The sequence below is a fragment of the Bacillus rossius genome, chromosome 17 (assembly GCF_032445375.1).
Source record: "Bacillus rossius redtenbacheri isolate Brsri chromosome 17, Brsri_v3, whole genome shotgun sequence".
NCBI classification, from domain to species: Eukaryota; Metazoa; Arthropoda; class Insecta; order Phasmatodea; family Bacillidae; genus Bacillus; species Bacillus rossius.
The window spans coordinates 11,539,315-11,599,232 of NC_086344.1; the positions used below are offsets into that span (position 1 = coordinate 11,539,315).

The 59,918-nt window shown below is 37.9% G+C and overlaps 1 protein-coding gene across 1 annotated transcript; it reads left to right on the plus strand.

Moving 5' to 3' along the window:
* Window positions 1-16,482: 16,482 nt before the first annotated feature.
* Window positions 16,483-55,400, plus strand: LOC134540568 (zinc finger and BTB domain-containing protein 22-like). The gene is made up of 10 exons (XM_063383387.1): window positions 16,483-16,592; window positions 19,260-19,373; window positions 22,782-22,889; window positions 24,656-24,829; window positions 25,880-26,005; window positions 26,093-26,203; window positions 34,508-34,565; window positions 39,626-39,865; window positions 41,837-42,063; window positions 47,599-55,400. Exons 1-10 carry the CDS (start codon window positions 16,533-16,535, stop codon window positions 47,734-47,736), a joined length of 1,356 nt encoding a protein of 451 aa, XP_063239457.1. The 5' UTR covers window positions 16,483-16,532; the 3' UTR covers window positions 47,737-55,400.
* The last annotated feature ends 4,518 nt before the right edge of the window (window positions 55,401-59,918 follow it).

The following is a 59,918-nucleotide window of genomic DNA, read 5'->3' on the forward strand; positions in this document are numbered from 1 at the left end:
TTATTTATTTTTTTATTTTTTTTTATTTTTTATTTTTTTTAGTAATATAACTCAACTCGTACGTTAATGCAAAATGTTACAAATCTGCAGGCGAATGTATAGTTTCGTTTCATTGCAAGAAGAGCAGACGGTTACAGTTTGTAATTAAAAATATATATATTTACTTTTCTTGTATTTTCCAAAATAAACCTAACGTTCAAATTAATTGTGCAATTTTTGTAAAAAAAAAAATAAGAAGAAGTATTATTTACAATTTTCAATTTTGAAAATTTTAGGTATGCCCGGGCCCACCCGGCCTGCCCACTGGAGCCGCCACTGCGGGTTGTGTTGGGTTTTCTCGGGGCACTTCCAGTGTCTCGCTCTTGCGTCACGTCACGTCACGTCACGCACTGCACACTCGTCTCGTCACAGTCGGGCTGCTCCAGGGCAGGTCCAGGTGACCCGGGCTTTAATGGTGTGGCTGCTGCGAATAGTCTCAACGACCTAATAACAGACAAGGAGTTCGTTTTAAAACTGTACTTAATTTGTCAAAGATTATCTTCATAATTGATTTAAGCAACTTGCCAAACAAATGTTACAGAGAATAACCGGCACCTTTCTATACATTAATAAATTTAATATTACCTCAAAAATATTTCATGTTGCTGGAAAGAAATCACATCAAACGGATTCTTAGGTTTATTCCCCTTTATTTCTTTATTCAATTCGTCCCCTTTATATAAAAAAAATTATCTCCTGTGTTACATCAGCTTATTAACACTTCCACTCCAGACTGGCCTGGGTGTGAGTGAAACAATATATGCTGAAATTTGATGCGCTCAAACAAAGAAATGAAAACTCCTTAATGTATACCTATAAATGTGCCTTAATGAGCTATTGAAATGCTGAGATGGTGGAGGTGTCGTATTCAACATACGAAGTGCAACTTATCTTGCAATTGCGTGTGAGATTACCATCGGTAGCAATTAAAGATTCTATATATGCTTAAGTAACTGCCATAATCAAGACGATGCTAGTATTTGATTTCTGCCAGACACTAACTTTCCGAGTGTAAATTGCTGGTTACACAGTATGTCATTAGAAACCTAAAATAAAAACAGAGAAAAAAAGATGTATACATAAATACACATAAAATAAGCCATATTCAGCCGATGTAAAATTAAGTACTTTGATTATTTTCAGTGTATCTGCATATAAAATTGTTTTTCTCCGTCACAGAGGTATCTTATGATACACAGGTTAACCAGCAATGACGTATGTCCGGAAAATAATTTAAATCCATCTTCCCCATTGCAAGTAACAAATTTCTATGTTAAAAATTATTAATATTGGGAAGGATAATATTGCTCAAGAGATTATTGTTATTAAATTTGTGTCTATATGTATGCATGCTTGTATAAAGAAATGTGTTTTGTTGTGTAGGCTTGTTTCTTTTATAAGATCTCACGTTGCACGGCTAAGGTGACAGAACCACCATGTGTGCACACGCCCCCACACAACTCGGATACCGAAATACTTCTCGTAAGTGTAAGTGAATCCGTGAGTTGGGTACAAGCTACGGCAGTCGGCGCATCAGCAAGATGCCGTGGTGATGACGTCCCCCGATAACGCTCGCCGAATGACCTCGAAGTGGTGGTGATAACAACCCCCGAGAACACATGATGCATGAGCTCAACATGGTTGTGATGACGATCCGTGAGAACACTCGCAGCATGAGCAAGATGCCGTGGTGATGACGTCCCCCGATAACGCTCGCCGAATGACCTCGAAGTGGTGGTGATAACTACCCCCGAGAACACATGATGCATGAGCTCAACATGGTTGTGATGACGATCCGTGAGAACACTCGCAGCATGAGCAAGATGCCGTGGTAATGACGTCCCCCGATAACGCTCGCCGAATGACCTCGAAGTGGGGGTGATAACAACCCCCGAGAACACATGATGCATGATCTCAACATGGTTGTGATGACGATCCGTGAGAACACTCGCAGCATGAGCAAGATGCCGTGGTGATGACGTCCCCCGATAACGCTCGCCGAATGACCTCGAAGTGGTGGTGATAACAACCCCCGAGAACACATGATGCATGAGCTCAACATGGTTGTGATGACGATCCGTGAGAACACTCGCAGCATGAGCAAGATGCCGTGGTGATGACGTCCCCCGATAACGCTCGCCGAATGACCTCGAAGTGGTGGTGATAACTACCCCCGAGAACACATGATGCATGAGCTCAACATGGTTGTGATGACGATCCGTGAGAACACTCGCAGCATGAGCAAGATGCCGTGGTAATGACGTCCCCCGATAACGCTCGCCGAATGACCTCGAAGTGGTGGTGATAACAACCCCCGAGAACACATGATGCATGAGCTCAACATGGTTGTGATGACGATCCGTGAGAACACTCGCAGCATGAGCAAGATGCCGTGGTAATGACGTCCCCCGATAACGCTCGCCGAATGACCTCGAAGTGGGGGTGATAACAACCCCCGAGAACACATGATGCATGAGCTCAACATGGTTGTGATGACGATCCGTGAGAACACTCGCAGCATGAGCAAGATGCCGTGGTAATGACGTCCCCCGATAACGCTCGCCGAATGACCTCGAAGTGGTGGTGATAACAACCCCCGAGAACACATGATGCATGAGCTCAACATGGTTGTGATGACGATCCGTGAGAACACTCGCAGCATGAGCAAGATGCCGTGGTAATGACGTCCCCCGATAACGCTCGCCGAATGACCTCGAAGTGGTGGTGATAACAACCCCCGAGAACACATGATGCATGAGCTCAACATGGTTGTGATGACGATCCGTGAGAACACTCGCAGCATGAGCAAGATGCCGTGGTAATGACGTCCCCCGATAACGCTCGCCGAATGACCTCGAAGTGGTGGTGATAACAACCCCCGAGAACACATGATGCATGAGCTCAACATGGTTGTGATGACGATCCGTGAGAACACTCGCAGCATGAGCAAGATGCCGTGGTAATGACGTCCCCCGATAACGCTCGCCGAATGACCTCGAAGTGGTGGTGATAACCACCCCCGAGAACACATGATGCATGAGCTCAACATGGTTGTGATGACGATCCGTGAGAACACTCGCAGCATGAGCAAGATGCCGTGGTAATGACGTCCCCCGATAACGCTCGCCGAATGACCTCGAAGTGGTGGTGATAACAACCCCCGAGAACACATGATGCATGAGCTCAACATGGTTGTGATGACGATCCGTGAGAACACTCGCAGCATGAGCAAGATGCCGTGGTAATGACGTCCCCCGATAACGCTCGCCGAATGACCTCGAAGTGGTGGTGATAACAACCCCCGAGAACACATGATGCATGAGCTCAACATGGTTGTGATGACGATCCGTGAGAACACTCGCAGCATGAGCAAGATGCCGTGGTAATGACGTCCCCCGATAACGCTCGCCGAATGACCTCGAAGTGGTGGTGATAACAACCCCCGAGAACACATGATGCATGAGCTCAACATGGTTGTGATGACGATCCGTGAGAACACTCGCAGCATGAGCAAGATGCCGTGGTAATGACGTCCCCCGATAAAGCTCGCCGAATGACCTCGAAGTGGTGGTGATAACAACCCCCGAGAACACATGATGCATGAGCTCAACATGGTTGTGATGACGATCCGTGAGAACACTCGCAGCATGAGCAAGATGCCGTGGTGATGACGTCCCCCGATAACGCTCGCCGAATGACCTCGAAGTGGTGGTGATAACAACCCCCGAGAACACATGATGCATGAGCTCAACATGGTTGTGATGACGATCCGTGAGAACACTCGCAGCATGAGCAAGATGCCGTGGTGATGACGTCCCCCGAGACACCTCCAACATTAAAACTGGCATTTATTTTACTTTATATCACTGATACACCCAGTCACACGTTACCAGGTACAAGTTCTTACATTTTTAATTAAGACCTCCAATCTTTGGTGATTCTGGAATTATAGTGCAGCTGCGAAATCTTATCATGGAAGACATTATTGTATATCACGGTTTTGCAAAATATAGCCTCGTAGATTCTTGTAGTCAGACATTACTTCATGTAATGAATCGAAGAGCGAAAACTCTTTAGGTAAATATCTATTAAATACTGTAAATTACCATTAATTTCCAAATTATTCACATATAAATCATGTCATCATCATCCGGAAGCCGATGAGAGTAGTATGTTTTGGTATGTTCGGGCACAGGGTTCAGGGTGTGGTGGTGGTGGTGTTTCCGCCATCTTGGATTTGTGACGTCACGGTGGCCATATTGGACCCAAAAATTCCTCAAAAATGACTCAAAATGACTCAAAAATTCCCGTTTTGAAAAAAAATGTCTCCTTTTCTTCCTCAAAAATTCAAAGTCTTTTGCCTTAAAGAGAACACAAATTCCTAAAAGAGGCTTAAGCATCTATGTCTACAGCCTCCGATTAGACTCTGACGTCATTTAGGATTACAATGTTACCATTGCAATTTCCGTTACGGCCACCATCTTGAAAATCTTTATTTATTAACCGATATTAATGAAAAAAAATTTAAATTTATAAAAAAAAATTCAATTAATAAAATTTTATTATTTTTTAAAAAAACCTACATTTATGACATGGAGCTAGGAGTCCTCGGTTCGAACGCGGTGAGGGCAAAAAAAATGGCGACCGATTCTTCCCTCATGGTGGCTGCTGGCACACTGACCCCCACCACTTTTTTCAAAGTATATATTTTGTCACCTAGTATGATGTCATGTCCGCCATATTGAAAATACATAATTTTTATGATAGAAAATCGAAAAAATCTGAAAAATCACTAAAAAATTAATCAATCAAATAAAATAATAAAACTTTATTAAAATGTTACTTAAAAACCACTGTTGCACTTATCATTACGGTTGCCTTCTTGTTGCATGTTTCGTTATGCCCGCCATTTTGTTTGTGTACGATGTCATCGTTACACTTTACGTTACGATCGCCATATTGGATCCTATTAATGTTGCATGTTTCATTATGGCAGCCATCTTGAAAATCCGTAATTTCAATGCTAGAAATTCCAAAAAAAAATTTAAAAAAATAAAAAACTTTTAAAAATTGCCTACTTCAAATGATAAGTTATTTAAACGATTTCGGTCCTCGGTTCGATTTCTGGCGAGAGTAAACCAGTAATTTATTAATGTATAAAAAAAATTCTCAATAAAAGTAATAAAAATGTCTTACACCACACCCGACATTTTGAATTGTCACCACTGTATCAATTATCGTTATGGACACCATCTTGAAAATCTTTATTTATTATCCGATTTCAATGAAAATAGTTTAAAATTCATCAAAAAATAACTTATTAGAATACTGACTGATTACGTCGATTCTCGTCCTTGGTTCGAAACCAGTAAGAGCAAAAATAAAAATCATCAGATCCTTCCTCCATAGAAGCCACATACGGACTGACCTCTCTCCACCAGTACCAAGGGGTATATATCATCAAGTGGTATGGTGTCACGTCAGCCTTATTTTCGTCTGCTGGAGGCCACCACCATCTTGTTTTATTAACCTAGAAATTCGGGAAAGAGGGTATTAAGGAAAAGTTGTTACTGTAGCTTTAACATTGTGGAAATTATGTTAGAGAAAAGAGAAAATGTTTTTAGCAATTTTGAGCACTCTTGTTTACCCACTCCTGGTGGTTTTCAACTCACAATAGAATGCCGGGGGGCAGAGGGTGTCTGATGTGCACACGCGACATTTTGTAATGATTTAGTCCTGATGTTTCATTTTGGTGTGTGAATTGTTATCTAGCCTTTAGCTTTAATATGTCGTTTAAAAGGTGAGATGTTGATTGTGTTTACACAAAGAATTATGGGAAGCAAACATAGTTCAGCTGTGTGGAGATCGTTACAAAAAGTGTTGTACAATGATCGAACTGAGTAATGCATTGACCTTGAACTTGAGAGGCGTACGGCTTGTTTGTCAGGGTGTTTCGTCCTCAGGAATTTGCAATAATGCTACAAGTTGAAAATTTTCACATTTTGTGTTAAAAGTTAGTATTAAAGTCAATGAGGCAAGGAGTGCTGTAAGACTAAGCTTGTTCAGCCTTATAGAGAAACGATTGGTTTTGAATGTAATGAAAATGTTTATGATAGATATAATGAAACTTATGAATATTGAATTACGCATGTTGAAAGATCACGACTGTACACTTTGTGTTTGTAACAAGCTATTAAATGTACTGCTCTTTTTATAAACCTTTGATTTCTTTAATTTTTTTTTGTGTAAAGCCAAGAATATTATACAGGATGTATCAAAATTCATGTTACAACGCTTGAGGTTAGAAAGCTCTTATTATTTGCAACCATTTTTGCCAATTAACATGTTGCCGGAAACGTGTAGTTAAGCCCCTGTAGCCCCAGAAATAGTCAGTGTAGGCAACCCATTGGGCTTTGTGCGAGACAGACGATGCTGTGGTGAATTACGTGTTTACGACGCCGGGCAGCGCTCGAGAGGACTGTACGATGTCGAATGCTGACCCCCGCCCCTTTTTACTTCCATTGGTGGCGCCCTCACCTCTTTTCTTCCATTCGTGCCGTGCCATAGCAGTGCACAGCGAGCCATCGCAGTGTCGCAGTGTGTTTTGATATCACTGGTGGTCTGTCGTTGACTGTTCTGTCGTACAAGCAAACTCGTGGTGTCATTTCTTTCGCTGCGGTTCTGAAAAGGGCGATGTTTTAGTGGAGCTCAATGGAGTACACGTTTAGTGAGTACACGGACATGCTGCTTGTTTATGGGGAAGCTAGACAAAATGGACGAGCCGCCCGTCGTCTGTACGAAGAACGATATCCGGGTCGTAGGATTCCAGCTCACTCCATGTTTGCAAGACTTACTCAGCGAATGCGTGATACTGGTACATGTGCCGTCACAAGACCAAATGCGGGTGCTCCACGCAGGGTTCGTACTCCCAGTTTTGAAGAAGATGTACTTCAGAGATTTGAGGAGAGTCCGGATACAAGCACAAGGGCAGAATGTTGCTCCAGAGTATCCGTGAAAACATGATTCGCCGTTGCCACCTCTGTGTCGCTCAAGGTGGGCGTTTTTTTTTTTTAGCCGCTGCTTTAGGCTGTCACGTTTTTAAAACGTATGCAACAATTTCAATGTTGTGAAACAAAGCCGAAGCTGTTATTGATTTCAGAGTGAAATTAAAATCTGTGCCACGATTAAAAAGGTTATTTCTATGAGCAACTCTTGTACCCGTACCAACTTCAAAAAGTGCAACACATGGGTCCGGCAGACTATCCTCTTCGCATGACCTTTTCTCGTTGGTACATTCGAAGAGTATTGAGGAACCCCAAATTAGCAGTTTTATTCAGCGATGAAGCCAAGTTCACTCAAGACACTATTCTCAATTCGCACAACAGTCATGTTTGGAATGATGTCGATCCGCATGCAACGTGTGTTACAGCTCTCCAGGAACGTTTTTCAGTTATTGTGTGGACCGGTATTGTTGACGGCGTACTCATCGGGCCTTTTTTTCTCCCGCCACGACTTACCGGCGCCGAATACCTCCACTTCCTTCAGAACTAACTACCAGGTCTTCTTGAAGAGGTTCCATTGCATGTCCGACGTGTGATGTGGTACCAACATGACGGGGCACAACCTCATTTTCCCCTGCAAGTGCGAGAGTATTTAAACCAAACATTTCCAAACCGATGGATTGGACGAGCGGGCCCTGTCGCATGGCCGCCAAGGTCACCGGACCTAACCCCGTTAGATTTCTTTCTGTGGGGTTACGTAAAAGGGCTTATCTACGCTACCCCAGTAGAAACGGTAGAAGAGCTTACACAGCGAATCATTGAAGCGTTCGAAATCATAAGGTCTTCTCCACACATGTTCCAGCGTATCCGTGAAAACATGATTCGCCGTTGCCACCTCTGTGTCGCTCAAGGTGGGCGTGTTTTTGAGTCATTGCTATAGGCTGTCACGTTTTTAAAACGTATGCAACAATTTCAATGTTGTGAAACAAAGCCGAAGCTGTTATTGATTTCAGAGTGAAATTAAAATCTGTGCCACGATTAAAAAGGTTATTTCTCTACTTGAACGCCCACACATCCACAACATAACACTCTACAACGGGTTGCCTACGCTGACTCTTTCTGGGGCTGCAGGGGCTTAACTACGCGTTTCCGGCAACATGTTTACTGGCAAAAATGGTTGCAAATAATAGCTTTCTACCCTCAAGCGTTGTAACATGAATTTTGCTACAGCCTGTATATTAGCTTATGTCGTAAAATACGTTTTGTTGTGTGATACGAAAAAAAAATATTTAAAGAACATTAAACAGAAATGTAAATTAATGAGGTTGTTTAGTGACTATTACTTTAGAAGCCGCATTCATCTTTCAAAACAAACACCCTAGGGTAACAGCTAACATTTCTTCTAACTTTTTATTTAATTTTTAATCACTACCTGACCCTCTGATTCCGTATTGGTTACACTGTAAACACTTCCATTGCCAATTGTGACGATTTGAAGCAGTCTGTTAGACACAGCATCGAGAAACTATGTCGGGAAGAAAAAGACTACTATACTATGTGGGGAAAGGATTTGGCTTGCTACTCTTCAGTAAACCATTTGGAGCTGAGAATTAGTCAGTTTGAACCACTGTAGAATAAAATGCTTATTAGATTGTTAACTTTTGCAAGTGTTAATGTAGTAGGTAGAGCAGACTTTTTGTGGTAAATTATGTTCGAAAAGTTTAATTTTATTTCTTTCACATTAAAACCTATAGTTTTAAGTAAAAGTTTAAATTTAAATGATTAAATTAAATTAATTATTTATTTTAATTCTTGGTTCTTAAGTGTGTGTGTATGTGTATGTATGTATGTATATATATATATATATATATATATATATAAATGCTGTTCAAGGATCGAACCAAGGACAGGAAATGATATAATCACTATATTACTAGATGTTTGATTAGATTAGTTTTAGAATTTTTTTCTAATTTCTAAGTTTATAATTACAGATTTTCATAATGTCGGCCTAAATGGCCGACAATATGTCGGATGCTAGGACGGTCTGTTGATTGACATTACTTCACTCTAGCAGGTAAAAAATAAACCAATATGGCTAAAGCAAATTCTAACAGACCAAAACAAGGTATAGGTTCCAATATTGCCATCATAATATAATGGTTGACGTATATTTTTGGCATTAGTGCCACCATGGAGGAAGTATTATTTATTACTGCTTTTTTCGGGTTCGAAACGATGTCTCCAAGTATACTATAATGTAAGTCCATTTTTTAATAAAAATTTATTAAAACTGTGATTAAATAATTTTTTATAAATTTTAAAATTTATTCAATTTTTTTTTTTTAGGAAAAATAATTATGGATTTTCAATATTTTGGCCTTGATGACACAATTATAAAGGTGGGATCCAAGATGGTGAAAATTCTGGAAAAAAAAATAGTAGACATAATGTACGTCATAATTCAAAATAAAGGAAATTTATAGAAAACAAAATAATGGGAATTTCACAGTCAAGATTATGATCTCAGCAGCTTGTATTTCATTTTATGATTCTAGGGGGGGGGGGGGGAGGAGGGGGTGTGTTTATAATAATCTAATTTCTTTTGGAATATTTAGTTCTTTTAAAGGATAAAGGCTATGTATAGATTTAAATATTTGAATTTATGATAAGAAATTTGGCTTTGAAAACAGAAAATTTTTAATTTTCGGATAATTCAAAATTTAATTTTTTTTAAATTGAAATTTTGGATAGTTTTGGAAAATTTTGGGTTGTTTTAGCGAATGTTTTTGGCAAATGTTAGTTAAATTTAGTAAGTAAAATTTATCCAAGATGGCGGCCATGACTTCAGAATCCAAGCTGGTGGATTATGGCTCCACACCCTGAACCCTGTAGCAAGACATACTATTATAAACTACTAACAAAAATCTTGTAGAATATGTGTAAATTATCTTTTAATTTAGCAAATTTCTAAGAAATTGTGTGATTTGACTTGAAGCTAAATGTGTATCTAGTGTCCAAGACTATGATTATTTGTTTATGGAGTTGACAATAGAGGTTACAGGTCATCGTTAAATATGGTTACTTTGTTGAAGTTTCATAGCAACGGGGGAGTGTGGCTGTCAAAATTGCTGTGGAGTGGTGCGCGCAGACTCTCGGGGATCCACAGGGAGTCCACAGGGAGTCCACAGGGTGTGCCAGGGCGCGATGGTGGAGCAGCGGCACCCCAGGAGCACGCGCGAGGTGCACTACATGCCCGGGCTCACAGTGAGGTCGGGCGCCGCCCGGTCACTGTCCCGGGCCCGCAGGCGAGACGCCCAGTCGCCCCTCCCCCCAGGCGCCGACTGCTGCGATCACTGGGCGTGTCCGTGCCGCGACACCAACCGACGCTCCCGCGACCGCGGCGCCAACTACGAGGACCTGCGCGCCTTCGCAGACACCAACCACGTGCTCGGAGTCGTCGTCACCACGGTCATGTGCCTGGCGAGCGGCACCTGCGACGGTGCCATGGCCGACCACTTGCGCTGCACCGTCGAGTTCCTGCAGAAGATCAAGGACGACCGCGGCCTCACGCCCTACAACATCGCGCGCATCATCAGTGCGGCCAAGAAGGTCCTCGCCACCCCTCCTCCTGGCCCGTAGCCACACCGTGGTGCCCGTCATGGCCACTGCCGCGTAGCCACGCCCTCTTCGCACAAGATGGTGCCAGTCAGGGCCGCTGCCATGTAGCCACGCCCTCTTCGCACAAGATGACACCCGTCATAGCAGCTTCTCTCTTTTGTGGCTGCCAGAGCTTCTCTCTGATCTGTTTCTTTTTCTTTCTATCATTACATGATTAAACCTTTTTACAACTGAAACAATTAAAAATTTATATCCTCGCCACAAAACTTAATGAAGTCAGATTTCTGATAAATTTTGTATTTTTGTGTTACTTTTCTTTGATGTGCCTTATATGCTGTTTGCAGTTAATAATTTTTACTGTACATAACTATTTACTTATATTGTGTACTGTCCAATTGTTTATATCAAAAAGTAATATTGTGTGAAATCGTATGATTCGATAGCAATAGCAATAACAGTTTTCTTAATAAAATTCACATCTTGGCACAACTATACTACAATCACCCTACTCTTTGTGATACCTTTTCCACAGCAAAGTAGCGAGTAAGCTCTAGTGGTATATATAATACTCAAAGGTTAAAAAGAAACGAAGGTTGTTTGTTACAAACATAAGTACAAGCTAACGATTTCTACACACAAAACCTTTTTAAGCTGGACTATTTGACACAAAATTTAGTTGTAAAAGAAAACGAATTTAATCAACTTCCATCTTCCATTTTGATGTATGCGGTGCTGCACTCTAGAGGTTTTCTTGGTAAGGTAACTTTATGAACTATTCCGGTCTTAATCGTATATTACTGCTCTGGAAAGTTGATGGTTATTACCTACTCTATGGGTTATAATATATTTGGGAGGGAATTGGTGGCGTATTGTTGTGTGATATTGCTTTTGTGTTATGATTTTAATGATTTCAAATAAAGTATCAAGGTAATAGAAGACTTGTAGACCTACACTGATTACCCAGAATTAATAAGGCTTAAATAGGTAGGTATTAACAAAATTATGATAGCGATAATATTGTTACGTCGTCATTACCGATTGTTAAGACGGCACTTCAAAATGCCGGATTTATTTTGTTTGTTAAGGAATGTACTTCGTTTTACATAATTTTCTTACTAGTTACGTGTGTAATACATCATATTGATAATAATAAAAGGAAATGGGAATTTTAGTAGTCGGCGGTTCTTTTTAATCTAAGAACGACGAAATAGAAGTTGGTTTAGTTGCAACAATAACTGAAATAATGTTAACGTGGCGGCGGCGGCGGCTGCTTAGGGTTAGCGTTTCAATTTTTTTTTTGTACTTATGTTATGAGTTTTTGAACTAAGTATAAAGAAAATTGTGTGTTTACTATTGTTACGGAGTATTACGTATTATGTTTTATTCCAAAATTTGTTGTTAAAGTAAGTGATAAACAAGTGTGTCCATTTATTTATCAGTAATGCAAATCACTAAGAATGGTAGAAATAAATCCCTCTGAAAAAAAAAATTATTTAATGTGTTCGCAACAAAAAGAAACGAACTAATTTATCTACGTAACTGTTTTTAGAATTAGAAAATTATTTTTATAAGCATGGGCCTATATAGTGTTAACAATTTGCAACTGTATACTGAAAAAAATTAAATAAATTGACAATTTGGGTCTAAAAATTCAATATCAAAGTGATAGGTAATTTAATGAACATTAAAGAACTAGGAAACTGGAAAGCAAAGGCATCATTGGAATTTTCTGAAATTTTATATTATAAAGAAGATTATAACTTTCAGGCATTTAGCGATACAGTAAAGACTTACTAATAATAGAGGATCAGGTTAGAAGAAGCCAAGATAAGATCTAAAATATGTTATGAAAGACATGGTGCGAGAATTATGACGAGGAAGATGGAGAGATGCATATAGAGTGTTACTGCTGACATGTCTAAAAAGAAAAATATTTTGTTAGCTTTCTTAACCATAGGCACATTCGAAAACATAACTCACTGTGTTAACTTTGGAGTTTAGTATGCAATATGTTACCATAACAATACTGATACTATCATCACAGTGGCAACACTTGCATCATTAGGTGCTATCCAAACATACTGATGGTGCAAATGTAGGAAAATGGGGTTTTTGGGCAGAAAATATTAATGTTTTGCATTTTTCAAAACTTACAAAACTTGTTTTATTATGAAATTACACGATATACTATAATGAATACTAAAATCCTACCTATTCTTATAAACAACTGTATACTGTATGTACAGTACTTAGGGCATTGTTTAGTAAACTAGAATATGAACCATCCTAACATATCTTGGGAAACTATATAATCTTAAGCAAACTTTAATTCCAACATTTACAGTTTTATTTACGTTACTGTGTTTCATTGTCGAATCTAAAAACGTTGTGTTCTAGGTTATTTTACGATTAAAAAAATTTAATTTGGTATCATAAAATATAAGAATTCTTGGAATTTTATTTTACTTTCCGATACCCATTATAATTTTTTTGGAAAATCAAATTGTATTTTGAGTCTCAACTCCTGTGAATCCCACATTGTAATTTTCTTGTAAGTCAACACAATTTTATGTCATTATCATCAAACCAAAACCCTTAATGTTAGGTATTACAGACATAAACACACCTATTTCACCTTCAAATGATTCATTAAAAAACATTCTTTTGTAACAATGTTTATTAACTTTATTTGCCATTCCTTATACCTCATGATTTATGAAATTTTACAATATATATGCTTCACTTTTTTTTTACTTATCAATTTTACCCATACACCATACTAAATTCACATCCATTATTTTTCTTGGCTTTCTGTACTATTATTATTTATAATATCTTTATAGTAATTTAAATCAATGAAATTCACTAATCCAATCTCGACTTTTAAATATACAAAAAAAAAATTCAGTTCATGACTTGCCTCGGAAACAATTCATAACAACTTCACCACCTCACTTACCTTCGTTAATGTTGAGATGCCTCTTACCGCTGACTTCAAAATTTAATTTTATTTGAGCTACCTTGATGTTTTCCAGATCATGAATATTATATCTCACAAGTTTGAGTAAATTCGTAGTCACTGCTTTTTGTGTGTGTGTGTGTGTGTGTGGGGGGGGGGGGGGGAAGAGAGAATGACCTTCAATTTTTTTTAATTTTTAGTTTTACTTTTTTTTGAGGTGATTATTTTGAGGCAGAAGACTAAGTATGTTCCATTACAGTTATGTAAATAACATTTGTATCTTTAACGTGGTGCAATAACTACTTGGGTCAAGTGTGGTCTTTTATTAATAATGAAAAAAGTCTTGCATGTAATCTAGCAAATGTTTTTGTGATTGCAACAATAAACACAGGGTAATTCAGGTAGCACTGTGCACTAACATGGCCGCCACTATGCATGAGTCCCTCCCTACTGTGCTTGCCATAGTGAGGTAAGTAGTTGCGTTGTGGTTTAATAGCGCAGCTGAGAACGCCCTGATTGTTGTCGTCGCTCTACTGTCTTCTTGATACTCGCTCAACTGGATCCTGTGGTTCTCCAGAGATGCTTAGGACTATTTCGCAGCTGATACTGTTATCTAAGAGACAGGCAGTTCACTAACAACAGGGTTCGGCCAGAGCTAAGACTGTTTCCACGCTTTTTCGTTTTCCACTTCAAGTGATTATTTTTCAGTATTGTTAAAAATTCTTAAGTATTCATTGGCAAAATGTTCACATTCCAATGTTGCTTGAATGAAGTTACAATAGTCGTATTTAAGAATTTTTATATTGTTGCGCTAGATTTCCCTACAGCCCAGACCTAGCACCTGGGCGGGATGAATCTCAGAAACCGACGAGGAGTTGAAAGAAGAGGTTGTACGCTACCTGCGTGTCACGGCGGGAGAGTTCTGTGACACGGTTATACAAAAAATAAATGGTACACCGCATGAAAAAATGCATAGATCGCAACGGGGATTCCGTAGAAAAATAGTAGAAAATCCAGGTGTTCCAACAATGTACAGTTAATCGCAAATAAACGTGTTTTTCTTTGTGGAAAAAAAAAATAAAGACCTTTATTTTTTGGACAACCATCTTACCTTGTGCGTTAAATAATGTGGTACGGCATGGAGCGCTAACTGTAGACTGGAAGAAGCGAGTGAAGAGGATTGGTGAGGTTCATCTTGTTCAGCTTGTTCTTCTCGTGGGAATCCCGGTTACGGATGCGTTCCTGGATCTCATTGGTGAGCGTCGAGAGGTCTGATCACTCAAGCCGAGGGTTTCGAGACAAGGAATTCACCGTTTTTTTTTTTTATGTGGAAATATCTTAGCTCTAATCTTAATACTGCATTTGGTAGGAGTAATTCAGTTAAAAATGGAAATGGAAGACGATGAATGTAAATGTGACTCAAAGATGGCGGACTCGGGTGTTGCAACATAAGCTGGTATGTAGGCACTTTCATAAACATTAGGGGACATACCAACCAAACGTGTTGGGGTGTGAAGTGGAACTACCTCAGAATATATTTGGTGAACTAAAATAGTTATAGTAAAAAGGAATCTATAGTTTTAAAATACCTAGGAAAGTTGGCATTGCAATGATTATAATACATATTCTTTTTCTAAATTCCCAATCAGCTTAATAGCTTAGCAGTAGAGTGGGGGATTGTTTACCTCAGGAGAAGTGATTCAAATCTCGTCACTGGAAATTTTTTTTATAACATTATTTTATAATAATATTAAATATTAATGTTGTCACCTTAATGAGGTTAAGTTGTTTGTAGTAATTATTTACAGACTGAATTAATTTGTTTAATCAGAAACAGATATACAAGTGTTATAATATGTTATAAAATTTTTCATGTTAATATTATATTAATGCCATAGAAGTACAACTTCCAAAGTGTGCGGAAACTTTAAAGTATTAACTTCTTAATGAATTTTTACAAGATGAAAAGTATTTTAATAAAATTCCTTGTAAATCCTTGTTCAAAGTGGGGGCTTAGAATTTTTTTCGTCTTTTTTTTTGGTTTTATCGAAGCAGTTTCTAATATATTAAAATTACAGTTTTTTTTCATGCTGCCATCTTCAGGTGATGGTGACAAGCAATCATTTATTATTCAGGTAGTGAATTATAGTGGCGGGCGCTGAAAGTAAGTGTGATTAGCATCTAGAAATTTTGGTACGTACTACTTGAAATGCGAATACTGTATTGATCAGTGTATTTATCACGCTCAGCATTATTTTAAAGAATTCTGTTTGAAATTTAGTGTCCGAGTTTCGTGTGTTAAGTTTATTTGCAACATGAACAGCATGAGAGCACACGAGTTTGCTCATTACCGAGGTTACATGTCTACACTTCACTGGCGAGAACTGAAAGACTCACATTTTTTTTGACGTGAAAACGTCTTATAAATCGATGAACGCCGGCTGCACGCACGGAAAAGCATGACTCATTGTCACGTTCCGCCTGAGCCGTGCGTGCAAGAACCGGCCAACCACCGTGCGTGAAAATCTTCTATAATATCAAACAGGTTAACGCGGGCTTTTTAAAAGCAGCTATTTAAAAAATTACATAGATGTATTTTTTTCCAATTTCGTCATTTCAAATCAACAATTTATTGACATTGATTTGATTTCAGTTTATTTCTATAACTAATTGTTCGTGATATATATTTAAACAAATTATTTAGATAAAATTTGCAAAAAAACTGTAAATAAAATTTGAAAATTAAAAAGTATGCAGTTTTTCGTCAATGTTTACTTATGACTTTATCACGTAAAATTATCGTCCGTAAACCGACTTTACAGACAACCACCTTTTTTTTTTTTTTTTCATGTAGACAGTGACTTGCTTCTTTTTTTCTTTCAGGGCCAGGTTGTGTTTCCTGTGAAACGGCGATGGAGTCAGAACAGCAGCTGAACCTGCGATGGAACAATTATACCAACAACATGCTGGAGGTGAGACTACATCTGCAGCTCTCTGCCGCTGGTCTGCCAGCTTCGAGAGCTAGGCACTGATGATCAGGGGGTCTGTTCTTCAACCTTGTAAGGTGACCTTACGTAACATTTTAGGGCAATAGCCATACTGCAGTTGTTGAATATTTTCGGAGTGATTCTCAATGCTCTATGGTCACCTCATCATGCGCCTTGTGAACTCAACATAATGGCTGGCTCGAAGGTGGAGATTACTTGCTACCGTCAAGATAAAATGTCGGACTGATGGAATAATTGTACGTAAATGAGTTTGAATAAGGCGTGAAATACGAAAGATAAGCAAATGTTGCTGACATACAATACATCCTTCAAGAGTTAGTAAACTTATATAGTTTATGAACTGAAAGAAACCTTTTAAATTCTTTGCAAAGGAAATAACCTAGGTAAGAAAAGGCGATAATCAAAATGGAAAACAAAATGGCATAGAAAATACAACCAAAAAAAAGTGTTATTTCTTTGATTTCAGAAATTATTTTAAACTGAGGGCTGTTTCAATTGCAAATTGAAGTGTGAAGGAGGCCAAAATGCAGTTTAGCCACCAAATCCCTTGGCATTAACTTTTATTCTGTTAGCAACAGTGTTTAGAGAATACAGAGCTGTGGATATTGTTCTTAAGATAAGATAATAGTTAAGGCTAGCAAAAGTTAGTGAATAGCCCCCAGGAGTGCTGAGTAGAGTTGGGAAAGGATAGTTCTGCCGGTTCCCAGAGCAGGCATAGACGCTCGACATCTAGTGTGTCTCGGCAGCGCGTGGCGAGGTTGGCACCAGACAGGAGCTACTAGCACCGTTGCCACGCAGCTGGGAAACCTTGGAAATCCGCGGAGTTTGAAAGTGGGGGTTAAAAATCTGAATGTCTGCGGCATCTGAAAGGTCTGGGAACACATTTCACTTCATTTTTTTTAATTTCAATCTGCTAGTTGAATAATTTACTTTAAAAATTAAAAATTCACTGATAGAAAAAAAATATGGTTGGCAATAAAATAAATTTCATTATTAAAGGCATTTGTATTAAATCAAATTAAAAAAAAATCCCTACTGTGTAAAGTAACAAACTTTTACCGTACATGTTAGGTTGAAATACATTCTTTAAATTTCAAAACTGATTGGATACTTATGGGAATTTTTGTCAGCCAAACCGGGAATAGTGACATTTATTAACATCCTAGAGGAGCGAAAAGTAATGAAAAGTAATAGCATCAGACATTTTTAATGATGGAAAAAAAGGAACATTTCCTTGAAAAATTATGATTTTATATTTTTCCAGAAAGTTTTTTAAATGAAAAATTTTCCTCTGAAAATTTTTCTGCTCACATCTCATACCCTGTGTGCCTCGCACACACACACTCAGTGATGTAGACATGCCGGAAATATTTTTCACGTAGGAATTTGTAGCCATGGCCAGACCACTTTTCCTGTGTGAAAGAATCACAGGTTTGCCTCACCTGTCATTTTGTAACTGTAAGTTTTTATTTTTATTTTTGGATTTTCATGAAGTACCGGGAAATGGGACCTGTAGTAAAGTGATATGCCCTAGACATTTGTGGAAAACAGAATATGAACATTCTAGTGAATGTCTGTGATGCAGTTAGGCGGGAAAGAATGTTAATTTTCAAATACGTACTTGCCTGGCTTAGTACGAATGGCAACTAACTGCAGGATATATTAAGCACAAAAATTAACAACAAAAGCCAGGTGTTGAAGTAAAGGTTCTCTCTGTTGTCTCGCATGTTACTGCTTTAGTGGAATCATCACTAGAACCACCAGTTGCTCTCTCCTTGCTGTCGATAACATGTGTGGAATTTCAGACTGTTACAAAAATATGGATTAAAAGTGCTTGAAAAGTTTTTTTTTTTTTTTAATAAAACACCCCTACATCATCAATTCCCTCCTGACCAATTGTTCGACGTGAACAGTATGTGAACAAAAGTTGTGTTTTAAATAGGTACTTTTATGCTTTAGTCATTTAATATACTCCTGATCTGTATTTTCAATGTGGCATAGGAAAAAAAATTGAATTTCATACTAAATGCCAATAACTTTGTAGAGGAAACTATCTAAAGCAGTAAGAAGCTTCTTACTGCAAGCATACCAATATATTACAAACTATGCATTAAAAAAAGTAAAATAGTGAATATTCAAAACTGAACATTGTTAGGCACATGGCTTACTAACGCTTAAAACTAAGGCAATCTTATTTGGCTCTTATCTTTTTCCCTTAAGGTTCTCGCACACTTATTTTTAATTTTGTTTTCATCATCTCATCGTTATAGTTATTTAAGGGTCGTTGCTGATTGTTTTCCAACCCAATACAACCCTCTAGCATGTTTGGTCGCTGGGAAGTGACGTCCTGAGTGGAGCGTCTGGCAGTGCCGACCGGCGTGAGTTTTAATGTAACACCCCTACATCATCAATTCTCTCCTGACCAAATCTTCGACATGAACAGTATCTGACCAAAAATTGTGTTTTAAACACTTTTATGCTTTAGTCATTTAACGTGCTCCTGATCTGTATTTTCAGTGTGGCGAGGATGTATAGCTGTAGATGTTCTTGAGTGCCGCTGGCATGTTTGGCCGCTGGGGGGAACAACGTCTCGAGTGGAGCGTCGAGCGTGAGGTGTGGTCCCTGCCGCAGGTGTTTGCCGAGCAGCTGAGGACGGGGCAGCTGGTCGACTGCACCTTGTCCTCGCAGGGGCAGTTCCTCAAGGCCCACAAGATGGTGCTGTCTGCGTGCAGCCCGTACTTCCAGGTGAGGCCCTCGACCCTCGACTGAACAAGCTGCAGTCAGAGGCGAGAGTTAGGTTCTCAGGAAGCTTTACTTACAGTTCACTCATGTTCTGTAACGACGAGCCAGTAATACAATCGGAGACAAGAGATAGGTTCTCAGGAAGCTTTACTAACAGGCCGCCCATGTTCTGTAACGACGAGCCGGTAATACAATCGGAGACAAGAGATAGGTTCTCAGGAAGCTTTACTAACAGTTCACTCATGTTCTGTATCGAAGAGCCAGTAATACAATCGGAGACGAGAGATAGGTTCTCAGGAAGCTTTACTAACAGGCCGCCCATGTTCTGTAACGACGAGCCAGTAATACAATCGGAGACGAGAGATAGGTCCTCAGGAAGCTTTACTGACAGGCCGCCCATGTTCTGTAACGACGAGCCAGTAATACAATCGGAGACAAGAGATAGGTTCTCAGGAAGCTTTACTGACAGGTTGCCCATGTTCTGTAACGACGAGCCAGTAATACAATCGGAGACAAGAGATAGGTTCTCAGGAAGCTTTACTAACAGGCCGCCCATGTTCTGTAACGACGAGCCGGTAATACAATCGGAGACAAGAGATAGGTTCTCAGGAAGCTTTACTAACAGGCCGCCCATGTTCTGTAACGACGAGCCGGTAATACAATCGGAGACAAGAGATAGGTTCTCAGGAAGCAGCTACTAACAGGCCGCCCATGTTCTGTAACGACGAGCCGGTAATACAATTGGAGACAAGAGATAGGTTCTCAAGAAGCTTTACTAACAGGCCGCCCATGTTCTGTAACGACGAGCCGGTAATACAATCGGAGACAAGAGATAGGTTCTCAGGAAGCTTTACTAACAGGCCGCCCATGTTCTGTAACGACGAGCCGGTAATACAATCGGAGACAAGAGATAGGTTCTCAGGAAGCAGCTACTAACAGGCCGCCCGTGTTCTGTAACGACGAGCCGGTAATACAATCGGAGACAAGAGATAGGTTCTCAGGAAGCTTTACTAACAGGCCGCCCATGTTCTGTAACGACGAGCCAGTAATACAATCGGAGACAAGAGATAGGTTCTCAGGAAGCTTTACTAACAGGTCGCCCATGTTCTGTAACGACGAGCCAGTAATGCAATCGGAGACAAGAGATAGGTTCTCAGGAAGCTTTACTATCAGGCCGCCCATTTTCGGTAACGACGAGCCAGTAATACAATCGGAGACAAGAGATAGGTTCTCAGGAAGCTTTACTAAGAGGCCGCCCATGTTCTGTAACGACGAGCCGGTAATACAATCGGAGACAGGAGATAAGTTCTCAGGAAGCTTTACTAAATGCCACTCATGTTCTGTAACGACGAGCCAGTAATACAATGGGAGACCAGAGATAGGTTCTCAGGAAGCAGCTACTAACAGGCCGCCCATGTTCTGTAACGACGAGCCAATAATACAATCGGAGACACGAGATAGGTTTTTAGGAAGCTTTACTAACAGGACGCCCATGTTCTGTAACATCGAGCCGGTAATACAATCGGAGACCAGAGATAGGTTCTCAGGAAGCTTTACTAACAGGCCGCCCGTGTTCTGTAAGGACGAGCCAGTAATACAATCGGAGACACGAGATAGGTTCTCAGGAAGCTTTACTAACAGGCCGCCCGTGTTCTGTATTGACGTGCCAGTAATACAATCGGAGACAAGAGATAGGTTCTCAGGAAGCTTTACTAACAGGCCGCCCATGTTCTGTAACGACGAGCCAGTAATACAATCGGAGACACGAGATAGGTTCTCAGGAAGCTTTACTAACAGGCCGCCCGTGTTCTGTATTGACGTGCCAGTAATACAATCGGAGACAAGAGATAGGTTCTCAGGAAGCTTTACTAACAGGCTGCCCTTGTTCTGTAACGACGAGCCGGTAATACAATCGGAGACAAGAGATAGGTTCTCAGGAAGCTTTACTAACAGGCCGCCCGTGTTCTGTAACCACGAGCCAGTAATACAATCGGAGACAAGAGATAGGTTCTTAGGAAGCTTTACTAACAGGCCGCCCATGTTCTGTTACGATGAACCTGTAAGGACACCCTTTCGAGGGTATTCTAGGAATGTTTTTAAGTCCGAAAAAAAAGTTAAGAATTATGAATACTTTTTTTTTTTTAGTAACTAAAATTTGCTGATCGTAATTGAAAGTGTTTGTTCGCCGTAAGACGGCTGCTCTTGAGTCGTTTCAGCAGCTCACGTCTCTTGCCGCGCACGTAAGGCCTAACTAGACTAGTTTGCTGTGGATTTACCTGCCTACTGAGTATCCATAGTTTCATACCTGAAATGGCTTCTGAAAACATCTGTTTTTGCTGTTTTGCTGTTAAAAAATAAAGTGTTGGAAACAAAACCATGAAGAAAAAAATTAGCATATGAAAGTGGAATGGCTCTAAAATGCTATTCTTAATTGGACACTTTAAAAATGTTTTGGGATTTTGTTTGTTGTCCCGTTGACCCCTCCGGAGTTTAGTGTGCCATCATAAGGCATCCAGCCAGGCTTATGGTAAACAAATTGTTTGAACGGTGATGTGATGCTGTTATTAAAATATGATAAAATATTTTTTGTGTTGTTTGCCTCGTGTTGGGAGAATACCAACATAACCCAAGTTCAAAAAAAGTGAAGGAATTTAATGAATTTCAACACTAAATTGAGTTGCTAGTGTTAAGTATTCTTTGCCTAATAAACACTTACGTAATCTGTAATGCGGGAGCAGCATACTGACCCGTGTGGTCGAAGCCACTCAACATACTTTATGTGTTTATTTGGGAATGACTAAATCTAAAGCAGTTTTTCAGTTTGAACATGGTACATTTATATCCCTAAAATATTGCAGATTTTGATAATGTATTTCTATTATTTCATTGTTCTACAAAACCATTAACTTAATAATTTTACTATGCATATTAGCCACTTATATAGGTGTAGAAAATAATTATAAATTTCCAGACTTCAAGGTCTTCTTGCACAATGTTCAGAATGGATTTATTTTCTTGCATCTTAAAAACTAAAAGTAAAGAAATGCAAATCTTTTGTGATCTTTTTGTTGGATAAATGTAAGAATTAAATTGTTTTATTTTGCCAAGGTTTATGAGTTTTTCACTGACAAGCATTACAAAATATTGATTGTGCATGTGACATAACGTGCAGAAATGATTTCCTGGGTCCAGAGGAACATAATAGTATATTTTTAGTTAAATTCAGAAATTTAAGACTACTTGATAGGGCTTTTGCAGTATAATAACACACAAAGAATTTCTTCATTGAGAACAGTTTTAAAGAGCACATTTGTCCAACCTGCCATTACTAGTTTACTCTTTCTTGGCGTTAGTTTAATAAGACACATAATTTACATATATGTTTTGCAGCATTTCTTTGTAATTTTTCAGGAACTGTTCAAAAATCATTACGGCTCGAATCCTGTTATCATTTTCAACGGGATCAGTTTCTTGGACTTGAAGCTTGTGATAGACTTCATGTATCGAGGAGAAATAAAGGTATGTGACCCACTAACTGGCGGAAGTTGGGATAGTGTTTTTAGTCAGTGCATTCCACGGAAACTTTAAAGCTTTGTGGCTTTGTGTTGTTTGGGAATATGGAAGTATACCTACTCCTTTCTTTTTTTTTTTTTTTAAATAAGGTATAATATTCCCACAGGAGTCTGGAAGATCCAGTATTTGTGAAGGCTTTTGAAGAAAATGAAAAATTTGTTATTTAGTGGATTAAAAATGAGAAAATAATAATAATTTTGACAATTTATTTCTCGCTTTAAATTATTTTAACCCTACAATTTCCCTAGATTGTAATTCTGGAGAGCCACTTTTCTAGAAAAAAAAGGCAAAAAATTATAATTTTAGGTTCATGACATGTTTCATAATAATTGTCATCTAAGAGAGCATTGTGATACATAAAGTAGTCAACACTTTTAACAAGTGGTTAGGTTAGCTACATGTCAAATACTTTAAAAACATGTGGACTGGGTTAGTAAAGGTTTGCTACATTAAAAATGTTATATAATGGCTTGAATGAATACCTAGATTAAAAATACTACAACACCCTCTTAGAGAATAATTTAAATAACATGTATTTAATAATTTTTTAAATTTTTTATAAAAAAAATTTTATTTTACATATATTCTATTTTTAATAGCTTTCCTGGCTGTCAAGTTTCATAATAGACCACAGATTTTAAAAAAGAAAGTCTTTTGCAGCATAACCTAATAACATAGGTAGTACTCAAAAACACATTATATCAATTTTTTTATATTTTTTTCCTTAGAAAACGGCCATTCTCGTCAACAAGTACTCTTTTAACCGCTTTAACTATTACCTTACCAAAATTGTAAACAAACGTAAAACTTACACTTTATTATTTTTCCTTTTCTTCTGTAATTTTTTAGCTAGAAATGATTGTCCATACTGCAAATTGGTAACACATGTATTTTGGAAATAAGTTGAAATTTTAATTATTGTTTGAAATCATGCCAAGTTAACATGAAAACAGGTGGTTTTTGGAGTGCGTCTACCTATCGTGAATTTCTTCCATTATCTGCGGCTAAGAAAAACATAGCACATTAATAAAAATTCACTCTATAATTCTGTGCTTGTTGCATGAAAGGGGTTTAAGTCCAAAATCATAGTTTTGAGAAAATCGCGATTGAAAATTATCAGGTTTCTTGAAGTCAGTTTTTTTTTTTTAGCGTTATTAACTGCTTTAGAACTTTGGAAAACTCATTAATTGTTTTTTTTTTTTTTAAAAAAGCTCTGATAACTAATTGTTAACCATTTTTGACTTGACCCCCCTTTACGCAGCAAGTACAGAATTATGAACGTGTGTGTGGTTATTACCCAAGTCTCTGCTCCCATTCTTGAATAATTATACTTACAAGTATTGAGTTTCTGGAGACTTTTTAGTGGGACTTGTGTAGGCTGTGTTGTGTCTTGCGTGTTGGACGAGTGTGCCGTGACTGCCTGTGGCCTGGTGTCGCGTGTGGCCGGGTACCGAGGCAAGCGGGTCTCACATGTGGCCTGGTCTCATGTGTGGCCGGGTACCGAGGCAAGCGGGTCTCACATGTGGCCTGGTCTCATGTGTGGCCGGGTACCGAGGCAGGCGGGTCTCACATGTGGCTGGGTCCCGGGGCAGGCGGGTCTCACATGTGGCCTGGTCTCATGTGTGGCCGGGTCCTGAGGCAGGCGGGTCTCACATGTGGCTGGGTCTCACGTGTGGCCGGGTCTCGAGGCTGAAGGCGGGCGCGTGTCGCAGGTGCTGGAGGCGGAGCTGGAGGGGCTGCTGGCGGCCGCTGAGACGCTGCAGGTGAAGGGGCTGACCAGCGCGAGGGGCAAGTACGAGACGGGGCAGGTGGAGGGGGACTCCCCGCCCTTCGTCGCCGCCGCCGCGCCCAGCCCCATGGTGCTGCGCAAGAAGAGGCCCTCCCCGGTACCACATGTCGCATGAACCTGTTTGGTATTCCATCCTAGACCTGGCTGCCGTGGCCCCAGTGCGAACTAATATTCCATGCTTTCTCGGCTACAGCTAAACACTTAGCGAGAATTCAGTACTGTTAATGTTTGCTGGAAAAACAATTTATATATATTTATTTTTTTGAGTGCACAATTAATTGTTTTTTTGCAGTTTTCAGATATTTTATTTTGGTTCCTTGAAATTTCTGAACCGAAAACAACTTTTAAAATCTTCAGTTTTGGTTATTTATGTATTTTTCTAGTACTTTGCTATCTGTTGTGTTAATGTAAAGTTTATCCCACTGAAAAGTTAAGCAAAAATATTCTATCAATTTCACCAACTTCTGTGGATGGGAAAAACTCACAAAAAAAGTATGCTATGGCCTATTGTTTTTCCATCACAAAGTAAATGTATTTTTTTTTTTCCGTATATTAAATGGGTAGTTTGTTAAAGGCCTACTATACAAACAAAGAATGCAAACAAATTGTTTAGATCATTGCTCTTTAAAGCTATACACTATTAATATGAAATTACATTTGAACCGCTAGCATAAACTTATAATTAGTGCCAATGTGGCTGAGCGAGAAAATGAGAATGTATCTTTGCTGTCAGAATATGGAAGCCAGCGGCGTTGGCTTAATTAATTGTTTTAGGTTAACTTAATAAATACCTAAACATTAAAGTTTTAGGCTTAAGCAAGGAGTGTACTCCTCTTTTTTGTGTTGTTGAATTTTTGCGTTTTTCATTACTAGGTAATGAACCTGATAAAATGACAAAACCCTCCTTATATTAAATAAGCACTTTAGATCTTTCTTTCTTCTTGTGCACCAATCCCACACATAGCAAATTTCTAATGTGTATGCAAGATATAGGACCTACATGTGCTTCTAAAAAAAAATGTGTTTTTTAAGTGTTGGGTTTATGAAACAGTCGTCATGTTATTTATGGATAACTGGATTTTCAAAATACTTTCCCTGATTCATCATTTGTGATGAATGAACTGTATGTTACATTTGGTTTTGCCAGATTGCGATCAATGCTAAACCAGAGAACTCGATGGACACGGAGAACTTGTCAGTGTTTGAAGCTCCGAAGAAGTCGTCACCGTCGACCTCCGAAGCCTTCGGCAGCAACGGGATTCTGTCGTCCGTGGTGAGTGGGCGGTGCGTCACCGGCCTTGCTGTGTTTTTGAAATGTTGCTGGCGACGACTAATGACTCGCGCTCTTGCTGTCTCCCAGATTAAGACCGAGCCGCCCGAGTGTGGGGACGCGGCCTACGCTAACGACAATGAGGACGATGAGGAGGGAGACATTGCAGGCTGGGAAACTCCTAAGATAGTGGTCGACTTGGTAATAATGCTGGCCGCTCGTCGCACGGGCGGGTTGCTTGCTGCTGGCTGTCAGTGTTTGTGGGTTGCCGTGCGGTGGTTGTGGCCTGAGGCACTTCTTGGCTCCTGAACTGTTCTTGCTCGTCACTGCATGCCAGTTAGCTTGAAACTTGAGGCGGTTCTCGCCTGGTCGAGGGCTATTGTCGCCTTGACATTAGACATCATTGAAAATGGTTAAGGTGGTGTCTGTTTGGATATTTTTGTTGTTATTCATTAAGATGTCACAATGGTTTTAATTCGCTGTATTAACAAGACTGGTGTTAAACCGGCTACGGTTCAGTATGAATTTTACATGTATTATTCACTCTTCCAAACCATTTTACCTTGTCGAAACACTTAATGAAGCATCTCATACTCGGGTCTGACATTCATAAACACACAAGGAATTAGTGATGGCTAGGTAAGAGTCTGAAGTGTTAATGATCCATTAATTAAGATCTCGAATTAAAGAATATAAATTTTAAAGTTTTAGATCATTGATCCTTTTTCTAGCAGGATGTAAGACGACCATGTACTTTTCCAAATACAAGTTGACTTGAATCCTGTTACATTGCAAACTGTTATTTGACTGAAAACTAGAATTTTATCTATGTTTTCATCATTTATAACAATTTTTTGTATATCTTGATGGTCACAAACCTTATTTCCTGTTATCTAGACTTGTTTTACTGTTGCAGAAATGAGTCAAGTTTTGTCCAAGTTCCCTAAATGCGCTGTTAAGGTAGTCTGGAATTGACCAAGTGTGTGCTGAGCTCGTTGATAATAATGCAGTCACTCCGTGTCCCTGAGGTGTTGGTGTGGCTGTGTGCATGTGCGGTGGTGGTTTGGTGTCGCAGGTTGTGGGGTGGTGTCTTGGGAGAGGTGTTGTGGGTTTCGTGGATGAGGTGGGAGCATTCGTATTGGTGTGTAGCCGGGGTGTTGGGAGCGCCAAATACTGTATTTACTCGCATATAGGTCGCGGCAATTTTACCAGATTTGATGGGGAAAAAATGAAGTGCGACCTATATGTAAAGAAAAATTTTTGAGGAATATTTTGCTTAAAAATGCGAAAAAGAAGTTTATATAGGTATAGGCAAATTTATTTACAATGTACACATACAGCGAAACCCCTTTTTTACGTTACCGTTATTTACGTTTTCCCGTTATTTGCACTATATTCTTCAGGTCCCGTTTAGTTCCCATTTAGTCCAATACAATACTTTCATGCGAATTACGTCTCAAAAATAGAATCCATCCCGCTATACCATAAACAACCAGAAAATACCGTGGGTACTTTTAAGAGTAGATAAGATTAGCTAGTAGGCCTTAAAACATCGTGAAAAACGTAACGTTTATAGTCGGCAATGAACATTTTAAATTGCAAAATATACATATTTTATAACATGAAAAGTTGCTTTTATTTCTAAACATGTAATAATTTAAGCCTAGGCGTGTAAAAGTCCGAGTAATTATAGCAGGATACAATCTAAAATGCACGAGGGAAAAACGTAAACTCACGAATGTATAAGCGTGGCTGATTGTTAAGTTCTGATACTGTATTTATGTCACAACTTAGTCGAAATACTGGTACGAGACAAACTTCACAAGATAAAATGAGCGGAGTCTTGGTAACTGTTTTATACGTATTTTATAATTTCGGAAGTATGGTACAGTTGACGCATATTTTTTAAACTAACAATTTATTCCTGGAGATCGTAATTAATTAATTATTGGTATCAAGATGAACGTAAACTTGAACATGTCACGGCAGCGAGAAAACTGGTGCGTATACCAATAAACTGGTATTAGAACTGGACAAAACTGGTACACGGGAGGTGGAGCTTATATTTTTTTCTGCTAAGCTCGCATCTATTGGCTGGCTGCTGATGTCAGGTCACGAGTCTGGGCGGAGCGTTGAGTCAGTTATACTGTGCATGCGCAGCTCAGAGAACAAAGAGAGCCAGACGGCGCGCCGTAACAGCAGCTGACCGAGTACAATGACCTTTCTCCGCGCACGGCGCGCTATCGACGGTAAATTTACATCAATTTGCGGCCCTTTTTTTAAATTTTTTTTTACTGTGGTGCAATACGTATGTGTAATGAATTACCGGTGCAACCTATATGGGGGGAATCTTAAATACCAAATTCAAGACCTCATATTATGGGTGCGACCTATCTGCGATGGCGACCTATATGCGAGTAAATACGGTAACTGAAAGTTAAAACAAAATCTTTAGAAGGAATTAACGGAAGCCCCATCTTTTTAGTATGAATTCATGTGCATGTTAACCGATTCATTTCATTTGCTACATGTGTTGCTATGTTTCACATTACACTTTAAAAAACTTTGCTGAAAATGGAACATGCTTCAAGCATAGCTGAGTAGTTTTGAGTTTGAAAATTTCAATGTTATGTACATGCTTTACAAGATTACAAAAAAAATTTTTTTCTCTGATTCAGTTGCGATACATGTACCTATGGTGTTCTTGATTTATTCAAATACAGAAGGTAAGAATAAAGGCATAATAATGACAAAGGTTTACAGTAAAACCTTTTTGTTGCGACCCCATTCATTGCAACCACCTCTCTATTACAACCCGATTTCGAGGAACCGTGAAAACATTGCCGAAAATCCGAAGAAAATCGGACAGAAAATAAGTTTCTTGTGGTGAGTAGCGTGTTACTGTGTTTCTCTTGCCGAGTGCTGTACTGCCGTATGCAGCGCATATCTAAAAATAGATACCACTTCCTGTCGACCGCTGTCAGCGCTTGACAACCCCCATTCCACGTCCCTTTGCCGGCAGGGTGCAGATAAAAGTTTTTGTGGCAACGTGTTTACGACAGCTGTCAGCGCTTAACAACCCCCATTCCACGTCCCTTTGCCAAAGCTACCTGCTGGATTTCTCTTGATTTTCATTACTATCGTTTGACAATACACAGCGACCGACTGGATGCACGCCCGCCTCGACTCGTTTTAACTGCCGCAGCGATGTTTATTTTGACAGCTCAAGCAATTATCATTTTGACAGCTCAAGCAATTATCTTTTCCCGTGGGTTGATAGAAAAAGGTCGCTTCACCCAGCATAAAAAAAAAGGCTACGCCACTTATTCCCCACGCAGGAAACACACTGGCTGCCGTCTGTCTCCCCCGCATTTATCTTTCTTCTAACATTCCACGTCTCGCCTCTCGCGCGAGCAATAACGCCAGCCAGCCGGGCGAGCTTCGTGTGCGCCCACTCGCGTTTCAGAACCTACAGCTGCCATATTTTTAAAGAAAATGTCCCATTATTTTTTTGTTATTCTTACATGAACATTATTTGAAGTATTAAAGCTGACACAAAAATACGATGTGTGTTAAAATTAACAGATTTTAATTATCTTTCATTTCGTTTTTTTTTTCTTCTGATTTTCACATTTTGGTCAAAATGTCCAATTATTGACAGTTCCCGAGAATGTATTCGTAAAATCACTGCTTCGTTAAATCCGGGGTTCGTGACATTGGGGTTCTAGTGTATTTAACTACGGCAAGCAGAAAACGTACATGTAAACTAACCAGTAAAAGTAAACTGTTTTGACATATTTTCTTTAGAGGTGGCCTGTAGGGCGACGGACTTGTCATGAAGGTTGAAGTGGGTTTAAAGCAAAGCCGTCTAGCATTGTGAGTGACAGCATCCTGCCATTGTACGGCTGGTTTCTTAGCGAGTAGCAGTTTGATAAGGGGGGGGGGGGGGTTGAAATGAACTGAAAATTTCGGAAAACATCTATTACGACCCCCCCTCTATTAGACCCTATTCCTGGGAACCGTGAGGGGTCGTTTCAGAGAGGTTTGACTGTATTTTATTCCCTCATGAACACTTAAAAAATTTTCTTTGTAAAATGCAAAAAATATTGCTTGAGGAGCAGTGAAAATATTGTTGGTTATTGTAAAATATTTCCGTGTGTTGTAAAAAAATTTTCAGTAAGTGTTGGGTAAGTTTAAAAGTGGCTCATTTATATACATGTAACCATAGTGCTTAAAATTCCTATTGGTTATTTACTCCAGTACACATTAAGCTTTATCAATCTGTTGCCAAGACAATTGCAATATTAATGGAAAGCACAGAATAACTCTCCATTAAAATGCATGAGAATGACCGTTTACAAAACTGCTTTAAACACAGTTCAGAAACATTCTCAAAATAACTAGTATTTAATGTGATTGACCACCGTCATTATTTAACTCGGGCGCTACGGTGAATACCGCAGAGTGTCCGGTCGCTGTTGCTACACGCCAGCTATTGCCGGCACGCGTGGAATCTCCGAGGTCGCCGCGGCTCCGGGAAGAGTTGAAGCCGCTGACCTCCGTGTCGCGTCAGCACCAGAACTCGTCGTCTTCCTCTTGAGAACGATATGTAGCCAATGGCGTAGCCAGGATTTGTGTATGGGGGGTGTTAAGAAGCATGCTGCCCCCCCCCTCCTCCCCCCTTATTAAAGCAAGGGGTCCGGGGGTCCTCCCCCCCACCCGGGAAAATTAGGATTTTAGGGTGTAAAATAGTGCTATTTTAGCAGTTTTCGGGTCTTAAATTTAAATATTGTAATGGTAAAAATTTTATTAATTTTAATATGAAATTTGTTTGAGTGAAATTGATTTGGTGCTACACCCCTGTATGTAGCAGTAGGAAATCTCATGCAAAAACAATGTTCGGACATACATAGTTGCATCACAAAAACCTGTCGAGATAGAAGTGTTATTTATGATTGAGTACGGTGTCAGTTCACAGACATTTATAACGATGAGAGAGGAGAGAACCGTAAGACTGCTGCGTGGCCGCAACGCACTCAAACGCACGCATGCATGCCCTCCCCTCTTTCCCCTCTCTGGCTGGTTTATTTAGAGATTCACCCTCTTGCTGAGTGACACAGCCCGGCGGCAGACAGACACGTCACTTAACCGCGGCCCGACAGGCGACAGTCGTAGCTAACGGCACAGTTCACGATGCCTACCACCCACTGTTGAGATATTGTAATCAAACAATTTATATTTCCTCGTGATGTATTTATTGAAAACCAACACAGGCTAGTTATTTACGCACATAGTCAACCACAACAGTGAAATGTTAATATTATTTTTTTAACCCAAAATGGAAAATTCTCGTATGGCTCGCAGTATACATTTTATCAAACGAAATATCATCATGAAATTTACCCATACGCGGGTAAATACGTACCTTATGACTTATGAGAACTGCAAACAATAAAAAATTTACATTTTGCCATCACTTGTTTCGGACACTCACCACAAGTAAGACCTAAGACTGTAGTTAGACCTTGCCAGAGAGTTCAAGTCCTTCTTTAGCATTCAGGGCGTGCAAGCAACGCATGTGGAGACTAGACTTTAACCACAGAGAGGGGCAGGCGACTGTCGGAGAGGGAACGAGTGATATGCGTGTTGTAAGTTTCAATAGATGATGTAGCCAACGTTTTGCTTTTAACTCACTCTCTATTTACTAGTATCGCACAGTACACACATAGCCGACATGGCTGCAACGATAACAACATTCGTACACATACAAAAAACAAGATGGCACCTGAACAAAGGATGTCAAATCAAAGTCTGTGTAGCAAATACAAATAAAACATTATTACTTTCGTGACTTATGTGTCTCAAAAAAAAAACCAACAAGGGGAAGGGGTGTGTCCATAGAGGTGATGCAAGGAAGGATGACGATGCACCCCCGAGGAAAAAGCCACATATCTCCACACTTCTTTGTGCCAGTACAATGCAATGACTTCTGTATTTTGTATGGTGTGTTGGCATTGCCATGCATTTCGTTTTAGTTTCCGTCACAATCCACCGTAAAATCTTGTCCGTACCCTTCAGCTCTGGCATCAGCCAATCACACGTGGTCAGCAACAGTGATAGTCGTTTGTGATTGGCTACATCTTAAACAGACCTGGATGAGACGTACGGGAAGCGTTGGTACGCTCCACCCATGGATAGCCTGCAATTCATTACTTGCCAGATTTGTGCATAGGCTGTACATTTTAAAATTAGGTGTTTCATCTAATGAAGCAAATGCTTTGCTTGCTGTATGTTCTTGATGAATATAAAAATCATGCCATTAACTGAACTTCATCACATGATGTACATAATGGTGATTATAAAATTTATAGCATTATTTTTTTAATTTTAATAAATCAACCTCTTAATTGGCTCTGTTAATATGCTTCATATGTACAACTTAGCACAGTGAACAATGTCTCTTAAAATTATATTTTTGAAGATATCCGTGATATGTAGCTTGAAGTCCAGTACATCTGCATGTAGAATACTGCAAGTATGTTATTTAATAGCTAACCACTTGTTTTATTGATGCTTTATTTCTTTTTCTTACTGCAAGGGTAACTGTAATTAATAAGTAGATGGAAATATTGATGTACGTAACATGCCTGTACCAGGGTGGCCAGCCAACCAGGAAATAGCCAGGTTTTGTTAAAAAAAACCAGGAATACTTGGAATCAACCAGGAATTTTTATTAGAACCGGGAATTTTTTTTATGAAGTAACGATCGTAATAGGTACTATAATAACATACGGCTGTTAAAAGCCTATGATAGAGAAACTTGGTCGTGAGCATGTTCACCACCCGTCGAAGCACGACAGTATGCTCGTGAGCTATATTTTCTGAAAGTTAATTTGTTCATATTGCTTTTAAAAACTTTTGCAGTACGTAAGAAACCATTAACAATTCAGACTTCCATACTTCTTATTATGTTTCTGTATTCGAAAGCAACAGCATTTTGGCTGAAAATGTTGTAGGGTGGTAGTAATTTCTCGCACGGCATGTTGGTAGCACTAGTTTTGTGTGTGCTTTGTGTAACAAAAATGCAAATTGTATGCAAATATTGATAAAAACCACCCTTGAAAAAACCAGGAATTTTATTATCCCAGAAGAGTGGCCACCCTGTGTATGTAAATATTCACTGCACGATGCATGTCCACAACTTTTTAAGTAATGTGTCTTTTAATAGTGTAACTTGTTAATGATTTTATTGATTACGAGTGTATTAGGTATTTGGTGTATTTTAATGCTTTTTCTCACAGTAATTTATTCTGTGAGCATCTGTTTGCATGGTACACTGAAGTGGTGTAGTCTAGTTTCTAGCATGAAGCTCGTCACATCTTAGATAGTTGAGTTAGTTTATAAACTTTCTCTGTTTATCTATTGGGACAGCAGTGGATGGATAAAGTACAGTATAGGATTGCTTATCATGGGGTCTGTGTGGTACTCCACACACAAATGTGATTTGTGGTTAATGTATGATTAATAACAACAAAAATTGTTGTTTTGTGTCCAGTGATTATCACAAACTGTTAACAAATAAATTGACGTGTTTGGCTGAGTTGCGAGGCGACACAAAACTAAAGGGAAAGTGTGAGTGTGATAATCATAGTCATTGAAACCATGCCTTGGTAGCTGTTGTGGACAAAGTTGTTTAGATGTATGTGATTCAGTTAGTGGAATTTATTTAGTTGCCTTTATGTCAGTTTACATTTTTAATGCAAAAACCTTAGTTTGGAACTAATTTAACACATCACATGGGGTAACTTAACCCTGGGATCACAAGGGTCAGGGTTTGAATCCTAGTAAAAGGCGTGAATGTATGGGTGTGTGCTCTTCCAGATGTCACAATATGTTTGCTAGCCTCGTTGCATGATGTAAATAATTGAACAAATAGAAATTTAGTTTTACGATTCTTCTTAGTACTATTTTATAAGAAAATATAATTTTTATTTACGTAACTGTCTAAAATGGTTGTTTATCCAAAAAAAAAAAGTTATTTTCCTCATCAATACTTCTTATTTCTTACAAAAAAAAGTGTGTGCTAGAAACATTTATTTTACGAGCCTAGAGTTTGTGAAGTTTCCAAACAGGCTACTGTAATTATTTGTTAGCAGTAGTGTGCCTAGTGTGGTTGTATTTTACAGTTAAACCCTCTTAAGAAAATCCAAATTATGACAATTTCATGCACAGGAAGATCAAAATTTTTCACCACTGGATCTATTAATACATACATTTTTCCTGTTAGAAGTCTAAACTTCTAACTGCCTTGAGAAACTTCTTAACAGGGATTTTCTGTATGTGTGTTGCATGGCTTGGGGTTAGTGTCATTTAAAAATATATATATTTATTTATTGAAATATTTTGTGGAATAATGTATGGTGATGCTAAAAAAATCTGCACAGAACTAGAACATTTTAATGTTTTAATATTTTTTAAAATGTACTGTTTCTATTTATTTTTCAGAAATGTGATTTTTCCAAAGCTACAAGTGTGAAGTCCAACAATAAAATATCAAGAACTCGTAAGTATCGCTGGCTCATTCAGTAGTGTATCTATCATCAATTAGCAATTACTATTGGCAAACTACAGAAAAAAGTTGTTTGTATGTAACTTTATATGTGTTCAAAGTAACTGCAAATCCAGTTTAAACGTAATTGTTTAGTTTGAAGTGTTCTCATTGGTTAAGAACGCTGCAGCCGGGTAAGCCAGCAAAATGCTATAATTTTCCTCTCTCTTTGCTCTGTTTCCCATTCCTCTTGTAATGATCTCTCCTAAGTGTGTGATCTGCCTCTTCCGTTGTGGCCTGCTGTCCTGTCTTCTTTTGTTTCATGCATTCGCTACGTACCTCATTCACCCGAATGCAAGAGGTCCACATTTTCCTCTTTCATCAGGACCACTTATTTCATTCATTTCAAACAAATTTTAACTTTAACTTATTTTATTATGCTGCAGTCATTTAGTTATCTATAGTTGTAACATGCCTACTATTGCAAGAATGCGTTAGATGGTAGGCACAAAACAAATTTTTAAATACAATCATACGAACAAAGCACAGAAACTAAAACATCAAATCCAAACAAAAGGACACACAAATAGACAAACAAAAATGGGACAATATATAGAGTAAAAAAATAAACGATCTGTGATGTAGTTTAGCATTTATTTAAGTGGCAAGAATATCAGCAATAAGAATCCAGTTTCTAAAGCAAAACAAATTTTTATTTGTTGGGGAAAAAGTTGTTGTGTTGCATCTGGGTTTATACAGCACTTACTAGCGCTGTTATTGATTAATAATTGCTGCTACTACAGTAGAATACCGGTACAACGTACCTCATTATAAAGTATATTTCACTTTAACGTATTTTTTTTAAGTCCCCGCCAAAAATCGTATCTTCACCATGCAAAATGGTTTCAGTTTAAAGTATCATATTTTCACTATAACGTATAAATTCTACTCGTAGCGTGGCATTACTACACCAAAATTTACTTAAACTGGTAAATAAATTTCCAGCTAAATGATTAATGTTGTAGAACAAACATACACAAATACCACCACAACGTATTATCTAACCTCTAAACCCTGAAAACAAAGTTACAAACAGTTGCGCGCACTACCATAGATTATACCATACGTAGTATGCGACGTGAGCAACACAACACCATTCGATACATCGAAACATGGAATTTTGAGAGTAGTATTAATTATTTAGACAATAGTGTTATGCTACGCTAATATACTGTTTGACGTCTGTGCCGGGATATTTTATTGTTATTGTTGAGTTTATTTTCAGGTTACGTTATTTAGACACCGCATTGTATTTGTGCTGCAAAATGAGATAAATGGAGATAAAAAGAAACGAAAGCAATTCACGCTTAAGGAAAAAGTGGAAATACTCAGAGAACTAGACAAAGGAAAAAAGCAAGTCGCAGTTGCGAAGACATAATATGAGATAGAACATTTAGTTCAACAGAGCATCATTCAAGCTCAAAAACAAACTGAAATAACACATTTTTTAAAAGTAACTAAACTTAAATTATACATACACACCAATGTTTAAACTGAAGTCAGATGTTGGCTAAAAAATAATGTATCTTACAATATCGCTATTTTTGTATTTTTTAATTTTTTTTTTTCTCTTTGTAAAGATGATATGTATGTATGTTTCAGTACTAAGTACTTTCAGTACTAAGTACAAAAACTTGAGGTCCCTGTAAGTACTTAGTACTGAGATTACACTGTATTTGTCTAGTTTCAACCAACCTTTTTTTTCCCACTTGATTATCAAACAGTTTGCATAATGATGGAGTTCCTGGAAAAATAATATTGGATGATTTTATGAGGTTGATGCAATACTTAATATGTTATTATTTTTATTAGGGGCTGAAAAAATGGGCATCAACTTTTTCCAAAATTAGCTTCTATGATTTTATAAACCAAAAATGAGCCCTTTTTTGAAACTACTTTACAAAGTTATTTTTAAACTTTCAGAATGATTGAAGACTAAGATTTACAACAAAAAAAATTCTTGCATTTCTAACTCTTACAATAAGCATACATTAGGAAAAATGATTTGCTATAAATAGTGTTTAGTTTTATTGAAAGCTAATAATTTTTCCAAACAAAAGTCTTAAGAAGAAGATACTGATTTAGTTTTTGAAGTTTACATTTCTATAGAAATTTTTGAGTTTTGTTTTATTTTAAGTTTTATGACTAACAAGAATATAGTATTTTTATAGTGTTATTATGCATTTTTATGTTATCTACGTGGTTTTGCTGATTGTGTTTTATCGGTATTGTATTACAGAGCAAACAATACATATCATATTTAATTAATATAAACTACTTTCACAGACATTCAGATTAAATTGCCATTGCACACAAAGATTTTGATGTAAATGTTGCATAATTTTTTTATGTTTATCATTGCGTGATTCTATTTTATAGAGATTTGCTTGTAAGCATAACTATAATACTAGATTTTTTTCTTGGGGGTTAGCAAATAGAAATATAGAGAAATTTTTCATAAGGAAGGTGGTCCATTATTTGTAGGTATTTGCAGTAATGGTTGGTAGAATAAAAATTGATATGAGAAAAAAAATTATGGATAATATTTTAAGGTTTTGCAATACATAACAACAGATTTAATAGTGTACTAGGTACTGATTTTATGAATTTTCTTTAAATTCAACCCCTGTTTTTTCAACCTCTTGCAGCAATGGTTTGTCTTACCAAAAATTGTTTTAGACAAAAGTTATAGGTAAAAATTATAAGATGTACAAAAAATTAGAACAGATTCAATAGTGTCCCTACTAAGGGAGTTAGAGGATTTTTTCGTCCTCCAATCATTTTTTTCCCCACCCCTTGCAGTTATGGTTGGTTGTATGTTTTTGGTATTACTCCTATAAGCGATATTCATCATATTATGGGCGTTATAACGATTTTTCTGTTTTAAAAAAACCTCCCCCATTTCTACACCTTTGGTGGAATTTTTCCCATTAACGAACTCGACCAAGATTTTCCATAAGTGATTTTATTTATCAGTTTGGAAGTGATGGTGCAAATTTACGAAAGTTATTGTGACCATTAAAATGTGATATATGTATAGATATATAAAATATTAAAAATATATATAAATATTTTGATTTACGATGATTTTGGGGTCTGTGGACCTTGAAACAAAAAACTATATAAAAATTTCCCGGAAGTCGCACCATGGTATTGGCTATGTTAGAACATCTTTGTTCCAAATCTACCTAATAATCAGCACCTGTCCAATTAAGTTCGGTGGAAATTATTTCTGAAAATGTTTTAAATTTCTAACTTAAAGTGGGTACGTTCGTGTGAATTGTAGAAAAAATCATAATCATGTTTGCTTGTGTTTAATTTTGGGTCTGTATATTTTTTAAAATTATTCTTTGATCGATAAAACTTGTAGAAAAAGTTAACTAAAAAGTATAGCTGTACCGATTCACAAAATTTTGCCAATATGCCAATACAACCATTGCTGATTCACCGATTCCGAACTGATACGCGAAGAAACACATTTTGGTTAAAAAATATTAATCAGTTTATTAAATTACACTAAAGAACTCATTATAAGAAAAGCATACACTGCAAATGCACATGTATTTTAGTTTATAAAAGGAAAATAACCTCTCCTTTTTAAACTTGTATTTTTAGCTTGTTTTCATTTGTTTGTTGACGACTCTTTAGTTGCTTATTGAAACATGAATTTACTAATGGCGGCTGTAAAATTTAATTAATCGATACATAATTATATAAAATAATATTATTTAATAATAGGTAACCATGAAATATATTGATTTACAAAATATGAAGTTTAGAAAAATGAATTAAAAATGTGCAAAATTAGACTTTGTTCATGTTTACAATTTAAGAACAGGAATTCCTATATCATCTTAACGCGTGTGGCAGCAAAAATTTACGGTACCAAACATTCATACAGAGAAGTGTTTCATGTGGTTGCTTTGCACGGGAAACAGTAAAGTCAAGTACTATATTGTTGGGTGACCTTTTTTATTTGATTTTAAAATCTTTACGTAAGTTTACTAAAAAAATGTCTCTGTCACGATATTACCAACATTTCTTTTCAGTCCAAGCAGCTGGTACTTTCCGTTTGTACTGGTGATATGCTCTAAATAAAGCAAGTTTTTTTTTGTCCTTGTCTAACTTTACCGTGCCGGTGATGCATATTTATCTACGATGCTACGCGTTCAAGAATGTTATTACAACATAGGATGTTTTTAAGTTGGATATTTACACATGTAGGTAGTAAATGGATGCGAGTTCAAAGTTTGTAGTATGTAGTACGAAAAGTGAAAAAAAGGGTATTGGTGGATTTTTAGGTTATGACACGCCCTTTTCAGTTTCATTTCTAAAATTTATTTTACACTATGCTTATTACTTAACACTTGAACCGTTAGGGACTACCACTATGGTGTATTTTCAGTAAAAAAAAAATTGGCTGAAAATTAACAAGCGTGTCGTTGAATCGGCAGAAATGCTGGTTCAGCTGAACATCGGCAAAGTCGGCTCCTGCCGATTCGTGTTCGGCACGGGGACGCACAACGCCGAAATACCACAACACCGAAATACCACAACGCCGACAGCTAGAAAACTGCTGTGTACCACAACGCCGAAATACACGAAAAATGTCATTGCAGGACTGCCACAAAGGTTAGGTTAGACTAGGTTAGGTTATGCTAGGCTAGGATAGGCTAGGTTAAGTTGGTTTAGGTTATATTACGCTAGGTTGGGTTAGGTAAGGTAAGGTTAGGTTTGATTGTGGTATTTCGGCATTAAGGTACTATTAAGAAACACACACACAAATTCGTTCAGTTGTTATTTCGGCGTTGTGGTACACAGCAGTTTTCCAGCTGTCGGCGTTGTGGTCAATTATGACATTCGGCGTTGTGGTAACGACCCGTTCGGCACGGCTCTGCTGGAAGGTGACTGGGTGTTTGTGGGCACCCCAGATGGCCACCTCGAATCCCTGAATCCCGATCCCCCACCGCCTGTCCCAGCACGTACTAACCACCCCCCGTCCCGGGACTGCGCAGTGAGGAGCCGGGCGGACGCCAGGCCGTACGGGACGCGCGCCAAGCTGCTGAGGGACCGCAAGGCCCGGGGCTCGCGCTCCCACGAGGAGTCTGACGGCGAGCCGGAGGAGCGGAAGAGGAAGAAGCGGCCGGGCACGCAGTACTGGCTGGACTCGGACGGCCTGCGCATCCCGCGCCCGCCCAACGCCTTCATGGTGTTCGCCAACGAGTGGCGCAGCAAGCTGGCCGGCAAGTACCCTGGTACGCACACGCACTGCACGAGTCCTTCAACCCTCCGGTACCTTTCAACCCTCTTGTATTCAAGACTCAAGGAAAAAAAATCATACATAAAAAATTTAAGAATATTTTATAAATTTAAAAATTCGAATCTGGTAACTAAGGGTGTTCGAATCAAAGTCGTAGACGAAGATCTAAATCTTCCCCAATGTCGGAAGTCGAAGCGGTTTTAGTTATGTAACTTGTTTCGTAACTCTCCGTCTTTTAATTTACTTTACTTGTTTTACTACGTCGCTACTTGTCAGCCCTATGATTGGTTCTGCCACGGCACGTTCTTAAATATCCTGTGTTATATGAACGTGTATGTGCCTACCTCAATGTTCAATGGATCGTTGTTTATATTTGCTTAAAAAAATTTTTTTTTTTAGTACCTAGCGTATGGCGTGTTGCCTCGTTCACATTCTAGTCGATACATGCATCTTGTTGCATGTTTAGGTAAACTACGAATTTATTTATTAATTTATTGTTGGTTTCTACTTGAATAAATATTTAAATTAATTTTTTTTATCTTGTATCCTTTCATACAGGAACTAACCAATTGCAGGAGCCTCCTACCTTTAGGGGCGAAATGTTCTTTGACCCCTTTTTTTTTTTTAAACATATTCATGGTCATAACTTATATCTCCTCAGCAGGTTGTAGCATCCTCTGGCGGAGATTGTTCTCCGTTGCACAGTATGCTGCAAGTTATCACCAATTAAAGCAATAACTTTGCCTGTTATTTGTGTACTGTTACGAACTGGGGGGAAACAGGCTTTGAAAAGGATAGCCCAATTTATTTATTAATTAACGGTTTATTTATTTACCATACTAAAATATAAAAATGTACACTTCATCTCTTGAAGTGTAAAGAGTCTGTCGGTCTCCTAAGAGCAGGTGACTCTGTCCTTCGTCCCCACTTCCCACTCGCAAGCACCGCGTCGCTATCATCTCGGGTGTTCCTCTTCCCCCACGAAGCTGCTGCACGGTTGCCGACCCCGGCACGGCCCTGCAGGCCTGGACTCTGCGCTCTCTCGCCACTGGTCGGCCGGTCCTAGCCCCTCGTGGGCCTCCGACCGAGTCGTGCCGACTCCTGCAAGACACTGGGAGGGGCGACTAGTAGCGACAAGTGGCAGTCCAGGCCAGGCAGACGTTGCGCTACGTGACAGTACTAGAGGTGTAAAAGTAACGAAAAAAAAATCGTACCTGTATGTATTCGTTACTATCGTATCGTTACGTTACTCGTTACTTCTGATATCGCATAACATGCTATGTTATGTTGCAGCAACGAATCGGGTCGTATTGCGTACGCGTACAGTATGACGTCACGTAAGTAATAATAAATAGAATATAAACAATTAACAAAATTTGATAATTAACAGTTTTTGTTAACCAAGAAACAATTAAATCTCATTAGAGCGGCTTTATTATATTATCTCTTTCAAGATAAGAACAAAAAAACGTGAAAATACGCGATAATAAAAAACAAAAACATACATATTTCTAATTTGTAAAAAATACTTTCTTACGTTGTTTCTGTTCCAATCTCAAACTTTGTCTACACACACAATACCTTTAATAAACAGTAAAAAAAAAAACTTGGACGACGAATTTCCAAATCATATTTTCTTAAAATAAACAAACGTCGTTCTTTGTAACGTAAATTCACCTAATATGCGCGCGCGTGCGTGAAACATACGAAAAAAATGCGAGTAACGAGATGCAGCCGTGTGTAACTGTTTCGTTACTCGTTACTGGACGACGCACCCGTTACTCAGTACCGGATACATGCGGTTTGCCACAGCTCTAGACAGTACATCAATTCTTTCTTTCATCGCACTGAAATGTTACTTCCGAATGTGACCTGTCCTCTGGTTATCGGGCTAGCCTGCGTGCGTGGTGACGGAAGGGAATGTCTGCTAGCCGCGGCAGTGGGGGGGGACTGTCGGCTGCCGCAGGGGAGACCAACAAGGACATCTCGGTGCGGCTGGGCGTCATGTGGAAGAGCCTGGGGGCGGACACCAAGGAGGGCTACTTCGCGGCCGCCCGCCGCGCCGACCAGGAGCACAAGCGTCGCTACCCCGGCTACTACTACAGCCCCAAGGAGGCGCGCATCAGGAAGTTCCTGAGGCACGACCGGCGGGGCGCCGATGAGCCCCCCGCCCCCGCCCCCGCCCCCGCCAAGGTTCGTGCGCCTCGCTGTGTCGTCAGACACGCACACACACGTACACGTACACATATCGTCAGACACGCACACACACGTACATGTATCGTCAGACACGCACACACACGTACACATATCATCAGACACTCACACACGTACATGTATCGTCAGACACGCACGTACACGTATCGTCAGACACGCACACACACGTACACGTATCGTCAGACACGCACACACACGTACATGTATCATCAGACACACACACGTACACGTATCGTCAGACACGCACACACACGTACAAGTATCGTCAGACACGCACACACACGTACAAGTATCGTCAGACACGCACACACACGTACACGTATCGTCAGACACGCACACACACGTACAAGTATCGTCAGACACGCACACACACGTACACGTATCATCAGACATGCACACACACGTACACGTACACGTATCGTCAGACACGCACACACACGTACAAGTATCGTCAGACACGCACGCACACACACGTACAAGTATCGTCAGACACGCACACACACACACGTACACGTATCGTCAGACACGCACACACACGTACAAGTATCGTCAGACACGCACACACACGTACATGTATCATCATACACACACGTACACGTATCGTCAGACACGCACACACACGTACACGTACACGTATCATCACACGCACACACACGTACACGTATCGTCAGACACGCACACACACGTACAAGTATCGTCAGACACGCACGTACACGTATCGTCAGACACGCACGTACACGTATCGTCAGACACGCACGTACAAGTATCGTCAGACACGCACGTACACGTATCGTCAGACACGCACGTACACGTATCGTCAGACACGCACGTAAACGTATCGTCAGACACACACACACACGTACACATATTGTCAGACACGCACACGCACGTACACGTATCGTCAGACACGCACACGCACGTACACGTATCGTCAGACACGCACACACACGTACACGTATCGTCAGACACGCACACACACGTACACGTATCGTCAGACACACACACGTACACACACTCTCTCTTTCTCTCTATTTCAGTCTTTCTTTCTCTCTCTTTCTCTCTCTATTTCTCTCTCTCTCTCTCTCTCTCTCTCTCTCTCTCCCTCGCACACACACACACACACACACCATGTGACACAGTAGTAGCAGTACTTGCTGTATACATCTATGATGAAACAGACATGACTCAAAAGTATATTTAAAAAAAAACCTAAATAATTGTATTAACATTCCAAAATTTGTTTTTATGATATTGCTGAATTAAAATACAATTTACCGGGCGGCCTTTAACAACGAAAATTCAAAAACTTGTGAATATCTACGGTGTAAATATGTAAATATGAGCTCATTCAATCACTAATTTGGCAATACAGAATTTAAAATAAAAGAAATTTCTGTATCAATGTGCATGTTGTGGAAAATAAGGCAAATAGGAACTGAAATGGTTGGTTGGTTGGTTGGTTAGGTTATGTTAGCTGCGTAATTAAAAAACAATTGTTTTGTAATTTTAATATTTTAACAAACATTTTCCTTATAATTATTGTAGTTGACTTCACTTTGCTAAACTTTCACTTTAGTATTATTTGTCTAATTTTCCAGAAGTTGTTACATGACGTGAAAAATATTTTTTAGTGGATTAATAATTCCCATTCCTATTATTCAAGTTCAATATTTGTATTCCCCAATAATATGATATTTAAATTTAAATTTGATTCAAACTAAAAAATTGATATTTGCACATTCCTAGTCATTTGTAATATGGTTTATGAACAATTGTTCAATGAATTTTTAAATTGTTCTGTCATATACTGCTAGACGTATTTCTTTGTGTTGAAGATAGTTGATTAATTTTATAAAGCGCTAAAGCAGAAAAAGGAAAATAATTCATTAATAGATACAATTTTGTGATATATTATGGATTCGTCCTTGTTCATTTAATTTAATGTTTTCAAGTAGTTTTTATCATGAATTACTACAAAAACATGTCCCTAATGTTACGGATAGATGAAACCCAAACAAAGGTCGAATATATCTCTTGGCTGACAGACATTTCAAAAAAAAAAATTGAAATTATTTTATGAATACAGTGAAACCTCGTTAATATTATCCCGCTTATTACGAATGACTCGTTAATATTACCTATTACTATTTCCCCGTGAAATATGCCCATTAAACACAATGAAGATTTGTTTGGTTAATACGAAATTCTCGTTATTATGTATAGCGAACAATAACAATTCCCGTCCGTATAAACAAACAGTCATGTTTACCGTTTAATACGAACCAAAGATTACCACAAAGATACGGCCCCGCCTGAGTGTCCGAAGTGTGTTTTTAACTCTATGTTTTCAAAATCACTCGTTCGTGTGTTCGATATGTTCAGAAATCACTCGCGTTTGTACAATATTCGATATATCGAACTTCACGTGGGATGGTATTTACGTTCGATTTTGTACTTCCTTTGTATACATGAATCTGTGCCGGACCAATAAAAACAAAATATATGTTACGCCTAACGTGTTTAATATTTGTGTACGTTGTAATGAAAGTTTAAGTGAATTATCTCGTGAGAATTTTATTAAACTTTAGAATTTGTACGTACACACATAAAAATGGAGGCAAAACGTAAACGCAAGGAAATTGCATTGAAGACGAAAATTAAGATAATAAATTCAGTTCGTCAGGGTGAAAAAACGAAAACAGAACTTTCTGAAGAGTTTGGTATATCAAAATCAACCTTAAGTACAATTCTAAAGCAAGCAGATAAAATAGAAGAAGCGGTCAGGAAAGGTAGTAATCAAACTAAGAAAAGGATGCGCGTCGGTAAACATTCCGAATTAGAGGCCAAACTGCTGGAGTGGTTTCATCAAATGCGCGCCGCCAGAGTTCCAATTTCCGGGCCTATTATCCAAGAAAAGGCTGATCAGCTGGCACTGCAACTCAGAATTGACGATTTCCATTGCAGCAACGGATGGCTTCAACGCTTCAAAGATAGGCATAATTTGGCCACAAAATCCATTTGTGGCGAATCTGCAGCTGTCGACCAAACAGCAACGAGTGACTGGCTTCAGTCAGTACAGTCCATCGTAAGTAAATTTGCACCACAAGATGTGTTTAATATGGATGAAACAGGGCTTTTTTACAATCTGTTGCCCAATAAAACTCTAACCGTAAAAGGTGAAAACTGCCATGGCGGTAAACACAGTAAAGTTCGTCTTACAGTTTTACTATGTTGTAATCAAGATGGCAGTACTAAACTTCGACCCTTGGTTATTGGCAAGTCTGCCAAGCCAAGATGTTTCAAAGATGTTGCAGCAAAAAACCTGCCAGTAGATTACGAGGCAAACAGTAAGGCTTGGGTCACCACAAAAATTTTCCAGTTGTGGTTGTTAAAATTGGACAGGAAAATGGCGACTCTAAATCGCAAAATTTTGTTATTGTTGGACAACTGTGCTGCACATACTGCTCATGGTATGAAGTTGGAAAACATTACCTTACTCTTCTTGCTACCAAATACAACAAGTGTGACACAACCACTCGACCAAGGTATAATACAGTGCTTGAAAAGAAACTACAGACAGCGCTTGGTGAAATACCTTATCAGGCAGTGTGAAAAAGGAAAGACTGAGCTTCCTAGATGGTCAGTTTTGGATGCTATCCGCAGTATAGCCATGTCGTGGGACAGCATCAGCCAAAAGACAATTGTGCATTGCTTTGCAAAAAGTGGTTTTGGCCAGCAAACTGTTGAAGAACCTGACTGTGATCAACCTTTAGAGGATTGGCAAGAGTTAAAAGAACATGTGCAAGTTGATAATGACTTCAATGAGTTTGTTCATATTGATGACAGTGTGTACACCAGTGCAAGATTAACTGCAGAAGATCTTGTTGGTTCACGAGGATTACAGGAAACACCAACGGCTGACGCTGTACAGTCACTTTGTGAGGGTGGTACAAGTCAGGATAATGATGGTGATGACGACAATGGTGAGGTAGTGCATAAACTTCCAAGCAAAAGTGATACAATCAGTGCTTTGCGTACACTGGAAAATGTACTTGCTGCAAGTGATGTGCCAATTGACTTGATTGCAGGATTTGAGAAGATATGTTCTGCTGTAAATGATATTTACAGAGATAAGTGTGTCCAGAAAAAAATTAATGATTTTTTTAAACCTATGTAAATATATCTTGCATACTTTGCATAAGAATTGCTATACACTCAACAGCAATTAACTGTACGGTAAATGTTAATCATTTTTGTCAAAACTTTGGAAGCAAATTAAATAAGAATACATACATACGTATATGTATACTAATTATCAGTCTGTTATAGTATATTTTATTAAAACTATTAAAATTGCTTCTAAGTGTATTTTGTTAGTGTGCATGTCAATATCTGGCTTCTATTACAATAATAATATTCCACATTTTTAGTGCTCTGACATGTAGGAATTCAATATTTCTTATCGAGTTCTTATTCTACCTATTGGCTCAAGAACCTCATTAATATGAACCTCGTTATTACAAACTGAAATATTTTACTCCCCTTCAGGTTTGTATTAATGAGGTTTCACTGTAAATGTAAGATAAATTTTTTAATGTGAATCATGCAATGTTTCAAGAATTTGGAAGTGAATTCTCAGTTGTTTTTTTTTATTTCAAATAATAAAAAAAATTTGCATTTTCAACAAAATTACGCTGATATTCACAACAACAAAAATCTGCGTTCCCGTAAATGTGATAATTACATGTCCTTGTTTTGTTGCCATCCTCCAAGTGCATGACTTGTGATGATATGAATTGAGTTATTTTAAAAAATGTTGGTATGTATTGGAATGGTCAATTTTTAATTTAAATCCAGTGTATTATTATTAACTTACACATTCACAGTTCAATCTCATAATGACTTTCTAAAATAAAAATCGCTTTTGATTCTCGACGACGAATACATAGTTTTATTTATCGCGAGAAGTGTTTTGAAAGCGGGGTACTTGGTACTGAGGTTTCACAGTACATATTTATGTTCATGTACCGTATTCACCCGAAAATTAGACGATAGTTTTTTCCTTCTAGAGGAATCAAAAAATTGGGGGTCGTCTAACAACCGAGATCAAGCTTTTTTTTGAAGATCGTTTTGTTGTATAACCTACCTATAATAACAAAGGCTGTTTATTTATTTATTTATTAATAGCCTCCAATATAACCCAAACAATGGGTTTCCCATACGCCAAATATTGCAGCACTTTATGTTTTCCATAACTTCCTAATTAAAAATGCAGTAATGTTACTCCAACTAAGCAACGAGCATATAAGCAGCTAATCAGTAGTCCCGTCAATATGGAACATACTTTGTGTACTTTTATCTTTGAAGTGGCATATGTTAACGATACATATTTATCTATGGTGAACGGAAATTGCATTGTTTATTTGTGACAAAGTTGTTTTTGCAGCCGTGGCTGTGCGTGTGGTGGCGGGGGACGTGTCTGTGAGCTCGGCGGGGTTTGTGGTGTGTGCGCAGCGCGAGCCCGGGCAGCTGCACGCGTACGTGGGCGCCGTGCTGGGCCGCTCCGGCCGCTGGAAGAGCGTGGGCAAGGGCAAGGGCCCGTCCTTGGAGCCCGGCGCCGCGCGGGAACACGCCCCGGCTCCGGGCAAGTAGTCCCTCGTCGCCCGCGCCAGCCGGAGGAGGACGCCGGCACGACCACCGTGCTGGTCGACGCAACCTTTGAATGTATACACTGCATAGAGGTCGCCAGCCCAGGTTAAACATTTCCAATACGGTTTTGAGGTAGTTGGTCGATTCGCCGCCGCAATCGCCACCATGGCAGGGGCTATTGACACTGGACCCGCGTTTCAGAGGTCGCAAGCTCAACATGTGCTCATGTTCATTCATTTAGATACAGTGAAATCTCATAATAAAAACCCTGTTAGTACAAAACTTTCATTAACCCTTTGTCTATCCGTCCACTGCAGTGGACAATGTATATCTCAGTGAAACATGGAGTTAAACCATGAATGTGTGGGGTCAGGTGTACCTACATTCTAGAGGACGCCATTCTTTGTTGCTATGAAATAACTAAATTTTATTTACACTTAAATTAATTATAATAAATAATTATACATTAATATTGTAACTATAGGGTAGAATTATTACAACATACAAAAAAAATTAGATAAGTTACAATCAAAAAATTAAAATTAGGAATTGACAAAGTGTGACTGAAATACAAAGTGTTTTCACATTCCATGGAAATTACATTGGAGATACGGTGAAAACCTTGATTCTAATTACACTCGCGGTTCTCCAAAATTTGTCCTTATGACCGAGTTGTACGTACGAACCAGCGAGGCCAAATTATGTCCATTTGTGGCTACCCCCCACCCCCTCCATCCCCAATTTTTCCCACCGCTGCAGCGGGAAATGAATTGCTATTGTCGTTGCCGTGTCCTGCATCGACTTGTGGTGGTCCCTAGCGGACAAGTGTCGAACTCTTCAAAACACCCCTTCTTCCCCCACCCTCCTGTTGAACGACCTTGAGCTGCAGTGAATGATGGGTGGGGGGTGCGGGGAATGACAGCGGGCGACAGTGCTGCGCTCTAACGTGTAAGACGATACAGGGCGTTACGGCAGCGCACTGCAGCGGTGAAGTTCCCGAGCTGCTCATCGTGCGCTCCTGGAAAACGTAGAGTAAATCCTATCCGCTCGCGACTTCTGTACAGTATATATATTCAAAGACGCAACACAGGAATACATTCCTACCAGGGCTGTTCCGATGTTGGAACAAGATACCGGCCGACGTTCGGCTCTCGGGTACTGGTGGGATCGGAGGTTATTTAACCTGAACAGATTTGTTTCTTCCTAATACTTGCTTCGTTTTTTTCTCTTTTTCCCCCCCCCCCCCCCTAGTTTGTGACGTACCGCAGATCTGCTTTGCTGTCAGATCATGTAGATTCATTTATATTTTTTAAAAAGCAAATCTGAATAGTTATTAAGTGTCTACTGGTTAACTGCGGGTGAATAAAATAATGTTTGCCAAAAAAAAAAAAATAGTGAGGTAGAGTGTTAAAAGGAGTAATTTTTTTTTTAGAATTAATAAAAAAATATGTTGATTGCTAAGAAATTTGTAAAAAAAAAAAAAAAAAAAAATATGTTTCATTTTCTTATTTATAAAGTGTGGCCGGTAACTATTAATGATGGTTGTAGTATCAGAGGTATCCGTATCGGAACAGCCCCAATTCCTGTGTGTCTTGTCGCGGCTCTGTGCAAGACAGTGCTAGGTGCACTGCCCTTCTTTCTCGGTGGCCTGGGAGAGCAGTTCTTTCTCCCGATGACCGAGTCGGTAAAGAATATGGTTGCTTTACTAGTTAACTTTGGTAGTCCACTTAAATTTTGTTGCTGTACGTTGAAAATTATTCTATCAATGAGGGTAGAAAGAAGGCTTTATGTGTACACACACGTTGTTTTCACTAGCGTCTTGTATTGACCTGCGTTATTTTTGCGGAACGCATCTGTCCCTAGCCATCGTCCGTCGTAGATTCTTGAGCAGCGAACTCCGTGTGTACTAAAGATTATGTGTGTTGTGATCTTGTGAATGGTGGAGATGAACTTGAATGATCTTATCACGTGCTGCTAATGAATTAGTAATTATCCGGTGGCATATTTGAGGATTTATTATTGATGTATTGAGTCAAGATTATAGGGTGAATATCAAGGAAACCTATGTAAACTTGATAAACACAAAATGAAATTAGATTTATCTGAATCACTAAATTTCATTCTTTCAGCGAATTCATTAAAAAAAAAAAAACCTGTGTATTATTTTCAACTTTATCTTTTGAAAAAATTAAGTGCTCAGAACGACTCGCGTATAAAATCAAACGGGCGTGTGTTTGTTAGGGCTGGGCCGATACCACTTTTCACCGATTCCACCGATAGCGATTCTTATGGGCCGATACTCAATGCCGATACTAACCAAAGAAATGTTTGTTTTATGAAAGGATATTTTACTTATAAAGTATTTTTCAATTTCATTTTATAATGACAGAGTACCATCAAATGGTCAAAACACTTACTAACATGCATCTTACAATAATAATAAAACACAAATCCTTTTTTTTTTTTCAGCCCACGTGTTTAAGCATTTCCCCACCTCGTGATATTTTTACATGGCAGAAAGTGCATGTAGCCTTGGTATCTTCATTTGACTGAAGAGTGAAGTATTTCCAAACTTCACTTCTCTTCCCAGCCATATCATCACACTCAGAAAAATCTTTAAAATATCACTTTAGGTATAGATTTTAACAATTCAAGCTAATGTAAATACTAAATTGTAAACAAACACAACAACATAACATCAGCAAAGTCATAGATATATAAATAACATGTAGATGGGGCAAGCTACTCAGACGTTCTTCAGCAACTGTTTCTATGAGTGAAATTTACTTTATCGCGAGCACTGATAAACGTAATGTGAGGTTGTCTTTGCTCCACAGTTGGCAATGAATATTTTATTATTTATTTATTCAGTTTTTGTTCAGTGGATCCCATATGGAGTTAAGGGCTCTGGGATATAGAACAAGTCAAGTCAATTTTATATATATATATTCTGCATAAGTACAATATTATTAAACATTATAGAGGACATTGGTACATAAGAAATGGTATAAACTCAAGTTTAGGACATTTATACATTTATAGTAGCCTATGCACATCTCTATGGTTCTTTGGCTCCATTGTATTTTTAAAATAATCAACACGACCGGTTTTCTTTAAAACACTAGTGCTGTGGGCAGAAAACTTAGGGTAATAGTGCATAAATTACAAAATTAGGCAATTATTTTAAAAGTTAGTTTTGACTTACCAAAAAAACCAGTTGCGTGAAATACTATTACTTAGTGATTTTTTTCTAACAAAAACAATATAACACAGTTTAAGAACTTGGACTGAGGTATCGGCGCAAAGTATTGGCAAATATTTTACAGATGCTGCCGATGCTGATACTCTGAATATCGGCCGATACTTAAGAATCGGAATCGGCATCGGCCCAGCCCTAGTGTTTGTCATGTATTTTTTTGTCATCAACTATGTACAGTTATAAAATAATCAGCAGAAATATGAGAATTCTCAATTATGAAACATATTTTAAATACTTATATGTACTATGAAATCTTGTTATCTATCAATGATTATAATTTATGTTACTGATTTCTTAAGCAATGAGACTATAATCTTGTATGAAATTGAATCATGAGCGATGATAAAGTGATGTTCCATAGAGCTCAAATTCATTGACTCCATCATGCAGTGCAGAAGCAATGAGTAATGAGTTATTAGTTACTAATGCAGTTAACAATTCATAATCATAATATATTAGTGATAATGTTATTACGTATATTAAATGATCCCATCAAGTGCTAACGGCATTATTGAGCACTGATCATAATATTGTAATGTTTCAGTTAATTTTTTTTATTAAATTACTTTATTATAGTGTCAAATTATTGTATGACACATGTTATATGTCCAAGAAATCATGACTAAAGAATCCAGAATCCATCCTGTGGTACTGAATCAGCAATGCAATGAATCATTATAACTTTTCTAGTGTTTATCTTTAAGTAATTAGTTTTAGAAAATCTTGTGTGTTGCTTTCATTTCTTGTGTTTAAATTTTGTTTTTTCTGATTTGGCAACATTGATACACCAGTTGGTTTGTAAAATTTTTTTTTTTATAGAAACGTGATGTATAAAGAGTTTATTATTTTTAGTTCTTTTAGTTTATAATTTTTCTGCTCATTATCATAAAATTGTTGTTACTTTCTACTTTCTAGTCCTAGGAGTTTATATATTATTGTTGTAAATACAAACTGACCCTTATAGGAATTGATTCATATTTACTACCTATCTACGTAAGTACTCCTGAGCCAGTACTGATTATTTACTCATACTGATCAAAACCTGATATTTACTGTAAAACCCTGTGAAGAAAATCTTGCTTTCCTGCATAATATTTTAAAATATTTTTGTGCTGTATCTTTAATTACATACATTTTACCCTTTCAATAAACTTTGTTTGTTAATACATCTAATTTATAGGGACCTTGAGAAACTTGTTAACAGGGTTATACTGTATTTCCGTGTCAATACAATCGAAACATCACCCAATACGGCAAAAAGGCAAAGGACTTGTCTGGCTAGAGGTTGGCATGACTGTCATCATTTCCGAGTGGAGATGATCCAGTTCCAAATATTTTTAAAGCAGTGGCTCTATTGTGGTAATGTAAACTAAGAGTTTACTAGAAAAAAAATATTCAAACTTAAATAATTTTTTAGTTTTGCAAAAAAATATTTCACAAAAATTTTTGACAGGTATTCCTTTTTTTGTTATTTTTAATGTTATCTTCTTGAGTATAATTCTTCTTTGTAAACTTCAATCTTGCATTCGCAACACATGGACCCATCTATGTGATGTGTTGCGATCAGAAGCTATGCTAAAAGTTATATTAATTTAAGATGTAAATTGCTGTGAATCAATTTTAATTTTATGTATAGCATGTTATAATCACACGTATGATGACTGCTACATGTCTATAGTTTCCTAACCTTGGTCATTATTTGTACAATACATGTATACTTTTTACAATTTAAAAATAGAATAATACTAGTGTTTTGTGTCATTGGAAATAAGTCCGGGTGCTCACAATATTTCAAACAGTGCCTTAGTTTCAGTACTGGTTCAGCATTATCACCAACTCATGATCATGACTATATTGATGCATTGATTAATGACTCAGTCATGTTACTGAATTTAAGATCAATAATCCCCTTATGTGTTGTAATTTATTTATTTGTGTTAGTTTTGTATGAATTAGTTTTAGAAATTTTTTTAAAGTGTCTTTCTTTACTGTAGTTCATAATTTGATTTTTTTCTGCTACTAAGACAATAAGAGGTTGTGATGTTTTGTTTGTAAAACATTTTGGGTTTACTTAAAATTTAGGGTGTTGTTAATTTAATGAGGTAATTTTAGTGCCTATTATTATTATCATGGTTGCTGCAAGATTAGAAAACTGGGAAATGTGGGAAAAGTCAGGGAATTTAAACAATCAGGGAATTCCGGGAAATGTCAGGTAAATCATAACATATTTATGGAATTTCTTCTTGTGCTAACAAAATTGAAAAGATAAATACCCCCTTGATTGACGTTTAGGCAATTAAAAAAATTGGGAAATATTTAATATCACAAAATTCAGTTGAGTTACCCTCATTTCGTGAATTTTCGTGTGTTTTTTTTACTGTAAACACAAATTTGAACAAGTTCAATAGCCTTTAGTCAATTGTTTCAGGTGAATCGATAGTAATCATTTGTGAACATATCTTTTGATCTCAAGCTGCGTTAATTTTACTTCACTGCCATTTATTTGGATGTGCCTGTATGGTCAAAAATCAAACACTGAATTTATTTCCAATAGCTCTGGAGATTACCAGCTTCTGGGGATTAATTGAATTAAATTTATGAAGAGTTATTAAAAAATATAATTTTATCACTTGCGATAAAGTTTTAAGGGCTCCGCCTACCCAGGCACACCCACGGTGTGCAGAGCTCCAGGAAAAACAACGCGATTTCAAAACTACTCGAGATATCCAAGTGAGGTCTGCTTACGAAAAGCATTTAAGAGTTCGCTGAGGCCCGAAAAGTACTTTTAATTTTGGATCAAGTTTTTAAACTATATTTCTAGAAGAGTTAAAATGGCCTTAACACATGTTTTTAGAGTAATTTTTAGGTGTAAAACAACCAGTACAGATTCTTGAAAGCACTTAAGGGACTTGCATTACACCTTTATCTTCATTTCTCGGCCATATGATGTTGCGGTCACCGCTAAAATTTCACGGTTATCCTGTGACGACGAGAAGACTGCGCGTCAATTTAGAGCCTTGCGCTTAGAGGCGATACCGCACTAGAAATACCAGCGAGCGTCGCGCTTATAATCCCACCTAATTAACACACACACACCCCTGACGAGGCAGGCCCCTTAATTAATAATTTTTGTTTTGGTAAGGAGATCAAGACCTAAAAGTTTTCAAGGAGAAAATTTTTGTGATTTCTGCAATATTCGTATAGGTAGGGTTATGTGTTAATATATAACAAAAAACAAGACTGCACATTTTTTTGATCCTGGTGAGGAAAAAAAATGGCATCGGGAATCATTTAGAAACTCACAACAAAAAAAAAATTAGTAAGAAAACAACACAATTGGCTATGAAATGTGGACGACCATTATCATAAGACATGCAAGGTCGTCAGTATGAAGTGAGTGACTCGTGAAACTAGCTTTCAAAATCAGGTAACCCCAACTTATGAAACTGGCAACCTCAACTAAACAGAAATTAAATTAATAATTGGAATAATTGGAACCTAAATTACATTACAAAATTGGTTATACTCATTATTCTTTTAACTGGTTCCTACTTCAGTACTATTGATTTTTCATTTTAGCTTCAAATTTTGCAGTTGATTAGTTTAGCCATGAAAGGTAATTCATAACCAATTGTTAAAATGAATTCTGAGTGTTATTTATTACCAATAATTAATTTGATTGGCGTGAGGTTTACAAATAAAAACATATAGATGCTGTTGAAGTCCTTTGTTAGCGTTCTGTTCCGAGAAGAGAGGTTTTATCATGTAATTTTGAATTTATTTTGTCACACATACGTTTTAAAATGAAAATGGGACATTTGAACGGCACATTCAACCTTATTTTCCTGCAGAAAAATTGTCATAAGTAGCACCACAGGATTGTTCCTGTGTGAAAGGTCAAAGAAATTTTTCAGTTCAGGTATGGAAAACCTGGAATAGTCAGGGAATTTTTGAATTCCAAGCTTGTATAAACCATGATTATGTAAATATATCAACCTTGATTATGTAAATAATTATTGTATTTTAATACTTTTTTTTTGTGTTTGTACACCAATAAGGGAAGGGGAATAAATACTTAATTTGTTATCCTTAAAACGTATGGAATTTTTGTCAGCTTTAGCTAATATATATTTTTCTCTTTACATTTTAATCAGCACTGAAGAAGTTGTGTGTCATGTTTGATTAGTGAGAACTTTTTTTTTTTAGCTTGGTTTACATATAATGAATTAATGATTTATTTATAATGTTTATAAAATATATTAGACATAGAGAAGTTATGCTGGTATAGTATTGTTTTTTTTCATTTAGTTTTTTATAAAATTAGTTTTATTTTTAATGATAATTTTGACAAAGATTTTTGTGAGCTGAGCATTTGTGATATTTGAAAAATAAAATTTTTTGAATAATATGGTTTATAATTTTTTTTTAACCCAAATACCAAATCTGCAGAAAAAATAAATATTTTATGTCTAGAAGCAAAGTCATTATTGAGTAATATTGAAACATACAGTGCAGACTACGTTACTGTGTGAGAAGCCACGTCTCCTATGGTAAGTGTCGTAGTGTCAATAATAATGTAAGTTTTTTTAAGTAGACATGTTCAAATGTTAATTTTTTTTTCTAAATCTTCCCTCAAAAAATTTTCATTACCTGCCACTGAGCCTTCAAATCTATCAATATTTGCGAAAGTAACACTAGCATCTACTCCTATAAGTAACAAATTTGAGGAGTTGGGCTTCAAAACTTAACTGTGATCCAGAGTTATGAAAACATATTCTTTTGATGATGAATCAATGGTGCAGAATCTTTATAATTATGAACGTGTGATTGGGTTTATTTTGACTAGAAAGTCGCAAGTGCAGTTTGTTTCAAAAAAAAAAATCATTATTTGCAATACCTACCTATGTTTCAGGAATATGCAATTATTTATACTAACTGCCTATTGACATTTTGTGTCATTTTATGTAAAATAATTTAAACAATTTTCACAAATTTTAACATTTATGTCCATTGTGAAACATATCTCAATATATGCAACACCTAGTCAACCACTGAAGTGCTGTAACAGCCAAAAAGTAATGCTTCGCCAATCCTATTATGCACATTAGGTGTTTCCATATGATTATTTTTATTTATTGTTAGGTTAGAATAATGTTACGCAATGCTCATTCCAAAATGTCCTTACACTTGGCGGTAACTTCTTGCTCTTCAAAGAGCTGTAAATTAACTTCCTCCACATGGCATCTCCATAAGCGCGCTGCGTGTAGTCTGGGCGGTACAAACATGGTGACGTAGTGCGCAGTGGAGGACGTGTTTGCTTGGCCGGACAGTTGGTACCACCATGGGCACCACGCCACTATTGGCTGTTTACAGTCAGCATCTGCACCCACTTCATCCAACATCGGCTACTAGACCTTCTGCATTACCAAATATTGTCACGTATTTCAAACGAGGTAGAGCTGTAACTGGTCAGCTGAGAGAGGCGGGGGGTGACGGTGGGACGGGTAGCCTCAGCCCCTGGACTTAGCTGGATCTCCAACACCTCTCCCGTCTTGCGCATACGGTGTATTCCGTATCCACGCCCATGGGCGGTAGGGCTCGCGCTAAGAGGGCTGGGTTAACAAATAAAAGGGGAGCAATACCTATGCAGTCATTCTGTAACTGACTCGTACTTCTGCTTGTGTGTTGTCTAGAGTGTCATATGTTACCAAGACGTGAATACATTGGCTTAAAAATGTCCTTGTGAATGCTCTAGAAATGTCCTCTTCGCCAAAAAAAAATATTCAGCGCATAATTTTAAATGACACGGTGTAACATGTCAAGCCTCGATGGCCACGATTGTAAAGCAAAGCAAAGCATTTAGGTAGACACAAGTCTGGGAGTCTGGGTCGCACACTAGCAGTTTCAAAGCGGGGGCGTGGAAGACTACCATAATGTCCGTATTCCGCCTGGCACCTTCGAAAAAGGCGGAAAAGTACCATAACGGAAATCTGCCATAAGTTCAAAGGACGAGGCGGAATTCTATCATATTTCCTTATACACTCCGTGGAATAAGTACAGCTGCTTTGCTCTCGAAGTAGTGTGAATAATACGTCGCTAGGTAGCATTGTTAACCCCCTAGCTGTTTCTTAGGTTAACTTAAAAGGTTACAGATAGCGCTTCTGACAGTTGCTTTCTGTAGTTCCAGTCATAAATCATCTCAACAGCGCACTAATAGAAATGGGTTATAGGAAGCAACACTGTATACTTATAACCGCGATCTGTAAAAATAAAAATATGGTAGTTTTCAATTATGGCTCTTTTCCTCCTGTTTTGACAGAGAGCGACGGAAGACTGCCATACAGGAATACTGCCATACTAGAAGACTTCCATAAGCGAGGAATTCCGCCTGGGGGCGACGGAAAACTACCATAAGTTAAAACGCGACCATACAGCCCTAATACTCAAACGACATGAGTAAATTATGTCTATTATCTTAAAAAGAAATGAAATGCTATCTAGTGACCGATAAGCACCATTCCCTGACAAACGATGGTTAAGTAGGTAAGAAAAATATTGCATTATTTATATCAAATGTTTAAAATGCCACGACAGATTATCACCTTCAGGTGTATAGTCATCTATACTACTGAGGTATCAATTAAATTTATTTTATTTTATGTAATGTCTATCAAAAGAACAATACAATACATTAATGATTTCACAAAAAAAAATCTTTTAACATTACTACATCATTAATAATACCCACATTATGTTTCTGATGGGCTATTTGGGTTCACTTTTCGTGCGCTGACTTAACTACCACCTTACTTCTTAATGGCTGTGGTGTGGTTTTTGTCATGGGGATGTTACAGGATATTGTGATTCCAGCATTATGTTTTTAGCATGTGCTGTGAAAACCATTAGAAGAGTATTTTAACATATTGTGCCGTTACATGACTTACGATTCCACGCACAGAAAGTGACTTATTATTATTTTTAACAACATTATAATTCTATTTAGTGTTATTTGTTTATTTCCCCGATATGAGTACTCTATTTTTATGTTTTGGTGTATCTACGTGTGCTACACTCTATGACGTAGCACGAACTTACATGGAACAGCAATAAACTAGACCCCTCTATGGCACAATTGAATTTAATGGCATAAGAGATTTCTGCACGTAATTTGTATAACAGCGTGTTCATTGTTAGAAATTATCATATTAAATTTAACGTATTTTTGTATCTTCATACATATTGTTGAAAGTCAGTTGTTAATTTTAATGTGTAAGATTACGTTAACGCTTTATTGTTTCGGCCAATGGGAGGCCAGGTTACAAAAGTTTATTGTTTTAGAAGTTAGAACTTCTAAATAAAAAAGAGAGTTATGGAATGTGGCGGCATACTGAAACGCAAGGGGCGTAATCCCTTTTATATTCATCCATATTTATAGCTATAATAGGCCATCCGAGTTTATGGATGTGTTAATTCTGCGTAATATTAAATGTATGTATTAATAAAAGGGCATATCTGGAAAGATATGTAAGTAGGAGTGAATAATTATATAAGGTGAGTAAATACTGGTCCAATTTCGCATCGTACGAGAGCTAAATGTGCTAGTATTTTCTCTACATCTGAAACTATTGTAAAATTTGAGAACAGATTAACATCATTTAAAGACTTATATTGCAATCCACTTAATCGTCACGCATAGGTATACGTCACAGTCAATCCCTAGAGGTGATACGAGAATGGAATTTCATGTTTTCCATCGACACAACAATAGAGCTAAGCCGAGGTACAATTTCATAAATTAAATTTTTAAATAATAAACCATATTTTATCAGTTTTCTACGATTTATGAGTGTGAGAACATGCGCCATTATAAATTGAACTGTATGAACTATTGTTAGTGACACATGTCTTGTTTTAAGTACATAATTAATACCACCTGCCAAACCAGAATTTTCAATATTATTATATTTTATTAAAGACTTTATTTAATGACATTTTATTATTAAGTCTTGCGCTTTTCATACCTATAATCTTTGTCTTTTGTTTAACCTACATAATGAATTCAAGGTAATATTTTTTATTGTTGTTTTCATTTGTTTTTCTTGTAACAAAGTGTATATGTTTTATGTGTGTCACCACGTCCACTAGGTGTATATGCATAAAGTAAAACTGAGCCACATACTCAATACACTGAATCCACATAACTAATAAAGTAGTGGCTATAATAAAGACCACTACAGAGAGTGGCTTTAGTACAATATAGATGTACAGAAAAATCTATTACCATTAAGAATAGGTAAAAACAATCACAGCATTTCCAACCTGTGAACTGTGAATAAGGAATATTTGTTGTACGTTACTTGAGAACGATTTACGTTTGCTGTTTAAGTTTTTCTGATTAAGTAGTTGTGAAATTAGACCTATATTTTAACTGGGTAAATATGTAGTTTAGCGGTATTTCTGAAAAATAATGTTAAAAATCTGAAAATACTGTTATTCTATACTCTTGAACTTCCTCTTTTCATTAAACCCGGCGGAGATAAGAAATATCAAATACTTAAGGAGATATCGCCGTACTTATTTTGCTATAGAAGACCTGTGCAATCATTCGACCGTTGCAATGTTTTTATTTTGCCGTTTGTTCGTAAATGCCTAATTAATTAAAATGATCGATTAGGTCAGGTCAGTTACATTAAAAATACTTTCAAACTAAGCGGACATTAAAAATAATGTGAATTAATTTTAATGGTTATTTAGTTTTAAAGTATTTATAATGTAACTGACCTGACCAAACAAACCGGGACAAAGGATGAACAGTAGAAACTCACGTAATTTTTTTTTTTTACTTATTACTTGCGCAACAATATCCAAATAACAAATAAAACATTAAAATTTGAAACGTTAAAAACTCACCTAAGTTAGAGGCGGG

What these genes read in the sequence shown, in the direction of transcription:
- LOC134540568 (XM_063383387.1), top strand. Translation starts at nt 16,533, where the DNA reads ATGGAGTCAGAACAGCAGCTGAACCTGCGATGGAACAATTATACCAAC. An exon ending in CTAAGATAGTGGTCGACTTG is followed by an intron (nt 26,204 to 34,507) that starts GTAATAATGCTG and finishes TTTATTTTTCAG; the next exon opens with AAATGTGATTTTTCCAAAGC. An exon ending in GCTGGCCGGCAAGTACCCTG is followed by an intron (nt 39,866 to 41,836) that starts GTACGCACACGC and finishes CGGCTGCCGCAG; the next exon opens with GGGAGACCAACAAGGACATC.